Source organism: Papilio machaon, chromosome W, assembly GCF_912999745.1.
Source record: "Papilio machaon chromosome W, ilPapMach1.1, whole genome shotgun sequence".
NCBI classification, from domain to species: Eukaryota; Metazoa; Arthropoda; class Insecta; order Lepidoptera; family Papilionidae; genus Papilio; species Papilio machaon.
In genome coordinates, this window is record NC_060015.1 from 5239170 (window position 1) to 5311258 (window position 72089).

A 72089-nucleotide genomic window follows, 5' to 3' on the forward strand; every position below is an offset into this window, starting at 1 on the left:
AATCATTTGATATCTTCCAAACTATTGATCGGAATTACATTGTTTGAAAAGCTAATGTAATCTGCATTTAATACTCTAGTCTTACAACATATTTATTTCGATAAGAATTCATATCAAATGTGGTATAATAGCACCGTAAGCTTACGACGCTGTTTTTCGTGCACATTTTAATCGACGTTTTTCACATAGATTATAGATATATGCCACGGTAGACTTTCATTTAGCAAATTTAAGGATTTATAATTGCTCCATACATCATTTTAATGTAGGTAGTTTGACCTACGTAAGGCCAGAAAGCAAAATTGTTTCTTTTCATTGTAACGCGATGTAGCATTTATTCGTTTCCGCGTAATTTTATTCCTTCGATATCTCCTAAACTATTAGACAGAATGATATAGTTTCAAGGGCAAATATAGTCTAAATTAAATTCTCTTGATAATGAACATATTTATTTACATAAGGGTTAATACTGTACTCGAATAATAGCGTCGGAAATAGGGCATGAATTTAATTGATGTTTCTAAAAAAAAAAAAAAAGGTTATTGTGAGAAAACTATAAAGGGTAGATATATGGTATTGCGGAGTTTTATTAAGCACATCTAAATGAATGAACCTTAGGTCGACATAGCCTTCGACTTAATGGGACCTCTTTAGAATGGAGATTTCGTACTCATCGTTGTGAATTATTTTAGCTGATACAAAGAAGGAAAATTTCCACTCTACACGTAATACTTAACCATGTACAAAAGTACACCACATAGTGTAACTGGCAGACCGCTTGCAGAATTACTCTTCAAAAGACAATACCGTGACCAATAATTAGCGACCTAGTTCCAAATTGTGAAATGAGATATATGAATAAACAAAAGAAACAGTTTAGAAAAGAGTAGTTACTTGCATACAATCCTTACTTACTTGACATTATAAATGAAAACGTAACTCTGTCTGTCTGTCTGTCTGTATCGTTTTCACGCCAAAACTACTGAACCGATTAAAATGAACGAGTTTTATGGGAAGATGTGTTGTGAATATTTTGTAAGTTTAATATTTTTGGAATAAGTTTTTATAAGTTTAATTAAAATACCACAAGAACAACATAATTCACGACCCGTAACCCAGAGGGGTAGGCTGAGACCCAGGACCTACATTTGGCGCGATCCTGGCACACCTCTTTCTATGTCTTCTACATTCATACGTCAAATCATAGCACGTCGGTTAAGTAAAATAATTAACCAAAAAAAAAAAAAAAAAAAAAAAAAAAAAAAAAAAAAAAAAAAAAAAAAAAAAAAAAAATGGTACCCGAGATGGTATTTCACGCGGACACAGCTATTCTAATATATAAGTTTTCACATATAAGTTCTCACTGAGACATACATAATTGCAAAAGAAACTAAAAAAAAAAAAAAAAAAAAATTACATACTAAGTGTAAAGTGACAAGTAATAATTAGTGATGTAACGGATCTCTGCTTCTGTTTCCGCTACTTTTACAACGGAGATACAAACGTAAGTTTACGACGACTGAGAGTTACACATGCGCGGTTCGAGACGGCCAGTCCGTGCACGGCCTTACGGCATTTGTTTGTTTATGTACTTTTTCGTGAATTTAAGCGCGTATTATTTTGCTGCTGTTTGAAGCAATCGGTTTCTCTTGGTGGAGTAAACGGTCTAGTTATTGTCCATATAAAATTTGACAGCTGGCAACATGTGACTATTTCATACTTACGAGTTATTAAATGTACTTTTGAATAACTGATAACCATGTAATATGTCATCATCATTATTATCATCAGCTCACTATACGTCCCTGCCGAGAGGCTCGAAGCCTCTCCCATGTTGGGGGTGATTGGGCCATGGTCAACCACGCTAGCCTTTGTAAATATGTTTTTCATATTATTTACACTTCTGTTTATGCATCCGTTTTCATGTCTGTTTCTGCTGAAGTTTGCTTTTGACATCTGTTTCCGTTTCGGGTTCCGCTAAGACGCTCCCGTTGCATTACTAGTAATAATATATATATAAACCAATCAAATAAAAAAAAAAAAAGAGCTCGGAATGATTTTACGGGATTAGTTCCGTTGAGTGTGATCAAGGCGAAATGTAATTAATTTAAAAAGAATTGAGGGACATTGGCGAGTTCTAAATGACAATGAGAAGAAAGAAATAATTTAAAAAAGGAAGATAACTGCAATATGGTATCAGATTAAAATAAATATGTATGTGGTTGTTGTGAAAACATTTGTGAAGTGAATTTATAACTGATTATTGAATCAAAGTTAATCAAATTAACAAAATTAGTTTATATGTAAAAGTGTAGAGAAATTTATGATATCAAATAACAATGTTACAGAATATATAAAGATTACTGCTATACCTACACGCCTAGTGATTTGAAATACAAGTATACATACAAAGACCAAATAAATTAAAATAAGGAAGGGATGTAGTGTATGTAAACAGAGTGTCGTTTGTCTCGAGCGTATACGTCACTAGTGCAAGCCGGTACACCTGTACTAAAGGTATTACCTACCGAGGTAGGGAGCCGGTCGGGCTCAGTCGGTTGGACCGGTAGCACGTGGTGGTACGTAGGCGAGCCAAATATAATGGACGAATACTACAACATCTAAACCACCCCAGGCTAATTTCCGTGGTAGATTTCAGAATTTTAGAGGCAATTTTAACCATTACAATAAGAATGTGCGGTATAACCATATTAAAAGAAATAGTTATTTAATACAAAATAATAATGATCAAATACAAAATAGTGACAGGTCAGGACAAAAACCACCTGAACTAGATAAAAAACAGTTTTTTCGTTCTTAATGATTTTGTTTTTACCTGTAATGGAAACTCCAAATTTATTAATTTTTATAGCAAGGGTAGGAAATTAATTTTATTAATAGATACTGGTGCATCCATATCAATCATTAAAGAAGGAATACTTTCAAAGGATTCACAATTTTTAAAAGATAATTTAGTTGTAAATGGTATCGGAGGAAAAATTTACTCATCGGGTTGCATTTTGTTAGATTTATATACCGATAGTGGAGACAAGTTCTTAAGTAAATTTCATATTTTTCAAAATGTACCAATTGCCGTTGATGGTATATTAGGCTTAGATTTCTTAAATAAATACAAAGCTAACATAGATTTGTATAGAAACTTATTAACCTTACATACTGACCATAAAAATTTAACTTTACCTATTTATGACAGACCAGATTACAGTAACTCTTTGTTGATCCCACCAAGGAGTGAGTCTATTCATTATGTTTTCATAAATTCAGGAGTGAAAGAGGATTGTATTGTTTGTGCGACAGAGTTGACAAAGGATGTTTTTCTAGCAAGCACCATAGTGAGACCTGACTGTGGAAGGATTCCTGTTAAGATTTTGAACACTAGTGATGAAGAATGTAGATTAGAAAATTTGGTAGTGAATGTTAACCCTTTGCACTTTTAAATTCTCAGAATGTGACAGTAACTCAGTAAGGGCTGATAGGTTATTATCTTCATTAGACTTACAACATTTAAACTCTGAAGAAAAAGAATCCATTGAAAGAATTTGTAGTAAATACTCGGATATTTTCTTTTTACCAGGAGACAAATTAGAGACAACAAATCTTTGTGAACATTCTATTAAATTAAAAAATAATATTAATCCAATCTATACCAAACCTTATCGGTTGCCACAAGCATTAAAATCAGAAGTAAACAACCACATAAATAAAATGTTAAAAGATGATATAATTGAAGAATCTTCAAGTGAATGGTCCAGCCCGATATTATTAGTTCCAAAAAAGAGTCAAGGATCTGAAAAATGGCGTCTGGTAATTGATTTTAGAAAATTAAATGTGTTCGGTACAGTTGCACTGTAGTTCGCTACTTTTGAATTTGGCGGTTTTAATTGTTAGAGAAGGTAGGTCGACTCATTTTTATTCTCCCGCACAAGCGGGTAGTTGGAAATCCCTCTCCGCTACGGACGGGCGCGGTGCCTGCGGGGGGCTTGTGCGGGGAAGGAGTGAGTCGACAGAGCGCATCGTGTCAGCATAAAAAGTGGTCGGCAGTTAGATAGCACATCGGACGTGTCTATTATTTAGCGTACAGGGTCGCTAAGTTAACGGTTCCGCGTTCGGTTCGAGAAAGGACGCGTCTATAGGCCGCTTACGGGAAGCGGTGCATCGGGTGCATCAGGAGTGCAGCATTGCTGGCGCCTTTAGACTGTATGACAGTGACTTACTTGACTCGACTGACACCGACAGAGTAACCAGGCACCTGCAGGCGGTGAACGGGGCATCGAGTAGGTGAGTGCCAATTCATATAATTACAATATTTACGCCAACCATTGCGATACGTAGTCTAAGGCAGGTTGTGCCGCGGGACCCGAACCCGTCGTGTACGGCACAATTCGATGGTAGCAGAGCGTGGTTAGGTTAACACGTAGGTTATAACCGCGTGGTTATATTCGGGTTACGTGTTTTTCGGGTACGTATTTGCATTGCTTGGCGTAATATTGTAACGTCCTTCTCGCGCGGAATATAACGGAATACAACGGAATACAGAATATTATAACATATTACGTCGTACAATATTAGGTTTTTAATCGGGTCGTTTACGTTAAATTTTTTATTGTACGATTGCTACGTAATATTAATCGGCCATTAGGGTTCCATTTGTTGATTTCGTATAGTTTAGATTATTTCATTTAGGGTTCTTTCATAATAGGTTTATATTTGATTTAGTAATTTCACGGTTTTTTCTACTATATTTAAATTAGGGCTTTTTTACGCATCGGTTTTTTTTTGTAGTTTATGTTACGGTGCATAATATAATTTGGTGATTTTTTAATTTGTTTTTTTTATGTTAAGGTTAATAATTTAAATTTTTTTTTTGTGTTTGGTAGTTTTTATGTTACCGTCGATAATTTAAGTTGGTCAGTTTTCATTACGGTTGGTATTTTTTTTTTTGGTAATTTTTTATAACGGGTTTCATACATTTAGTTTTAAGGGGAGAATTATCTACCCACCATTTAGATTTTTTTTTCCTTTATCGACCATTTGTAGTAAGCGGTTTCTGGAAGCGTCGATAATTTTCTACCGTCCTTTTTTTATTTTTATTTTATTAATCATGGCCGGCAAATATACCGCTAGGATAACAGGTGTGCTGAGATGGCTCGGTTCAGCGGTTTTGAATATTTCTAGGCCGGACCGTGCGCAAGCCCTTATGGCTAGATATCAGGTTCTAGACGATCAAATGGCGGATCTATATGCGGCGTACCGTGGCATTCTAGAGTTAGGTTTAGAAGCGGATGCCATGGCGAAGATTAATGCTGACATTGATCAGGCCGACGACCTGGCTGATCAAATTATTCAGGCTGTCGGTTCCCTTAAGGGGTCAAGCGCTGCTGACGCGCGCGTTACTGCGGAGTCGGAGGCGTCACCAGCGCTCATGAGTAGATTGCCGCTGCTCGATTTGCCACAATTTAACGGTGACTTGGATCAGTGGATCGCATTTAACAATTTATTTGAAAGCATTGTTCACAGTCATAGGGATTTGACCCCTGCTCAGAAGCTTGCCTATTTGTTGGCATCGTTAACGGGAGAGGCCAAGGGCCTTGTCCAACATTTAGGTCTTGTTGACGGTAATTATGATATCGCCCGGGACTTACTCAATCGTAGGTATCAGAATGTTCGGCGATTAGCGGATAGTCACGTTGCTGCTATTCTAGGCCTACCTAGGATTTCGGTTACGCAGTCGTTGCGCACGCGACTTCTAAATCCTTTGTTAATAGCGGTCAACGGTCTCAAGGGTTTGGATTTACCTGTGTCCACGTGGTCGTTTTTATTATTACATATAATTCTTTCCAAATTACCATACGATTTACAACATAGATTTGAACTGGAATACGGCGGGGACTCCGCCACTCATCTTCCCAGCTTTGACAACCTAATTTTATTCCTGGAGGGTGAGTGTCGTCGATCGGAGAATGTCCCCCCTCCCCCTTCGGGGCCTCCCGTAGTTGCTCCTAGAGCGAGGCCCGCGGGTAACGAACACCGTCCACCGGTTTGGGCGCGTAATAGGCCACGGATGTTTAACGCAGCGGTACGACAGGCGCAGGACGTTCACTGCAGTTATTGTCGGGATACAGGACACGGTGTTACGGGTTGCCCCAAGTTCCGGGAACTACGTTGGCAAGCTCGGCGCGGTATTGCTCGCCAACGGTTTTGGTGTTATTGCTGCTTGGGGGACCACCTTGTCTCGCACTGCCAGTCAACTCGTGCGTGCGGTCAGTGTGGAGGTAGGCATCATCTCCTGCTGTGTGGGAACCGCAACGGCTCGCACTCGCCAAACACTCGGGGACTTGTAACTTCCCCTGTTCACAATACAAATACGGATGAACATTGGTCTGGAGCTATGCAGCGGACATCAGGTCGCCGTGATGTTAGGTCTCCACCACGGCTTAGTGCCAACCACGAACGACAAAGTATTCATGGTTCACCAGCGAGCACGGGCGGGGGGCCGCGTAACTCTTGTAGCGACCCTCAAGCTGCGGCAAAGGAGCCTGGTGCGGCCGGCGCTCGCTCGCCACTCCACTTCATGGACTGGCCTCGGTTGGAGCGTCGCCGACCGCATCGATCGGATCATCAGGTGATAAGTGATCAGGATCACCCTTCCTCCACTCTACATATAAATAAGTCTTCGCAGGAACGATAAGTCGTTCCACTTTTCCATCGCAATGCATCTCATCGCTTAGTACGGTTTCACTGTCCACCGCTCAGGTTCGCGTCGGTTCTCTTCGGAGTAAATAGGTAACCACGCGCGCGGTTTTGGACTCGGGTTCATAGGGATGCATTGTTTAAATACGGTCGGTGGAACATTTACGGTCGCGGATCGACCGGGTACGGATTACGGATTTATTCGCGGAACAGGTAAAGCGAATTGGATGGTTACATAGATTTTATTAGGCCACTTGGTGGTAAAGCGAGCAGTGGCAACTCTCCCCCAGCTCGTTTAATTTTGGGTTTCGAATTACGGTTTTAGACGCAGCCAGATATCGTCTGGCTGGGGCGGGGGACTGTTCGGTACAGTTGCACTGTAGTTCGCTACTTTTGAATTTGGCGGTTTTAATTGTTAGAGAAGGTAGGTCGACTCATTTTTATTCTCCCGCACAAGCGGGTAGTTGGAAATCCCTCTCCGCTACGAACGGGCGCGGTGCCTGCGGGGGGCTTGTGCGGGGAAGGAGTGAGTCGACAGAGCGCATCGTGGCAGCATAAAAAGTGGTCGGCAGTTGGATAGCTCATCGGACGTGTCTTATATTTAGCGTACAGGGTCGCTAAGTTTACGGTTCCGCGTTCGGTTCGGTAAAGGACGCGTCTATAGGGCGCTTACGGGAAGCGGTGCATCGGGTGCATCAGGAGTGCAGCATTGCTGGCGCCTTTAGACTGTATGACTGTGACTTTTTTGACTCGACTGACACCGACAGAGTGACCAGGCACCTGCAGGCGGTGAACGGGGCATCGAGTAGGTGAGTGCCAGTTCATATATTTACATTATTTACGCCAGGCCTTGTGAGACGTAGTTTAAGGCAGGTTGTGCCGCGGGACCCGAACCCGTCGTGTACGGCACAATTCGATGTGGTAGATGTGTGAGGAACGAGGCGCGGATTATATCCGTGGTATAGGTGGTGTTATGGTGGATGATTTGGTAGGACAGGTTTCTTTATGTTTCTCGCCGGTTGGTAGTCCTCATCCGCGCATCACCTGTAAGGCCATTATCATGGATAATATTCTTGGAAGGCACCCACTTATCTCCTTACCCCCCGGGATTGTAAATTTAACTTCAGATCTTTCTTTAGCTGATTCGGATTTTCATGTTCCTGGAACCGTAGATCTGCTTTTAGGTGCAGATGTGTTAGGGTTACTGCAAATTCAAAAGTAGCGAACTACAGTGCAACTGTACCGAACAGTCCCCCGCCCCAGCCAGATATCGTCTGGCTGGGGCGGGGGACTGTTCGGTACAGTTGCACTGTAGTTCGCTACTTTTGAATTTGGCGGTTTTAATTGTTAGAGAAGGTAGGTCGACTCATTTTTATTCTCCCGCACAAGCGGGTAGTTGGAAATCCCTCTCCGCTACGGACGGGCGCGGTGCCTGCGGGGGGCTTGTGCGGGGAAGGAGTGAGTCGACAGAGCGCATCGTGTCAGCATAAAAAGTGGTCGGCAGTTAGATAGCACATCGGACGTGTCTATTATTTAGCGTACAGGGTCGCTAAGTTAACGGTTCCGCGTTCGGTTCGAGAAAGGACGCGTCTATAGGCCGCTTACGGGAAGCGGTGCATCGGGTGCATCAGGAGTGCAGCATTGCTGGCGCCTTTAGACTGTATGACTGTGACTTTTTTGACTCGACTGACACCGACAGAGTGACCAGGCACCTGCAGGCGGTGAACGGGGCATCGAGTAGGTGAGTGCCAGTTCATATATTTACATTATTTACGCCAGGCCTTGTGAGACGTAGTTTAAGGCAGGTTGTGCCGCGGGACCCGAACCCGTCGTGTACGGCACAAAATGAAAATATAGTCGATGACAAGTTCCCTTTGCCCCACATCACAGATATTTTAGATTCATTGTCTTGTTCAATCTATTTTACTCATTTAGATCTCCAACAAGGCTATTATCAGGTAAAATTAGATCCTGAGAGTCGGAAATATACTGCGTTTTCGACTAATACAGGTCATTACCAATTAAAGCGATTACCAATGGGACTTAAGACTTCTTGTAGTGCTTTTAGTAGAGTTATGTCTTTAGCAATGTCAGGACTAGCTTTTGAAAAATGTTTTGTATATTTAGACGATCTTGTAATTTTTGGACGATCTTTAAGTTTGCATAATCAAAACCTTACAGATGTTTTTGAACGATTGAGAAAAGTAAATTTAAAATTAAATCCTTTAAAGTGTCAGTTTCTTAAGAAAGAAATGTTATATCTTGGTCATTTAATATCTGCTGAAGGAGTTTCACCAGATCCCGAAAAAACTAAAGTCTTAAAAAATTATCCGATCCCACAGAATGTTGATGAAGTCAGAAGGTTTGTTGCATTTTGTAACTATTATAGAAAATTTGTTCCATCTTTTGCTAAAATCACCCAGCCCCTAAACAATTTATTAAAAAAGAACACAACTTTTGTTTGGAGTACTGAATGTCAAAAAGCATTCGAATTTTTAAAAAACTCATTAATGACACCTCCAATACTTGATTATCCCGACTTTTCTGATAAAAATGAATTTATTGTACAAACAGATGCTTCAGACATAGCTGTAGGAGCAGTGTTGTGCAATAAAAATTTAAAACCTGTTGCTTATGCTAGTAGACCATTAAATAAAGCAGAAAAAAATTATCCTGTTATTCAAAAAGAATTAACCGCAATAGTGTGGGCTGTAAAGTATTTTAGGCCATATTTATTCGGTAGGACTTTTACTATAATGACTGATCATCAGAGCTGGGCATTAACTCGTTAATCCGTTAATCGTTAATTAACGAAGTTAAGATTTTGCTTAACGGATTAACTTTTAAGTTAACTTCAAAAAGTGTCAACGCTTTTGTTAACTTCCGTTAAACTCAACTTCCGTTAATAAAAGTCCGTTAATCGTTAAATTAGAAACTTGGAGACGTGCTGTCATTTTCTTTAAATTACGTGCCACACCACGCTCGTAAGTTCAACTATGTCGGGCGACTGTCGGTGACTCGAATGGTGAACGAACGAGTTGATAATTGATATATGTGAAGTTCGCGTGCAAGTGTAATGCTTCAGAGCGTCCGGGAAAGACGTGACCAACAGGAAAAAATCAAAAGAAGGTTCGAAATAGTATATTTCATTACGATTATATAAAAGCATGAGTATGTCCCACATTCCGAACGCTCTTCGTCCCTGCAATACGCCACTTTTTGAGCAACTGTATTAAAATACTTTTTTACTCGTGCTTTTTCTTTAGCTTTTCCAAACTCGTGCGTTCTCTTTCCCAACTGTCAAAATAATGTCTATTAAAAAGAAAAAACCAACCACGAAGTTTTTACAAAAAAAAAATCATTGAAGTTTTTATGATTCATGCAAATATTAGGTCCTTACATATGAAATTGGCGTTTTTCGTACTGGCCACTTTAATCACGAATTTCTCCTCTTTGGTAAGGAATTCCAAATTCAAATTTGTACAGCTATAGACTCATGTATTTGTGGTTCGATGACCGTCATTCATTTGTTTTTTTTCTTCTGTTTTTTTCTGTTTGCGTCACTCATTTTACAAAATGGAAAACTTAAAATATCGCATTATTTACGAGTACGAGTTCCGCCGTGGCACTAGTGCTGCGGAAACGACTCGAAGGGTGAATGATGTGTATGGCGGTCGTGTTGCAAAAGAAAACACAGTTCGTTTTTGGTTCCAACGTTTTCGTTCTGGAAATTTCGATCTGCAGAACAAGCCCCGTGGACGGCCTGAGACTCAAGTTGATAATGAAGAGTTGAAGGCTATTGTGGAAGCGGATCCATCGCAAACCACGTCCGAGTTAGCTGCAGACTACGATGTTAGTGATAAAACTGTTTTAATTCACTTGAAGCAAATTGGGAAGATTAAAAAGCTTGAAAGGTGGGTACCTCACGAATTGACTGAAGCAAACCGGCAAACGCGCGTCGACTGTTGCGTTACATTACTAAACCGGCACAATAATGAAGGTATTTTAAACCGAATCATTACCTGTGATGAAAAATGGGTTCTTTACGATAATCGGAAGCGCTCAGCGCAATGGTTGGATCCTGGCCAGCCAGCCAAATCCTGCCCCAAGCGAAAATTAACCCCAAAAAAGTTACTTGTAAGCGTTTGGTGGACTAGTGCCGGTATTATTCATTACAGTTTTCTCAAATCTGGCTAGACTATTACGGCTGATGTCTATTGTCAGCAATTGCAAACCATGATGGAAAAGCTAGCGGCTAAACAACCTAGGCTGGTCAATCGCTCCACGCCACTGCTGCTTCACGACAACGCTAGACCACACACTGCGCAACAGACGGCTACTAAATTAGAAGAGCTTCAATTGGAAAGTCTAAGACATCCTCCGTACTCCCCGGACCTTGCTCCAACAGATTACCATTTTTTTCGAAATTTGGATAACTTCTTGCAAGGGAAAAAATTCAACTCCGATGGGGCAGTCCAAATCGCCTTCAAAGATTTTATTGATTCCCGTCCGACTGGTTTTTTTAGTAAAGGGATCAATGAACTACCTATGAGATGGCAAAAGTGCATAGAAAATAATGGTTCATACTTTGATTAATTAAATATTTTATATTAAAAAATATTCGACTTTTTGTGCCTCCCATACAAAACGCCAATTTCATATGTAAGGACCTAATATTTTTAAAAACTAGCTCCTAATTTGTTACAATATCAGATTTAATGATTTGATTCAATGAATTAAGTTAGGTTTCATTTTATTTCATCTTATTAAATTTCATTTTCATTTCATATCAATAAAAATAATCTACTGAAGACCTGGCCGTTTGGGCATAGTTCCCTTTGCCTACCCAGAATGGGTGAAGAAAACAAAAAAAATATATCTGTTTGTATTATTTTACGGTTGGCGCCATTTTTCCAAAAATTTATTTAGTTGAGTTTATTGTGTTTTTATTAGTCTTTTAAATTGCTTAATTTTTTCGCAACTGTATTAAAAATAGTTGTTTAGTACACGTGCGGAACTGTCATTAGAACTTGTTCCAACTGTCAACCCTTACCTTCGGCTCGGGTAGACATTTTGTCTGGACTCTTTGCAATGATAGGCTTTCCGCACTCGTAATGAAATATACTATAATGCATTCATACTTGTCACTAATACAAATGTGTTATAGAATTTTTAGTCAAATTACTATTTTAAACAAGTGTCGCCACATAAGTGTGAAATTAGTATGAATAACTTTGGTATGGTTAACTGTTAACGATTAACTTTAACTTGCGTTAAATTTTCCAGAATTTAACGCTTTAACGATTAACGAAGTTAATTTTTTAATTAACGAATTAACGATTAACGAAGTTAACTTTTCGATTAACTGTGCCCACCTGTTCTGATCATAAACCATTAGTTTATCTCTTTGGTATGAAAGATCCATCCAGTCGATTAATTAAATTCAGATTAATTCTCGAAGAGTATGACTTTAAAGTAGTTTATGTGAAAGGTGAAAATAATGTCATTGCAGATGCATTGTCTAGAGTATGTATCACATCGAATGATTTGAAGAGTATGAAAGAGCATGTATTAGCTGTAACAACTAGAGCACAAAAGAGAAGAATGGAAGATGAAAGAAAGGACGTACAAGCTGATCTTAGTAATGACACAGATGAGTGGACTGAAACCACAAGTCGTGGAACTATTAAAACAGCCGTGTGATTCTATTGAGATGAAGTTAATGAAAGAAGAAAGTATAAAGAAATTTAGAAAGTTGAATATAGTGGAAGAAGAAAAAGATTGTTTTGCTTATGTACCAAGTAAAATGTTGTTGAGTATAAATCTAGGCTTTAGACTGCAATTCTCGCGAGCCGAATTTGTAGACAAGCTAAAAGATTTTTGTGAAAAGATAAATATTAGAAGACTATGCATAGTAAGAGATGATTAAAATACAGAATTTATAAAAGGTTTATGTAGTGAAATTAAATCTTTAAATGATTGGTCAGGTCCTCAAATATGTGTGTTAAGAGGAGTTAAAAGAATTTATGATGACAAAGAGAAACAATTCATTATGAATAATTATCACTTATTGCCAACCTGTGGTCATACTGGTATAAATAGAATGACAAATAATATTAAAAGAAAATATTATTGGCCATGTTTAGATGCTGATATTCGTGAATTTATTAAGAAATGTAAAGTTTGTCAAAAAATGAAACAATGTAGATATACTAAACAACCTATGACTATAACTACTACCGCTACAACTGCATTTGAGAAAATTTATCTTGATTTAGTTGGACCGTTAGATAAAGATGAATATGGTAACTGTTATATTTTAACCATACAGTGTGAGTTAACTAAATATATTGAAGCATATCCATTACTCAATAAGGAAGCAACCACAGTAGCACAAGCTTTTGTGAACAATTTTGTTTTGCGTTTTGGTGTTCCCAAATGTATAGCTACAGATAGAGGGACAGAATTTATTTCTCAAGTTATGGTACAAATATGTAAATTATTAGAAATAGAAAAGTTGACATCAACTGCATATCACCATCAATCCATTGGTTCTCTCGAAATAGCTCATAAGAATTTAGGTGTATTTTTAAGAAGTTATAGTACTAATTCTTGTTTCTCATGGTCCCACTGGGTTCCTTTTTGGTGTTTTAGTTATAATACTTGTGTTAATATGCAAACTAAGTACACACCCTTTGAATTGGTGTTTGGTAGACAATGTTGTTTGCCAAGTAGTTTAGAAGGTGATATAGAACCATTATATAATGTTGATAATTACTGTTTAGATTTAAGATATAAGTTAAAAATTGCTTTAAGTGATGCTAGGAAGAATTTGATAAATTGTAAAGAGAAAAGAAAAGAAGCATATGATAGTTCATGTAATCCAGTTTATTATAAGAAAGATGATTTTGTCTTAGTTAAAAATGAAAATGCAAAAAAATTAGATTGTGTTTTTGATGGTCCGTTTAAAGTGTTAGAAGATTTAGGAATAAATGTTAAGATTTTAAGAAACAATAAAATAGATATAGTTCATAAGGATAGGACAAAAATATTTTGTACTTAGTGTAAGTTGTAATATGTAACAAAGCAATTAGCATTTTGTTTTTCTTTATTATTATTTTTTTTTCTTTCACCCCCGGAGGTGAAGTATGGAGTGTATCTGTATTTTTTGATATGTCAACATTAATATGAGCTGTCACTTCCTTTTTTGTAACTTCTTTGATTGTGATTGCATCGTGCAAATTATTAAACTAATATGAAACCTATAAAGTGAATTTATTTCATATTTCACTCCATAAGGCGAGGGCTAAAAATCGGCGTTGTCGTTCCGGGCAAGCTATTCGCCGAGCCCAGGCCTTTTAGTGTTACCACCTTCCAACTAATTTGTACCTTGTTTATTTTATGTATCTACATGTGTGTGTAACCTAAATAAACATTTTTTATTATTATTATTAAGTCAAAGAATATTCAAACAGTGCAGTAGTTTATTCAATGCAAAAAAAAAAAAATTAGCAAGATGATATGTTTTGTAATATAGTTTGAAATAAATATTTTGGAATGTTTTTAACAGATATCCAGAGCTGCATCTCACCTGCTCTACGAGAGTGTGCTGCCATCGATGCGGAAGTGGAGGAGAAACTCACAGCCGGCTCAGCCACTCACCTTGGAGGAATATGCGGTGGCCTTATCAGGCCACCGCTTGTTAAGTCCTGTTCTTTTCGCCACTGTGTCGGTGGCGGAAGGAAAAGCTGTCATATTAGTCATGCGCGGTTTCGAACGTTGCATCGCTGACAGTGAAGTGCTAGTCATCGATGGAACGTTCCTGACTGTCCCAGCTGGATTGTCGATTTGCCAAATTTTAACGGTACACAGTATAATTGCTGGTCACAATTTTCATCCTGCTGTAGTCCTGATGCAGAACCGCCGCCGTCCTCTGTATGAGGCAGTTTTCCTTAGAATTTGGCAAGCAGCTGGCAATCCAAGACCACAACAAATTATAACAGATTAGAGAGTGCAAATGAGCAGATTGTTGGACGTAGGCGTTGAGGCTGTTGTAGATAACGTCCCAGAATTCGCTCAAGAAGTTGTCATTGCAGACAACATTGAGCAGGTAGCACCGGAGTTGGTCCAGGCTCCTATTCTGGTACCCGCCGATGTCCTGCCCGCGTCTCCCCCCCGCCACGATTTTGATCGCGAACCTCAACCCCTTCGTAGCAACATCTGTGCGACTAACCCACTCGAAGTGGTGTTGATCCCATGCGGTCACACGCAATGCCAAACTTGTCTGGACCGTTTGTTTGAATTAAATTATGTAATTTGCCCAGTCTGTCGCTCTAATGTTCAATTTTCGAATCGAATTTTTTCATTATGTCATTTGAATTTGACGTATAAAGGTCAAATATTCTCGCGGTAAAAATACAAAAGTTTAGTGAAGTGTTTGTGTTTCAATTTACGTTTTGTAAAATGAAAAAAACGCAAGCAGTGAACAAATCGCCATAATGGTGGAGTTTATGGAAAGGTACGTCAATAACGTATTTAAAATGGTAAACACCCCGCAGGGAAGAGTGAGGCGCCAGGAACTTTGCCAACTATTAAAGATGTTGCTGGGTCAGGTAGGTAGTGATGCTAACAAGTCTATGGAGCAATGGATCAAGGTTGGTTCTAATGTAATATTACTGTTAATAATGTTTGTTTTATTGATCTAAATACCGACTTACTGAATAAGCTGGATAGACTACTTAATAACTGCATACGATATATTTATGGTCTTCGCAAGTTCGATCATGTGTCGGATTTCCGATCAAAACTAAAATGGCTGCCCATCAGAGAACGTAGGAACGTTCGTATTCTCTGCACTCTTTACTCAGTATTAAATGATACAAATTACCCCACTTATTTAAAAGACTTCTTCAAATTTCTGTGTGAAAATCACGAGCTTTCTCTTCGGTCCTCTGATAATCTCTCACTATCCGCGCCTATTCATCACTCGTCCTTCTTGGATAAATCCTTCTCTGTGACAGCTGTTAGACTGTGGAACGATCTTTCACCTAACATTAAAAGAGCCTCCTCCAAAATTATTTTCAAGCGCCTGATTCGGCATCATTATGTTATGAGACTCCATTCATAAGTAGCCTTCTCGCTGTTATCGCTTATTATTATACTTATTAATATAGAGCTTTTATTTATCTTATTCTTTTTCTTCTACATGTACAATGTTTTATTAATATTATATACAATATTTTATTTATACCTATTTATTTCTAATATATTACTGTATTACATAATGTTGTATTAGTAAAATAGTATCTTCAATTCATATCTGCCCTGCACATAATTATACTTTCCTCTCATATACCAGATGACTGGTAGAGAATGCCTTTAGGCATTAAGTCCTCCTTGTACTTATAAAAGTGCTAAAGAATAAATAAATAAATAAATAAATAAATAATAATGATTGTAAACATAAAACAAGACATTCATTCTGAAGCATGTTTGTTATGGCAGACACATCCTTTTTTATTTTACTTATTCTTTGCAAGTGCCCTTGCTATTGAATCATGTATTTAATAACAATAGTTTTGTAGTTGCCATTTTCCTAGCTACAAATATCACATTTCATCACCCAAACTTTATATTTTAGGACTACCAGTAGAGGAACAGTCAAATGAGGAGCTCGAGGCTTGAGGTTGAGGAACCATCTATCCAAATACAATTTTTGGAGCAGATCACTGACAGTAATTTATTACAATCCTGTTATTTCATTTAGAAAACAGATATGCAAATCTATTCTTCAGTTGGTTACTGTATTTATAGAAAAATATTTAATTAGTACCTCAATTTATTTGCCCATGTTTCTGTTTAATCATTTGGGTAAAATAAATTAATTAAAATCAATTGATACAATTTAATGTTTAGTTTTATCTTATTATTATATATACAGTTTAAATATTGATATTTACCAACTTTATCATGATATTTCAGATGATGAACAAAATGATATATATGTTGCCTCCTCTTCAAGAGTATATGCTGCCCCATCATCAGTTCAAAGGAGAGGGAAATGGCATCCAGGACCCTCACTCACTGGCTTATTAATGTAATGCTTATGCTTTGAGATGCAGTCTCAAATGCAAAAACATGTAACATTTACATTGGTTTTGGTTGTAACTTGTGTAATTAATGTTAAACAATTTGTTGTGAATTTTGAAATAAAAAATAATTGTATATAAATAAAGTTTATTTTTAATTTGTAAAACATTCATCTTCATCATATTTCTTCTTAAAAAGACACTTTTAGACATTATTGTGTGGGCTTCTTCAACCAAACTAAAAACTGCCAATAATTAGTCTATTCCTAACAGCCCGCCCCACAATTACATCCAGCCCGTTTTCAACAAATACAAATATACTTTATTGTGCACTATCATGGAGTTACAAAAAAAGAAAGTACAACAGGATTTTCACAAAAGGCGGTCTTATCGCTAAGCAGCGATCTCTGCCAGACAACCTTTGGGTAGAAATTAAGCTAAGTAAACCAAATCGGTAGGGTGCACACGAACATTGATAAGAAATAAAAATAAAAACAATAGAAATATTAATAAGAGAAAATAAAATAATACAATATTTCAGCAATATATAGCCAAATTAGAGCTGCAGATAGTGATCTTTGACATGTTTTTTAAACGATTCAATACTTTTACTGCATCTAATAGAGAGAGGTAAGGAGTTCCATAGTTTCACAGCGTAAACCGTGAACGATTTTGAGTAGAAAGAAGAGGTGTGTGAAGGAGTAAGAAGAGAAAAGTTTGTACTAGAACGCAAGGTGTGGTCATGAGTGAGATATGTAAACTTAAAACGTTCTTTCAAATAATGTGGAGCAAGTGGATTGAACAGTATATTATATAAAGTAGAAAGAATGTGAGCATTCCGGCGAAGACGGATTGGGAGCCACTTGAGCTTTACACGATATTCGGATATGTGGTCATATTTGCGTACCCCAAATATAAACCGTATACCAACATTTTGAAGGCGGTCAAGTTTATTTAATTGCTCCTCTGTGAGATCAGGATAGCAAATGTCGGCATAGTCAAGTATAGGCAGAAGTAAGGACTGAACAAGCGCAACTTTGGTCAACCACAACTTGGATCAACAACAGTTGGTTGTGTAAGAGCAGTGGACAAAATTACTTCTGCATCATCTGTAGGAGTTCCTCTTGAATCTATGAGCATGTTATGCAGTACCACACGTGCAATAACAATTTCTGCTGCATAATCAGGGTGATAATAAAGGATACGCTGACCTAACAAATATCAAAATCTATATTTAACCAAATGCCCTTTCTATGCAGTTTCGGGCCTTGACATGCACTCTAGTGTAGTTCTCTCCTCTAGATCCTGGTTCTGCATTCAGAATAGGTGTCATAAGGTAGCTCCTTTGAGAGTAACCACTGTCACCTAAAATGTTATAAGTAATATTAAAGTTACAAATAATATTTAACATAGAACATCACCTGTTAAATATTTTTCTACTAAAAATGCAATTACCCAACAACCAAACTGACTTGCCAGATAGGTGCAGAGCCTCCAAATGGCTTTGCAGTCTTCTACTTGCCCAGATACGACTGTTGTGACTTGCACCACCAAACTTGGTATTAACATTAGTGATTCTGAGATCACTGTCACATATTGAGATTAATCTTTAATTTATCTTATAATTATTATAACAAACATAAAAAGGTTCATACCATTTGGACATTAAGAGAATGAAAGCCTTTTCTGTTATAAAAACAAGGTACATCTGCAGCTGGACGAACTATGGCCACATGGGTGCAATCAATGGCACCAATTACACCAGGAAAATTAAACTTAGTATAAAATCTGTAAAATAATAGTTGTAAGTAGTTGTATGTGCTCAAGGTAATAAAAATAAAATGACAGAAGTGATATATAGTAACCCCTACCCTTGCTTAATTTTAGATCTTTGTGTGCTTGTTTGTGGGAATTGTATCCATTTATTTGAAATCACATTCAGACCTTTTGTCACCTCTCTGATACACCGACTTCACTTTTTTGATTCATATGTACCTCATTAGCAACACCTTTCTGATATGAACCCATGGCATAAAAGCTCAATGCTGTCAGCACCTAAAATGTAATAATTGTGTCAGTATAAGACTCAAAGTGACTAAAGTTAACATTAATCATATTAAATACCTAATCACCTTTTAACACACATATATTAAAAAAACAAACATATATCATAAAAAATCAATTTACCTTAAGTTCCAGTGAAGTTGTTTTAGAACCTTTTAAACTGGTATTGTGCCTGAGCTCGTCACACAACGAGTGGAACTCTTCCTTATTCAGCCTGTAATGAGCTCTAAACTGCCACTCCGGAATTTTTTGGAGTAACCGTTCGCGATTCTTTAATCTTTGTAGAATCATACGCTGCCGAGACATCTTTTTAGCTTCGGCATCTGCAGCTTCTAACAACATCAAGGCGTTCCACATGCGAGACATATCTATAATATGCCAAATCATAAATTGTTTACTTTATTCAACTCACAAATAATTTATAACATAATACCAAATTGATTTCTCACCTTAGAAGTTTTAGATAGAAGAATAGTTTAAGATATTTAACTAAAGTTGATTCGGTTGACTTCGCGGCAAAACGAGACACCTTTGACGATCGTTTCAAAAACGAACGATCGTGTCGCTTTTAAAACGATTGGAAATGTCAATTCGTGTTACTGCCTAAGAATTTCAAAGGAATTAGTCGAAAAACGATAGACGACGCTTTCGTCTTTCGTCTTTCGTGCGTGTTACTGCCTATGGTTTTAACGCGTGACGTCAGACGTCAGTCTCTCAACCAATCACAATCGAACGACAGTCGCTTTCGTTTCGTTTATGTTTTTTACTGCCTAACCTCGCAGGTCAGTCATTCTTTCTAATCCTTCATATTTCCTAGTATTCAGTGCTTCATTTGTGTTAATAATATGTTTGTGATCATTAAATCGTAAAGAAATTCAGTTGATAATAAGTCGCATTATTATCGGTTACACTCAATATATACTTATATAAAGTTAAAGTACGTTGTAAGTATTTGCCTCTGTCTTCCATAAACTCAAAATGGCTAAGAATAGCTATGATATCGTTAGGGAATTAAACAAAAAAAGGGGAATTGTTCGGGGTAAATTAACACTATTCATAAAATATGTAGATTCTGTAGAAAGGTCGTTAAGTGAATTAGTTGCGATGGAATTAGAAACTCGTTTGCAAAAAGCCGAGTCCTTGTTGCAGCAATATTCAGACATTCAGGATGAAATCGACTTGAAAACTCCAGAAAGTCTGATGGAAAAAGAGTCACTTGAGTTTGTTTGTCCTATCTAATTCTTTAACATAAATTTCGAGTCCTTTGGGGCAACCTCAATTCCAATTGAATGGAATTCTCTGTAGTCAGCAATAGAAGTTTTTCAAATTTAATGGTAACTGAAGTGTTTCCAATTAAATGGTAACCTGAGTGTTTCCAATTAAATATGATAACCTAAGTGTTTCAAATTTAATGGTAACTGAAGTGTTTCCAATTAAATGGTAACCTGAGTGTTTCCAATTAAATATGGTAACCTAAGTGTTTCCAATTTAATGGTAACCTAACTGTTTCCAATTAAATGGTAATCTCAGTGTTTCCAATTAAATGGTAACCTAACTGTTTCCAATTAAATGGTAATCTAAGTGTTTCCAATTTAATGGTAATCTAAGTGTTTCCAATTTAATGGTAATCTAAGTGTTTCCAATTTAATGGTAACCTAAATGTTTCCAATTTAATGGTAACCTAACTGTTTCCAATTTAATGGTAACCTAACTGTTTCCAATTAAATGGTAATCTAAGTGTTTCCAATTTAATGGTAACCTAAATGTTTCCAATTTAATGGTAACCTAAGTGTTTCCAATTTAATGGTAACCTAAATGTTTCCAATTTAATGGTAACCTAAGTGTTTCCAATTTAATGGTAACCTAAGTGTTTCCAATTTAATGGTAACCTCAATTCCAATTGAATGGAATTCTCTGTGTTCATTGACACTGTATTAATCCAATTTAATGTATTCACATCTACTGAAAATCATTACCACCAAATTAATTTTTTGATTACCGAACTCCAACTAATGAACTTTATAACAAACAAAATTACTTAATGTCACTCAAATGTTTAAATTTAGGACTTGTACTCTCATAATGAACATAACAAATAAAAACATTAAGTCTAACATTAAACTCGAAAAAAAGAGAAAACAAACATAACTGACGTAACAAACACAAATTAAATCTATTACTCCGCGAACTATCTATGGAATAAAACTATTTCGTTCGAAGGCGTTCAAATGTTTAACAACTGTCAGACGAGATAAAGAATTGTAACAATATTAATGCTTTCAAAAATAAACTTAAATCATATATCATCGCTGAACTGTAATAATCTCTCAATATTTTCTACATATATAACTTTGTCATTTCTGTCAAGTTAGATTCTCTTCTATAGTTGTGTTAAGGTTTATTTTGCTTTATATTCATCCTGTATTCTGTATCTATATTACGTATTAACCCGCAAGCCTGTATGATACACATATTTATTTTTCGGGTATATCAATAATTGTTCAGCATAGTTTAATAACATTTAAAAACTTCACAAAACATTTGTTTATAGCAAACGCTTTAAACTTACACCTTCCTTACAACGCACAGAAAAACTATTACTTTAAATAAATGCAATTACTCATAACTATATTTTTTTTAAATAAAATTACGAGCACGGATTTACAGAAGTTGTTTACGCACGGCGGTACGGTTCCGAACATATCTACTCCTTTTTTTTTTTTTTTTTTTTCATTGTAAGTGAAGCATTGTTTTTTTTTTTTTTTTTTTTGACAAATAAAGATCTTTAAACCTAAACCTAATGGTAGTCATAAAAATTAATTAAATTAAAAGAAATTTACATAATCTGATTAAATGATGTACTCATCGAACAACGCCATCAGAAGTCATGTCGTCATAACAAGAACAATGTTTACATTTCCGTGCATGTGACTGTACAACCAACTTAATGGATATCTACAATAATTAACAACTGATATAGGAGAACGGTAGGTCTTGTTGCTAACAAACATTTTACGTATAATTTAGATATATTTTGTAGTACAGAAAATATAAAACATAAAAAAACAATTTCAAACAAAATGCACTAAAAAGAAACAAAATAATGTCATGAAAACTCTCTAAACTCTAGTAGTTAGTAGTAGGGGCTCAGTTTTCCGCAACTCCACGACAAGCGCGTATTTTGCGTGTCTCTAAACTCTAAAGAAAGTTCTCTTCTTTCTTGTAACATGTCTATATTGTATAATTATTGTTATTTCGCAGTCGGTGTCGGTCGAAGTAAATAGATGAAATTTTATATTTGAGATGTATTAGACATACTTAAGTTTATGTCCCTACTTAGGCCGAAACCGACTCCAAAATAACAATAATTATACAATATAGACATGTTACAAGAAAGAAGAGAACTTTCTTTAGAGTTTAGAGACACGCAAAATACGCGCTTGTCGTGGAGTTGCGGAAAACTGAGCCCCTACTACTAACTACTAGAGTTTAGAGAGTTTTCATGACATTATTTTGTTTCTTTTTAGTGCATTTTGTTTGAAATTGTTTTTTTATGTTACTTTTGAGTGCATATTGTTTGAAATTCGTTTTTTTAGGTTACTTTTGAGTGCATTTTGTTTGAGATTGTTTTTTTTTTTGAAGTCGGCTATTTTTTTTTCTTAAAATTTTTGTTTTATTTCACAATTTTTAGTGAATTTGAAGTTCAATTACAAATTTCGTTAATACGTATAAAGACATAAATAAGACAAATAAAGAAAAGGACTTTCCTATTTGATATGTGTGTAATTCAATTCGAAAACTAATTTAGAATGCAGCAGATAACCACGTATCCTTTAAACAATGAAATAATTATCAAAATCGGTATACAAATTGAAAATTACCGAACTAATACATCGTAGCGTGCCTATAATTTTGTCCAGCCGCGCGCCGCAGTAGCATTTTTCGAATGCGCGGAGTTTTTAATTATTTAATATCTCCCAAACTATTGATCAGAATTACATAGTTTAAAGGCTAATGTAATCTGCATTTAATGCTCTAGCCATCAAACATATTTATTTGGATAAGGATTCATATCGAATATAATATAATAGCGCCGTAAGCTTACGACGCTGTTTTTCGTGTGCATTTTAATCGAAGTTTGTTCACAATAACATGGTTTTTGTGAGACATCCATAGATGATAGATATATGCCACCCAAGACTTTTATTTAGCAAATTTAAGGATCTATAATTACTCCATACATCATTTTTATGTAAGTCATATAGTTTGACCTACGTAAGCCCAGAAAGCAAAATTGTGCTTTTCGTGTAGCATTTTTCGTTTCCGCGTAATTTTATTCTTACGATATCTCCTAAACTATTAGACAGAATGATATAGTTTCAATTGCAAATATAATCTACATTAAATTCTCTTGATAATGAACATGTTTATTTACATAAGAGTTAATACTGAACTCGAATAATAGCGTCGGAAATAGGGCATGAATTTAATTGATGTTTCTGAAGAAAAAAATGGTTATTGTGAGAAAACTATAAAAGATAGATACATGCTATCGCGGACTTTTAATTAGCACATTTAAAGAGCTACAATTCGCCATACATCATTTTTATGTAGGTCTTATACTTTAGCCTACGTAAGCGCCGAAAGCAAAAATGTCCCTAATTTTCGCAACAAATTTTGAAGCTATATTCAAAATCTACTAGTCTTCTAGTTATTTAAAAAAAAAACAAAAAAATGGGACCCACCTGCAAGCACTTTCTTTCGATTAAAATATTTTTCATCAAAATCGGGCCACCAGGGGCGGAGTTTCGCGGTAACACACATAAAAAAAAAAAAAAATACAGTCGAATTGATAACCTCCTTCTTTTTGAAGTCGGCTAAAAACAACAAAAGTGTGAGTCATTGTCACTATCAGTGGCTGCAATGAACTCCCCCTCGAAGATATACTATGATCGCCATGAATAGTACGAAGAAAAGTATATAGATTAACCTTAAATTAAGTTGAAATCTAATTTTTTTTTTTTTTTGCATAATATGCATTATAATGCATAAATTTCATATAAACCAAACGGCCATGCCAATAAAGTATTTACTATTTAATCACGATAATTATGTGTTAGTCAAATGCACACTTAGCTAATCCATTTCCTTTTCTTTTTTTTTTTTTAAATTGCAGTTGTTGCTTTACTAAGTATCAATGTTATCATAAGTCATAAGATCATTGGTTTAAGTATGTATCAATTCACTAATCACTCAGCATTCCGGCCGACGCCATGATGTATTATCAAGCCGGCGTATCAACAACACTCAAGCTTAATGTCAAAATTAAGTATTGAATTAAATAATTGAAAAATGTTGTATGTCGAAACTAACCCGAATAATAATAATAATATCATGTAGCATCGAATCTTATCCCTATTCTTTCGTTTAAAGAAAAGTTCTGAAGGGGTCTTTCCTGTTACTGAGTGAGGAGTAGAGTTATACATCATAAAATACTAATATAATGTTTCTCTTATATTCGTGTCTCTTTTTTCGCTTACACTTATTCTAAGGTACTTTAATATATCCCTATTTTGAAGCTCAACTTCCCCATTCATTTGCGCCAATATGGAACAGTACTAAAAAGTTTAATGTTGCAATCTTCACAAAAAGTTTTAAACTCTTCATTTACAAACTGCTGGCTCATTTACAATCTGCAGTGATTGAATGTGGATAACCCAGTCGACTAAAGAGTTCCTTCAGGATGTTAATAATTTGTGAACCTGTTATGGTCCTGGTCACAGGTGGGCACAGTTAAGCAAAAGTTAACTTCGTTAATCTTTAATTCGTTAAATAAAAATGTAACTTCGTTAATCGTTAAAGCCTTTAATTAATAAAAATTTAACGCAAGTTAAAGTTGACAGTTAAAGTTAATTTTTGTTTATATTATAAGGGACAATCAGGCAAATGGCCATATGAATAATCTCCGAATCGCATGGACCGATTTTGTCGAGACTATCAATAGAACCTAGGCTATATTTTTTTCGCGCTTACGAAATCACGGACGAACGCTAAACCTATCTATAGTTTAGTTATATTTTAAATTCAAATAAAACTTAGACGTTAAATTATTCAAACTTTCGTGAGCCATTATCACTAACTTATATAGAAACGGCTAAAACACTCACGTATATATATCCGGTGTCGTCACCGACTAGTTTCGAGCCCTACGGGGGCTCTTCATCAGGGTGAGTGGGATTGGTATTATTTCGCGGACGCGGCCCGTCGCTCACTGCGCGCCTGCGCTCTTAGGGCGCGTCTTGAGGGGGCGGGGGGCGCGGGGTGCGCCGGCGTCGTTGACGAGGTTGATACCAAAGCAGTGTTGGTGTTGTTATTAGCGTTTCCGGGGGCACAAAATGTACTGATTATATCCACAATATCGTCTTCAGCACTGTTGATGTTGTGTCGCGCCGCGTTCATTAAGACGGGTTCCCATGTACGCGGCAGAGCCCACCCCTTGTCTCTGTTGAAATTAGGTCGACGACCTATTTCAATAGCCTCCCGAAGCTTCCGAGACACGAAGTTCCTCTCACGGGCCAGCACTTTAACTTTGTCGAACCTAATATAATGCGAGGTTCCGGAGTTAAGTGCGTGATCCGCAACCGCCGAGGTGTTGCCGTCTAATTTACGCATACTGCGGATATGCTCAGAGAGTCTCGACTTTATATTGCGCCCCGTTTCGCCGACGTAACTTTTACCACAGTCGCACGGGATCTCGTAGACACCAGGACTATCTAGGGGATCCCGGTCCTTTGGAGATCGCAGAAGTTGTTTGATCTGTGTCATTGGGCGGAAAATTGTCCTGATGCTGAACCTACGGCGTAACAGGTGTCCAATTTTGTCCGTAACCCCTCGCATAAATGGTAAATAGACCGGGACCCGCTCTGCAACCTGAGGCCGTGGTTTGCTGGTCGTGTTCGCTATTCGGTAACTCTGTCGCCAGTTGTATCCATTGCTCTCTAATACGTGCCGTACGTGCGTCAATTCAGCCTGCAGGAATTGAGTGTCGCATAAACGTATTGCGCGACTTATAAGCGTGCGCGGCACTGAAGATAGCTGAGATGGATGGTGATGAGAGTCCGCCCTCAAGTACCGATCCGTGTGTGTAGGCTTTCTATACACGGTGTGTACTAGATTACCACTAGGTTCCCTCTTCACTAGTACGTCCAAAAATGGGAGAGTTCCTTCATTTTCCTCCTCCGTAGTAAAATGGATTTTTGGATGTACGTCGTTCAAATGGTTTAGTAGTTGAGTGACGGCTTGTCTGGGAACTATAGCGAACACGTCGTCTACGTATCTCCACCAGTATCTGGGTTTAAAAGGTGCATGCTTCAACGCCTCCTCCTCGAAGTATTCCATAAATATATTAGCCGCAACTGGTGCTATTGGCGAGCCCATCGCCACTCCATCCATCTGAAGGTAAAAATCCCCTCGCCAACGGAAATAGCCACTCGTAAGGCAGAACTCTATTAAACTCATGTAATCAGTAGGTATATTGTGTGATATAAGGCGTTGTCTTATAATATTTATAGTTTCCGCTACCGGTACATTTGTAAATAGAGACGCCACGTCGAAACTCACCATTATCTCGTCGTTTTGGATTTTGACGTCCTTCAACAATTGAATAAAGTGATTTGAGTCTCTTACAAAGCTCGTTGTTCTGCCGGTCACCGTCTGTAATATGCTTGCCATGTGACGTGAGCTTTTGTAAGTGGGTGAGTCTATTTGACTCACGATGGGACGTAAGGGCCAGTTAGGTTTGTGGATTTTTGGCAGTCCATATATTTTTGGAGGTGTCGGATTCAGTGGCCGCAACTGTTTTTTGTCAATATCTGGCAGCGTGGATAGGATCTTATTTAACCTAGAAGTTACACGGGATGTTGGATCATAGCTTACTTTTTTGTATGTATTGGTGTCACTTACCAAGTGTGTAACTTTCTGTTCGTACTCCGCCGTATCTACTATAACAGTTGCGTTGCCTTTGTCAGCCGGTAATACGAGGATATCCGGATTTTTGCGTAAAGACGTTAATGCCTGGACCTCCTGCCTTGTCATGTTCTGATTCGGACTATGGCATTTGCGTAAAATAGCTGATGTGTCCTGCCTAAGGCATTCAGCTTCCGGTCCGGGCACCTTGTTTCGCATCAGGCAGTTTTCGACGCTTGAAATTATGGACTCCACCGGCACTCTGTTTGGAGTAATGGCATAGTTTAAGCCTCGTGACAGCACTTTCAAAGCCACAGCTGACACTTCGTGTGACGATAAATTCAAAACATTCGTTACCGGTGTATTAGAGCAGGAACGTGTATTTGTACTTTTGCCTTCATTTTTCATCAGGCGCTCGAGTTTTTGTTGGTGTGTACTGGAAATCTTTACTTTTATCGTTTCAGCTCTAATGAACGTCATCACCAATACCAATCCCACTCACCCTGATGAAGAGCCCCCGTAGGGCTCGAAACTAGTCGGTGACGACACCGGATATATATACGTGAGTGTTTTAGCCGTTTCTATATAAGTTAGTAAAACTTAGACGATTGGGCCGATGTACTACTGCCTGTACAATACACATGACAGCGTGCACTAGTTACACACACTTGTATACTACACTGACAATGATGGACAAATGACCTTTTCAGTCATTTTTTTTTTCGACATTCCGACGTCACGGAATTAGAGAGTTAACTAAATTTAGACAACACAAATTTTCTATTAAACTGTGAGACCTGGTAATATTCCAAAGAAAACAATCAAAACTTTTGTGCAGTATTTACATGTATCTGTTACTATTTGCACCCGGATATTCATTTGCTCTTGCTCCCACAATTGAACATTTAATTTTACGTATAATTTGGTTATATATATATATATATATATATATTTGCTAAGGACCCACGAACAGACTTTAGTATTAACTACTTTTTTATTTATTAACATAGGTTTATCAATAACACTTCTTAACATCAGAGGGAACTTATTGTAACATTGATAAATAAACTATATAACCAATCCAGTGATCCATCTCAACGCATCAAACTATACAACTGAGATGCCATCGATAACTTCTAACATCTGATGATATATCGTCGGATCTAATGTTATATGTTAAATAAAGTTAAATTGCTCTCAGTGTACAGAGTGTACGTCACACGACCACGACATAACGAAAACAACCGATTGCGGGTGATGTCTTCTATCTTTCTTATCACCTATAAAATCGTTATAGTCAATTAGTAAGAATATGTTTTGACTTATTTTCAACGACATTCTATTAATTTTAAAACAATCTTTCAATATACGCAAAAATCATAATTACACTAACACAATTATTCTATCTCTTTCTTCATTTTTTCTCGTTTTAGCGTATACTTTTTTTTGTTGTAAACAAACAAATTATCTTCGCTATTGTAATAATGTACCTCTCTTTTTAGCAGTCGTTGCAATATCAGCTGCTTCCTACTGAAAATGTTCGATTTAAATCTAAAATCTAAAATACCTTCAATTTAATAAAAGTTCTTTTGTTTTTACTAATACTTCTTATTTAAAAGAAGTCCGAGACACATTAAATTCAATCTAATGAATTTCATTTTGTACAACGTAATAAAATAGTTTAGAATATCTCTAATTTAATAGAAATCCAAATTATAAATGTATACTTTTCAATACTATTTTACCTTACCTTATTAGGTTTACCTATTTACGCATTCATATATCCAATTTAATGGATATCCAAAATAGACGAAGATATATCACCAATTTAATGGAAATCCAGAACACTACATATCTGTATTATCTATATATATAAAAGAAAGTCGTATTAGTTACACCATTTATAACTCAAGAACGGCCGAATCGATTTGACTGAAAATTGGTGGGCAGGCAGCTCAGAACCAGGAAACGGACATAGGATAATTTTTACCCCGTTTTCCATCTTTTTATTCCGCGCGGACAAAGTCGCGGGTAAAAGCTAGTTTTAGTTAAAATGATAGCCGATTTTCAAAATACGGCCTGTACCTGTCATTTTACGTGAAATACTTAGTTGCAGTTAATAGATAATAGACCCATATTTCGTATGACACTGTCTTAGATCCTAGAACGGTTCGTTGAAGAAGATTCACAAATACCTTTGCCAGAAATATAATTATTTCTGAACAAAATAAATATGTCAGTTGATACTTATTGTAGCATTTGATGTGTCTCGTTACAGAGAATATTTGATGACCAAATAGTGGGTAGATTAATATAACAGATTTAAAACATCTTTACAAATAAATCAGGCCACCCGTTGACCCCGCCTTTTATTGACGTTCCTTACACTTATGAAGATTGATATTGTAAGTACTCGAAGGTATAATAATTTACAATAATTTCAATCGCTTTTTTTTACAATTAATTTTTTACAGTTAGCTGTAATAATTTGTAAATATTATTGACAATTAAAATTTTTGTGAACTAAACTTTAATAGATAAATATTCATACTGATCATAATAAATAGATAACGACGGCGGAAGTGATATCGCATGCTTGCAATAAATCATCATTACTATTTTACACGTATACAACTTATAAAATCGTATAAACTGTAAACTAATGTTCCCCGTATCATATTGTCATCTTTCTTCTATTATGAAATCTATAATAATTGTACTCTACTTTTAGGCATCAAATTAAATATCTTGATTGCAATGTTTTAATTTACACACAAGTATTTTATTACTTAGGGCGCAAAATACGGACATAGTTACCAATTTTCTATTTTGTTTTTTTTTTTTTTTTTTCACCTCGTCGCCATTTGTAGGACCATAGGGTCCCTAAAGATGATTAAGGACAGACACTGGCTCACCACTACCACACTGGAGCGCAGGCGCACGTCCGCTTCGTACCGCGTTCGTCACTCAACTACCCAGAGACAGCTGTGCCTCCAGTGTGGTACATGAGACAGTGAATTGTATCTATTCCATAGACACAAACACTACAATCTCCATTTGAGATTTCTGTATGATTAAATTTAATGAATTTTGAAGTTCTTGAACCGAAAGATGACCTGTTAATTTGTTGGTCTGGTTTCGAGAATTGTAAATAAATCTCTGTAAATATGCTATTGTATTTTGTACGCTAGTTAGTTTTGATTTATTTTTGATTAAGTTAGCTATTAAGTTGGCATTAGAATTATTATCAAGCGCTAAAGAACAAGTAATCAACTCGGGTAGATCCTGTTTCACGTTACAATTGGGCATTGTTGGCCAGTCACATTCATTTTTTGCCAAAAAGGTTGGCCCTGACCACCACAAAGACGAAGAGCTGATGAGGTCAGCCTTCAGCTAACGAGAAACAAGATCCGCCGGATTGTCTTTCGACGGTACGTAGCTCCACGTGTGACCCTCCGTGCTTTCCTGAATTTCGTGAACGCGGTTACGAACGAAGCTTTTCAGATTAGTCGGTGGAGTCTTTAGCCACCCTAACACAATGGTTGAGTCACACCAGAATTTACATTTGCTAATAGGTATGGTAAGAGAGCTTAATACTTTATCACACAGCCTTGCAGCTAACAAAGCTCCGGAAAGCTCGAGACGAGCAATCGTCATGGGCTTTATCGGTGCCACCTTACTTTTAGACGTCAAGAGATGTACCTCTACAGAGCCTGAAGCGGTCACAGAACGCACATATATGCACGCTCCGTAGGCCCGTTCTGAAGAATCTGAAAAGACGTAAATTTCATGGCAGACAGAGTCGTGGACAAGAACCCAACGTGGAACCATTAATTGGTTTTTTTTTTTTTTTTACATCTACAGACGCTTGGTCCGTACTCTTTTCTGCACAGGTTTTAGTTATGTTATTATTATTTTTTTTTTAATTAATATGCCCTGTGCTACATTGTTTGTTCCTGCTTACTTATAAATACATATCATTTAACTTAATTATAATTAACCATTTACTATACTAAACTTACTAGTTAAATTATTTATACTATTACTTATATTATATTTTTTTTATATATATTTAAACTGTGGCGACGGATATAGTGTTTCTCATTTTTAGGAGACCTTCTACGATCGCCGCGTCTCGATTTCTTATCGCCATTTTTGTGTTATAGGCGATGATTTTGTCGGTTGGCGCGTTCGTTGCCCTCAGGATAAGTCTTGCTGTTGCGTCTTGGCGGTCGTCCGTGTAATACGCACATTCGGCCGTGTGCCTGGATACCGCTACCACAGCGTGCTGTACGCTGTCGTGCAGCTGCAGCTTCCGTGCTGTGGAACGCAGGATGATAACCGTCCCGTACGTTAACCCTTGTGCTTCGTGTACCGTCAGCAGACGCGATCCCTCACCAGTTCCGTAACCAAGATGGTGTAGATTCTCCTTTTCTTCTTGGGTAAACACTAGGAAAAGGGTGTTGGGTACTGATGTAGGTATTTTCGCTCCTGTGTATCTTTCGATCTTGTACGAACGCACTTGGGTTTTAGACGAATATATGCCGCTGTAGATCTCGTTTAGCGCATATGCTACGTCTAACGGGTTTCGGTGCGTGCATAGCAATTCCTGACTTACTCCGGTTATGAGGTTGGGGCGAGTGTACTCCATTATGAAGAGGTTTTCTCTGTCTATGTAGGGGAGTTGATTGTTGTCACCACACAGAAGCACTTCCTTGGCGCCACTGATCCGCTGGGCCATCACGATTGCTCCAAAGTGATTCATAAGTGCCTCGTCTACGATGAGTCGGGAACAGGTCTTGTGATCTCTAAGCCCGTTCACCAGTAGCGAGGCCATTGTGCGCACTTTGGATTTCGCTTTGGGACCGATGCGGTTCATGAGCTTCTCGCGTAGGTCTTTAGCCGCCTCTGTTGTTGTGGTGATGACAATGTCTCCCTGTTGGCTGAAGTTATTGACCACCCAGGTTGTCTTGCCGCACCCAGGGACACCATTGACCCACCTTATTGTCGGCACAGTCCAATTGTCTAGGTCCTCGGCGCTCAAGATGGTTTCCGCCATCTCGAGAACTTTATGCTCTAAAACGACCTTTGTGCTTTTGGCTACGACAACAATGGGGTCATCGGGGGGAGATTTATAGGTTGTCTTCCCTTTTCTTTTCGTCTCTGCTTCGTCCAGCTCGACGAAGCCCGCTGACCTACTATATGCCGCCATATGTGTCTTCATTGTACCGTGGATTGTCTCGGACGTGATGTTGTTGTATATGGCAGCTTCTGACTCCTCGAGCTTGGTTTTTAAGATTGTCTCGTTGTTGCCTGCAAATGCGTCTAGTATCTCCCTGCAGGTGGCGAGGTTTACTTCCCTCGTTGCTCTTGTGAGGGCTTGAAACTCGAGGAAGGCATTTACATAGTGGTCCCGGGTTTCGCTCACTGGCCGAAGCAGAGGCGGAATGACTTCTCCCTTGTCGGCTCTGGTTAGGGTGGTGGGTGTTTTCGGTGGAGAGTAAGTGGTTGTTGTTTTGTTTGTTATCTGGCTGTGGCTCCTTTCTTGATTTCTGGCTCCGGGTATTGATTGGGCTGCAGCATTAATGATTTTAAGGAGCTCGTTAACCATTCCTCCTGTCACTGATCTTTCCTGGCTTCTCCTCTGTCTGGTTTCGTCTATAGCTGTCGTGCGTTCGCTCACTGTTCTTAGCTGTAGGCGTTCCGAGCCGCTCAGGGTTGATAGGTTCGCTATGGGGTGGCCCCAAGCATCCACTGGGTTAGTCGCTGTTGCTGAGTCGTATTTAAGTAGATAACTGAGGTTTTCACCCCTGTCCTCATATACGATGATCTCGTGATGTTCCGAGGCCATCAAGCAACCCGTGCGATCTGCAACTTCCCCTTTTTCGTGCTGCACCACCATAGCGTCCACACTCACCCTGCGAGATACAGCTGCTGAGTGGGAGGGGCCGAGCTTTCTTAGTAACGAGCATGCTTGTGAGAACGGTGTTTCATCTGCATTCCATGAGAACAGTAGTATAGTCTTGTTACGGACTCTCACTACTTTTCCTCGTTGGTTTGCGACTTCAGCTACCGTTAACGCATCGTAAGTTTTGCGTCTCATGCTCACTTTGTTTGTGCTGCCGTTCAGCAGGACACCCAAGCCAGGTGAGATCTTGATATATTTGCTGGCCGTTGCTATGCAGAAACTTATACCCAGCTTTTCTGAGGGGTTGTCCATAAAAAGTGCAACTCCTCGAATTTTGATTCCAGCCACACCTTTTTCTCCCCAGGTTAGGAGTTGTGATATTGTGAGTGACTGTGTTTGGTTCTTTTGTGGATTCGGGTTGGTTGGTTGTGCTTGTGTGTGTGGGGTTATTGTTGTATTGGTGTTTATTGTGGTGTGTCTCTTTGCTGCTTTACTAATTGTAATATGTAATTTGTAATTGTAATTGTAATTGTGGTTGCATTAATTGGTTTAGAAGAGGTAAGGTGTTGGCGAACGAGATCCACTTTTCTTTTATGTCTTCTGAAACCTCTGCATCCCACGAGTATTGTTGAATCCAAAGCTCCTGCATGATTAATTTTGATACAACGACGCATGGTCCTACGAGACCCAAAGGGTCAAATATCTGACTTATCACGAAAAGTATGCTGCGTTTTGTGACCTTTTCACGAAGTTCAATGTTGATACAATATGACAGCATATCTAAATTCGAGATCCAATTGAGACCCAAAGTTTTTGAAGACGTGTGAACATTATCACTGCTAGATAGGTCTAGGATTTTGTCAGATTCAAGCGATGAAGTGGAAATTTGTTCGAGTATTGTAGTGTTATTAGAACGAAATTTTCTCAAATTGAAATTTGCAGATTTTATTTATTTATTTATTTATTTATTCTTTAGCACTTTTATAAGTACAAGGAGGACTTAATGCCTAAAGGCATTCTCTACCAGTCATCCGGTATATGAGAGGAAAGTATAATTATGTGCAGGGCAGATATGAATTGAAGATACTATTTTACTAATACAGATATTATGTAATACAGTAATACATTAGAAAAAAAGTAAGTTTAAATTTATAAATATTGTATATGTAAAAGAAAGAGAATAAGATAAATACGAACTCTAGATTAATAAGTACAATAATAGCGAGAAGGCTTCTTATGAATGGAGTCTCATAACATAATGATGCCGAATCAGACGCTTGAAAATATTCTTGGAGGAGGCTGTTTTAATGTTAGGTGAAAGATCGTTCCACAGTCTAACAGCTGTCACAGAGAAGGATTTATCCAAGAAGGACGAGTGATGAATAGGCGTGGATAGTAAAAGATTATCAGAGGACCGAAGAGAAAGCTCGTGATTTTCACACAGGAATTTGAAGAGGTCTTTTAAATAAGTGGGGTAATTTGTATCATTTAATACTGAGTAAAGAGTGCAGAGAATACGAACGTTCCTACGTTCTCTGATGGGCAGCCATTTTAGTTTTGATCGGAAATCCGACACATGATCGAACTTGCGAAGGCCATAAATATATCGTATGCAGTTATTAAGTAGTCTATCAAGCTTATTCAGTAAGTCGGTATTTAGATCAATAAAACAAACGTCGGCATAATCAATAATGGGAAGAAGAAGGGAATTTACTAAAGTAAGCTTTGTTTTGACGGGGAGGAAGTGTTTAAATCGGATGATAGAATGGAGAGATGCATAGAATTTGCGACAAATTTCTTTGACATGGGCTGACCATCGCAGCTCGGAGTCAATAATGACACCCAGATCCTTGACTGTGCTCGTAAACGGGATGACACAACCGTTGAGTGAAAGGGACGGGATGTCATCAGTAATGATTTTAGTTAACTGGCGAGAACTACCTATAATGATTGCTTGGCATTTGTGTGGGTTAATTACGATGCCGTATGCTTCAGACCACTTTTGGAGACGAGATAGATCATTATTCAGTGATAGTATAGCAGAATTTAGGTCATTGACTGATGCAGCACTATATAGTTGCAGGTCATCGGCATACATGTGGTAATTGCTTTTGAGATGAGGGGAAAGCAGATTTATAAAGAGAGAAAAAAGGAGAGGGGACAGTAATCCGCCCTGGGGGACGCCCGTGTCTACTTCAAGCCAGTCGGACACAGTATGACCACATCGAACAGCTTGGCTGCGACCACGCAGATATGAACTGAACCAGTCAACGGAGAAGGAAGAGAAACACAGCTGGCTTAAAAGAGCTAGAAGGAGATCGTGGTCGACAGCATTGAAGGCGTTACTGAAATCGACAAGGACAAGCACTGTTATCATTTTAAGTTCCATGTTGGAACGAATATCCTCAGTAATTTTTAATAAGGCTGTTGTAGTACTGTGACCTTTGCGGAAACCGGACTGGAAGGGATTAAACACTTTGGCATTAGTGAGGAAGTCATTGAAGATTTTAAGGTGGTGATAACTCCTTTACAGAGGTTAATTGTATTATCGATAGTGGATGAACCACCTAAATAATCGTCAACGTAGAAATCGCGCTGAATCGATTGTATGACGTCATTATCGATAGCACTAGATGCTAAACTAACCAAGCACTTTGTCGCTAAATATGGCGCGCTTGCAGTACCATACGTAAGCGTATTAAGAGTGTAGGTTTTCAAAGGCTCTGATGAATCATACCTGAAGATGATCTGTTGAAGGGGGCGTTGAACAGGATTGAGCTCAATCGCCCTATACATTTTTTCTACGTCTCCAGTCACGACGTACTTATGCTGTCGAAAACGTAGCAAAATGGAATAAAGATCCTCTTGTACAGTAGGACCGACCATCTGAATGTAGTTGAGAGACACACCTGAGGTGGTGGAGGCCGAGGCATCGAAAACTGTACGTAACTTTGTAGTAAGACTCGACTCACAGATTACGCCGTGGTGAGGTAAGAAGTAGTTGACCTGTTGAAGACAGCTAGGTGCAGAAACTTTGTTTTCAGTCATGTGACCAAGGCGCTCATACTCTTGCATGAACTCCATGTACCTATCTTTAAAGGCAGGTTCTCGATGAAACTTACGCTCCAAGGACAAAAAGCGGCGCTTTGCCATTTGACAAGAATCGCCCAAGACTGAAGGGTCCTCCTTCAGCGGCATTGCGACGACAAAGGTGCCATCCTCTTTGCGTGTAGTGTTGTCAACGAAGCTCTGTTCGCAGGCTCGTTCTTCAGGAGATAAGGAGTGCTTGGCTGCAACAGTATCAAGTTCCCACAAACGAGTTAAGTCTGGATTGGGTTCCTCATTTGCAAGATTGCAGATAGGAGAAGAGGATGACTTAAGACGGGAAACGTTCCCTGTCACCAACCAACCCAGTTTTGTTTTATGTAATGTGGGCTGATTTTTACCTAAATCAACACGATTATTTAATAAGACAGACCAAAATACTTCAGCCCCAACTAAGATGTCTACGATTGACGGTTCATTGAATGTAGGATCAGCTAGACTTATTCCCGTAGGAAGAGGAATATTTTCAATATGTATGAAGGAAGACGGTAAAGCGTTGGTGATTTTTGGTAAAATAAGACAGTCAACAGTAAGTCTGTAGTCGCTATGGCAGGACTCAAAGGTAAGGCTGCAAGACTGTGTAATATGAGAAGAATTATTGTTTATACCTGTCACCGTGGAACTCGCACTTCGTCGTGACAATCCCAGCTTACCGCAGAGCGATTGTGTTATAAAGTTGGCCGTTGACCCGTTGTCAAGGAGCATCCGGGCGGCGTGGACGGCGCCTTGGCTGTCCACCGCCTTCACCAGTGCTGTGGAAAGCAAAACGTGTGGAGGAGTAGTAAACTGCTTTGAATTGCTTGAATTAGCAAAGTGATTAACGTTACTAGTTGAAGGCAGAGCAAGCTCAGGAATTGGCTCGTGCAAGTACAAAAGCGTGTTATGACGTTTTTTACAATATTTACATGGTACAAGGCTACAATTATTTTCTAAGTGCCCAGGTCGTAAACAATTAAGACAGACCTTAGCTTCTTTGGCCTTTTGAATTCGAACTTCAATAGGAAGGGCTCTGAATGTTTCACAGTTAAATAGAAAATGAGTTTGATTGCATAAGGGGCATGTAAATATTTTTTGTTGGATGAATTTAATTTGAAGGGGCAGGAGGGCCTTCATCAGAAATCATATTGTGCGAGTATAAAAGCGGGTATGTCGGCAGGTGGGCGTGAACAGATCACGAGTCCTTGTTGCAATCGCAGTTGTTTAATAAGGGTTAGGTAACCAAAAATACACAGTGGAATGAACACTGTAGTGTCTAACCAATGCGAGACCAACTTAATTAAGCGCTAGATATTAATTGTTAATTAGATGCTAAGCGATTCGTCGCAAGCGTGGTGCGCGGGCGCCGTCTCGAACAACACTGTTTAATGGCCGCCCTCACAACCATCGACAGTGACGCTTCGCTTGGCTGAAAAAGTCAACCAGTCATTTGACTTTGGCGGATACGCCGTCAAATTTTTTATTTATTTTATTATTATTTTGATAAAATTTTTGATTGTTTGAAGCTATAAGCAAGTTTGTATTTAATTTATGAGATTCTGGTTTATGCATTTTACCTTTATTTTCTTGCAATGTCTCCATTAAATCTGCTTTGTTGCTAAGAAAGGTAAGAAATGTATTTAATGGTGGATCAGTGAGAGTATTTCTATGTTCCTCCCAGACCCTATGAGTAACACTATCGAGCTTTTCAGACATCATGTATATGATTAACACATCCCAGTGCTCAGTATTCTGGTCTAAGGTCGACAGTGCACGAAGATTTTTATTCGTGACGTCTATAAGACGACGAATAGCTGAGTAGGACTCGTTACGAATGTGTTCTACGTTAAATAATTCCCTGACGTGATTATTTACGAGCAACCGCTTGTTATCGTACCTATGACATAATAAATTCCACGCCGATTGATACTCGTAGTTTTCGGCTTTAAAATCTAAATTATCGATAACTAGCAAAGCACTGCCTTTAAGAGATGCACAAAGATAGTGCAACTTATTAATGTCATCAATATCCCTTCGAGAATGTATTAAAGAGGTGAAAGTATCACGATACTCAAGCCAGTGTTGATAGTGACCATTAAAGACGGGTAAATCTATTTTTGGCAACCTAACACAATTGGATTTAATAACGCTTGCCTGTGCATCTTCGAACTGTGTCACGGAAGTATCCTGGGGCTGCGCACCCAGCAGGCGCCGCGCCTCGGTTACCAGCGGGTGGTACCCGGCTTCGAACTCCTCGCTCTCCAACTCCGAGACGGAGGGGTCGTCCGAAAGCATCTCGATCTCGCACTGTAAATTATCGAAGTGGGCATATAAGGCATCGAATTTTTTAAAGCGGCTAAGTCTAAGTCTAAGTCTAAGTTCTAAGTCTAAGTTCTAAGTCTAACAATTGTTATTTGCTAGGCTGACCGCCGGACACAAGCTGCTTTAAATATTTACTAAAAATAGTCACTTTAGTTTTTATACACCCCCGTTTTTGTTTTAACTTGGTTAACTTGTCGTCCGTCATAGCGAAAGACGATAAATAGTTAGCGATTAACTATGAAAAATATTATAAAAGGAAACTAAATAAATAGGTCACTATGACGTAAACTTGACCTACTTTCGTACGAATAATAAATACAGGTGTGCATGCGCAGCGGCGCAGCGAGCCAGACTAATTAGCGGCAGTGATTGGAGTGCGACAAACAATATCCCGTTATTCGGGAGCAATGTTTTTTGCTAAATGCAAGCAAAGTTAAGCTTTAAAGGCATAGAATATTGCTTATTATTGTTTAAGCTTGTAGAAAAGTAAGAAATACGCTGCCAGTAAGACAAAGTATATGAGAAAAATGTGTGTGTACCCACTCAAAAAAAAAACTATTTTAGGGAATTTGAGATTAAAAGAAAGGAAAAGATAGAAGGAATAATTGGAACGAACTCACGAGTGACCAAACCGTCCACCAGTGAATCCTTGCTGATGCAATCTTCTCCTTTTCTTGACGATGACTCGCAGATTCAGCGGGTAAGTCCGAAGTCCGGCGCTCGGTCGACTACTTTGTTCTCGGGCGCGCGCGGTTCCCGGGCGAAGTTTCTTCGGCAGGATGATGATCTTGACGACGATGAAGGCTCCCGAAGATCTTCTATAGCTGAAGACCGCGTTTTGAAGTGCGCAGAAACTCGACGTGAACGTTGCGGAGACCGTTATTTCGATAATTTCGAAAATTAAGACGGCGAGAATCCTAAAGGACCAATGTTTGAGGACCTAGGAGAGTGGACTGTATGAATGCTGGTTTACTGCCGTCTTGAGAAAACGATCGTTCGTAAAGGTCGTCCGTTGCCGGTGGGGTCCAAGATGGCAAGTGTCGTCGCCGTCGACCGCCGTCCGCTCGTACGCGCCGCCGGTCGTGACGTCGCGGCACCAGCTTGCCAGTTCTCAACCAATTTATTCACAATAAACCTATTTATAATATTACAGTGAAACTTGGTTAAGTGGGACCTGGATAAGTGAGAAACCTCCATAACTGTAACTCATGCTGAGGTCCCAACACTTTGGCACTAAATTACCTCTGTTAGTGGGACGAGGTAAACCTCTATATCTGGGATTTGTTCTTTCAATTTATCATCATAGTTACCTCTATAACTGAGACAGCGAGTAAATTTTATATGCATAAACCTCTGTAACTGAGATAACAATGTTTGTTTACTCATTCTTATTCTACCCACAAAAAGCACTAGAAACTTTGCACAGTTATTTTAAAATGTCATCAATTGGTGACCAAAGCATCTAATATATAAAATTCTCGTGTCACAGTTTTCGTTCCCGTACTCCTCCGAAACGGCTTGACCGATTCTCATGAAATTTTGTGAGCATATTCAGTAGGTCTGAGAATCGGCCAACATCTATTTTTCATTTTTTTTAACTGCGCGCGGACGGAGTCGCGGGCGACAGCTAGTATTTGATAAAATTTATAATATCGAAAAACATCTGATGGCTGATACTTCCAAACGACAAACTAAAATGACAGATTTTTATAATTGATACATTCTGTTTCCATATTCGTACATTTTATTACGTGTAAAAGCGTGCTTGAATATTTTTGTTGATTACATTTGTATGATTACCTTTAAGTACATACTATATTTTTTTTATTAAAACTCATTTACATACATAACACGTTATTTTATTTGTGTGTGTGTATGTATGTTTTACTTAATTATTTTCATTTTTTCTCTCCTGTTTATCCAATTGACTATGTGTAAAACTGTGTATGTGTGACTATCATGTGATCGTAACATCTTTTTGTTATTTAAGAAAAATTTACTGGAAAACCTATTATTGGCCTTGCTTTGTTTTATTTGTACTGGATGTAATTTTTGTAACTAATACGCTGTTGGTTTTCTTCTTAAATAAATAAATAAATTTAATGATCGCACCTGTATAACTGAAATAAACTGTATTCTCACCTCTATTAATGGTGTAACGTATTTAAAACGTCACATAGTCTGTGCACTGCGGCGCACGCGCCGCGGGGACTGCGCGGGTTAGAGGGGCGACCCGGGCTCGGCGGGGTCGCTGCATACGTGCCGGGCCACTTGCCTGCAATCTCTTGAGAAGAGCGGTCACCGGCGTCTTAGTCTTGGTGTGATCGTTTCCGGCTAACGTTGGCGTTCTAAAGTTATTTTTTTCTACATTAATACTAATATAATTTAAGTACTTGTTCCCGTTTTAGGGTAAGTTTTATGGCACATAAAATAAAATATGTAATGTTGCTAAATTTAATTGTCCTTTATAACCGTATTTTTTTAAACGTTCTTTGTTCTTGTTGCTAACGGTCATTTTTAAAACTTTAACTTATTTATTTATTTTACATAAGATCTTATTGCTGATTTTTCATTATTTATCCTTTATCTTTATAACACGTTATTTCGCATTTTATTTAAATTTATTTTAATTTTCGCTAGCTTCGCTTTTGCTTTGTAAACTCCGTTCTGATAGTTCCACCATCGTCAAGCCGCTACGTATTGCTTTTCTTGAGTTGCTGATGGTGGATACCAGGCGGAGGAATAACGCCTTACCGAACTAACGGTCTGGTGTTTTGAATTTCCAGGAGCACTGTACGAATTTTACTGCAAGCTACAATCAAGCTAGCAATCTCCGAGCAAGCTATCGCTTGCCAGCTTCATACATCGGTAGCTGACCTGCCGTTGCGACCTCAGCACCGACGTCTACCGAATTCCTGCGGCCGCCGCTTAGCTGCCTAGGGAGCACCCAGCTACGGTCGACGTGCACCTCCTGTCCTGCCGTTCCTTGGCCTGCCGCCGCTCATCCGTCGCTGGGCGACGCCACCGTAGTTCAGCCAAAGCAGGGGAGTAATAAACGCCGCGGAAGCAGAGACTGATAGCACGTTACCCCACGACCTTATAAATTTTATGTGCCTACCGCTGAGTGCTTGGTAATATTATACATATCTTTTGTTACCACCTGAGTTTCTTTTCTCACCTCATTAGGGAGTTAGGGACCCAGGGCGCAAGGACACCCTTTTAAGCCTTGCGGGACGGCACAATGGAACCCTCTGTAAATGAGACAGATATTTTTATTTATACCTGTATATCTGAGACACTGGGTAAGTGAAATACCTCTATAAGTGAAACGACATTGCAGGTCCCTTGATGTCTCACTTAACCAGGTTTCACTGTATATACACGGGGATTAAAATCTCTAAGAAGTAAGGAAATGTTGGTAGGAAGGGGAACGGAAAGAGATACTAAAGAAGTTTATACGAAAGAATGGTCATTTTTAGGGCAAGAAAAGAAAACATGGTTCGGGTCAGAATAGCTCTCACCACACTCACAGGCGGTACTACTTACGATGCCAAGTTTGTGCAAATGAACCGGAAGACTGTTATGTCCCAGACGCATTCGAATTATAGTAGAAGTGGCGGTTTTACCAAATGACAATTTAGCAAACCATGGCTTCCTGGGAACGGAAGACTGTATATTATACAAGAAACGACCCTTGATCCGGCCGCTCTCTTCCCAACCTATATTCTACGAATTGTGGAGATATATGCCAGGCAAAGCAGTAAGATCATGGCCAAAATTCTTATACGGGTATACGTCACCAGTCGCAGTAGCACTGTTGGCCAAACTGTCAGCTTTTACATTTCCAGATATGCCACAGTGACTAGGTATCCAACAAAATGATACTAAATAGTTGTGTAATTGACAATGCACTTCTCGCAACTGGCAACACCGCCGCAACGAACTAATCTACTCCGTATATAATATTACTTTTAATTGCGAAAATGTCGCTAAAAGGGATTGAAAACATTGTCCGCGAGTTACAAAAAACGGTTAATTTGCTTGTAAATAAAATTGTGTCGCTAGAAACGAAAATAAACGAACAATCAGTGATAATTAACAAGTTGTCTCACGTAAGTGATATATCTCCTACCGTCAAGTCAGTGCAAAATTTAACGAACGCAACAGCCGATAAACAGCAGCGCGTAATTCGAAATGCTCGCATACAAGCATCCGCTGGTATCGCGGAGCTGTGCGGCGCAGGGAACAAACGCCGCAATGAACGCGAAATTATCAATGTACCGCTTGAACGTAATGCAGCGCCGAACAAAAAACTTAGCGGTGATAAACAATCCGCGCAAGTTTACGTAATTGGAAACAAATCAATTGTTCCAGAAACGTCTCCGTGTCCCGTCTCTAGTGATGATGAAACATTGGATAAAGAAAAGGAAGGAAAAACTGTTAAAATTGACGACGGATGGCGAGTCGTAAACAGAAAGCGTAAGAACAGAAAACGCTCAACTGTAGTCATCGGTACTGCTCAGAACAATGACTTACAAGCTGTGGAACGACTGAAGCACATTCAGGCGTGGTGTTTTAAGCCAGACACTACTACTGAAACTGTTTTATCCTTTCTAAATAAGATCGGTAAGTCTAATTACACAGTGCAAAAACGCGAAATAAAATCAGATAGGCACGCATCATTTATTATCGGCATACCGGAGAATATGTACGAGCAGGTAACTTCGTCGAATGTGTGGCCAGCTGGGATTCGGTTTGCGGAGTGGTTTCTGTTCCGGTCCCGAACACCACGGGGCGAACACACGGACTAAGTCTTCGGGTAAAACTTATAAACACGTTATTGAATATAACGGGATCGCAATCAATCCGCTCACTAACGCAGCCGAGCCTGTTCATCATGTCAAGAAAAACTCCAATTCATTGCACAGTGAATACTTTTATTCCATTTTCAACATTTCTAACGGTCAATTCTACTAGACGACTGTCTTTCCACTAGACGACTTATCACATCGACGGATATCCAACGACTGGCCGAGCTCCTGACTCAATAATCAAACGCTGTTTCAACCCCACCACTCTCAATCCATTCGCCGGAAGTTGTCACAAAAGAGTGGCGGGGTCGAGCAGTGCTGCCATCTAAGAAAACTAAAACTACCTTTTATAAAATTATTACATTCGGCCATCCTACGAAATGTGTAGCCTCCTGGCACACTAAAACCATCAGGAACTCTGCCAATTAATTACTTACTAACTTAAGTTAATTATTATAATTTTGAAGCCAACATAATAAAATCTTAATTTAATTTAACAATATAACTATAATACAATATTATAAAACGGTATAAAAGTATCTATTTTCCTCATAAAAATATTCAACCCACGTAACAATTACCAGAGACTCAAGTAGAAGCCCCTATGAAAGACTCAAAATCGCAAGTCGATCAATCTAACCAAGAGCTTGATAAAAGTCTAGACTTCCTAACGGACCAATTAAAAAACATTGAAGGCAAGTTATCTACGTTAGCTGAGGAGGCAATCTGGAAAAACGGACATCGCTACTTGAAGAGCGATTAGATACTTTGGAACGTTTTCCTCTAAAAACAGCCGTTGAAATAAGAAACGTCCCTGGTAAACAAGCAGAATCCAAATCTAATCTCCTACAAACTTTTGAGCGCCTAACTAATACTTTGGATGTTCAAATTGAGAAGAATGAGCCGACTCCACAACGTCTACAGTCGTTGTCGAATTTACCAATACTTGGACTGAAATGGATGTGCTAGCGTCTGTCAAAAGCACAGAAAAAACAGAACTGACGAACTAAACTCCAAGCAACTTCCTTTCGTCGGAGAAGTCATTCCAGTTTACATGCTATAAAGATTAAAAGAGATTAACAACAATTAGAAGAGTACATTTTCTCGCCAGAGAATTAGCAAAGGCAGAAAAATACGCTCACAGCTGGGTTAAAAATGGTAAAATACTTTTACGAAAAACAGAAGGGGCATTGTCATTAAAAACGAAGATCAACTACATTCATTACGGACACAAAATAAAATATTCTACGTAGTACAATATTTAAACACATTTGTATAACATATACCGTCCATAATGTTATCTTGCTTGTTAATTTTATAAATGTAATATGTAGACACACTTTACTAAAACATAAAAATCAACACTCCCAAAATAATACAATTAACTGCCAACAATCAACTTACTCTTTTCACACATACTACCACCGCATCATAGAAGTGTACAATGCCAGGCATGTAATTCTTATGATATATACGAGAGGTGTTAAATCAAAGAGGAGCTGAGTATCGACTGATTTATTGTTTTTCTATACCTACCCTCAACATCTTTACAAGTACCTGACATCTCCCTTCTTAAAAATATAACAGCATATAAAACTTTTTTTGTTTTTTTTTTGTTTTACTCTAACTTTTTTTGTTTTTTTTTTGTTTTTTACTCTTTTCACACATACTACCACCGCATCATAGAAGTGTACAATGCCAGACATACTTATAAAATTCACCTTAGTTCCCCAATTTGTTTATCATACAAGTATGCTAACCTTGAAATTAATGTTCCATATTACGGTTGCTTAATTTGTAAATACTGGTACTGTGTAAACATCAACACACTGTACGGCCTATTACTACTACCATTCGAGAACATTATATATTACTCATGTACACTAAATTTATGAAAAGTTACAATAAAAGTTGCAATATACGTGTCATATTACTAATCTACAATATCTTATATACAATGATATAAATATCAATTTCACACTATCAACTAACATTATTAAAACTCATGACAATAAAAATACAACATCATTCCTCCAATAGTGTCAACTTCATGAAAACTGTTATTGTTACTTAATAACGAAGCACGAATTTTGTTTACAAAATCAAAACATATGTTTTATCAATTTAAAGCTCTATTAATATGTCGTATTATGTATACACATACTAAGGCACTCTGATGTTTTACAAAACAAACAGCCCTAAACGTAGTACTTATATCCATTCATTTTTTTTGTAGGAGTACTAATGTACCCTTAATTATATCCGACATACAAATAATGTACCACACAATCTCAATAATTAATGATAACATCGACAACATTGTACCATCTAAGGCACAAACCTGCACATCTGAAGAATTCAACTCGTTAATAAAATCACCAACACATAAACTAAAGATTCTAACACAGAATATAAAGAGTATATTGTGCAATTTTAACGGTTTCCTATTACTTCTTTCCAGAATAGCAATAAGTCCTGGCACCATTATTTTATTAGAATGCTGGTTTAACAATTCTTTATGTATCCCTTAAATAAAGGGGTACAATACTAGTAGTCTAGAATTTAAAAAAAAAAACCAAAACGATGGCATAATGATATACACTAAAAACTATTTACACTGTGATTCCTTTGAACATAAACTTTCAGATGCTACCTGTATTATAACAAATAAAAAAATGGTATTATCCTAAAGTCCATTAACAGATCGCAATCATTTCATAATGTAATACCATTCCTTAAATCATTAGAAGAACTATTAATCTCATGTAAGAATTATAAAAAAAAACATCGTAATAACAGGTGATATGAACATAATGTTCAAAATGCTCTCTCCGACCACGATACCATATTCCTTCCTAGTCATGGATACTAACCAAACAAAACCCTTTTTCACTATCACTGTTACCAAGACTAATTACAAAGAAGTTTCTGAAACAATCAAAGCATCAGACCTCTCAAAAATATTTATTACTACTGATTGTAACTTGGCCACAAACTATCTTTTAGATAATATATCTAAACCAATTACCAGACACTAAAAAAACTCTGGATCTTGACAGGATTATTAAGGTGCATGAAAAATAGAGATCGAATGCATATGAAATTACGAAATCAACCTGTTAATTTTATTTTTATTGAGACATATAAACGTTATAGAAATCACTGTAAAACCCTTCTTAGAAAAGCAAAAGCCAATTATGAAATAGAACGTCTGAGGGAAGCTAGTAAAGCGAAAAATATGAAAATAACGTGGCGAATCATAAGCGAAATTACACATTTTAAAACAATTCCCAAGGTATCACAAGATCTTCTAGAAAATAACCAACTATAAAAAAAAGCAGTCAACGATGTGAATAGTTATTTTGTTAATATAGGTAAAGCTCTCGCAGAAAATATTGTTCCCGACACTGATATAAGTAATAGTCTACAGCCAACTAATACAACACTAAATTCCGTGATCCTAACAGATGCCGATATACCTGAAATTCTCAACACCATTAACGCGTTAAAAATCGATAGCTCCATGGGCTGGGACAATATTCCCTCCGCTGTACTACGCCAAAATAGTTACTTACTTGCACCAGTCATAACACACATTGTTAATCTTTCCCTACAGTCAAGAGTATTTCCTAAATCTCTTAAACATGGCAAAAATACCTATGCACAAAAGTGATGATAAAATGATTGTTGGTAACTACAGGCCCAATTCCATATTAACATATTTATCGAAGGTTTTTGAAAAGATAATTAACAATAGATTGGTCAGTTATCTAGAACACAACAACATGTTCTCTAAAAATACATTTGGCTTCCGAAGAAATAGGTCGACTTCAAATGCTGTTCTAACATTAACAGAATATGTCGCCTAAAACTACCAGAAAGAAGAGTATTGCTCTATTTCTAAATCTTGTAAAGGCCTTTGACACTGTGCCAATACCGCTACTTTTAAACAAGTTAGAAGGTCTTAAAAACAAGGAATCAAAAATGTTCAACTTAACCTTTTCAAAGACTACCTCTCGGATAGGACACAGAGCATAAAGATAGGACCTCATATAAGTGACCCCTTAATTGTTAGCTGTGGTGTTCTGCAGGACAGTATACTAGGGCCTACCCTCTTTCTAGTTTATATAAACGAGCTTTGCAACCTCCCAGTCGATCGCGGTATCATTATCACTTATGCTGATGATACAGTTTTAGTTGTCCAAGGAGACACCTGGCCTGAGACTTTTGCATCAGCCCAGGGAGCGTTTAACAACATCTCAATGTGGCTCAGAAATAATAGATTAACATTAAATATAGAAAAAACAAAGCATGTAACATTTTCCATTAAGAACCCGCAGAATTTCGAGTCTCTCTTTCTACTTGCACATACCTCATCTACCTGCCAAAACAGGTTCCCGAATATCATGTGTAAATGCCAGACCATACAAAAAGTTACCTCAATTAGATATCTTAGCGTAATCAATTAACTCAGCGAATCAGAAAATTAACTGCAGTTTTCAAAACATCAGAGTTTGTGCATATAAAAGACATCATTAAAATGTTATATTACTCCCTATGTCAGTCTGTGCTAAGTTATTGTATTTCGTCTTGGGGAGGTTCGAATAAAATAAATCTTTTTCCACTCGAGAGAGCCCAACGCGATATACTAAAATGCAGCACAAACCGCCCATACAGATATCCAACAGCTAACCTGTACAGGGAATGTAAAGTTCTTACAGTAAGGCAACTATATATACCGGCTCTTATCCTTCATCATCACTCATCAATTACATACAATCACGAGCTAATCTTCATTCAACGCTCCGCACATAATATATGTGAAGTGCCAAGAGTTCATACTACGTTTTCCGGAAAATTTTCATACTTCTTAAGCCCAATCTTACCTCTTTCAAATGCAAAAGATATTATTTCATATTATACTCATTGATTTAATTGTATAGAACCTTTTAATCCTTGATACAAACATAGAACTTTACTTTTATAAACGTACATAAACATACACACACACGCAATCATACATCAATACACATTCATCCCAACAAGCGTCCTTACATACACACATTTACTTTTATTCTCACTTGACGACGTCGAAGTAGATGACGTCGAAGGAGCTCTTTTCCTCTTTACTTTCCTCCGTTTTGCGTACTTACGCTTCCTTGGTGGAGTTGTAGGTAGCGTACCTCCAACTTAGTCATCGTCTGACGTCATATCTAAATGTATTAAATCCCTGGAATCATGTCTCAATCTCTCTTATTTACATCAAAGTTCAGTCTCAGTCAAATTTAAAGTCATTCGTTTCCTACGGTCCAGCGAGCATCATTGCTCACTCAATCATTAAGTTCAGTCGTTTCTTACAGTCCAGCGAGCATCATTGCTCACTCAATCATTAAGTTCAGTCGTTTCTTATAGTCCAGCGAGCATAATTGTTCACTCAGTCATTAAATTCAGTCGATTCTTACAGTCCAGCGAGCATCATTGCCCGCTCAATCAATATCCAGCGTACATCATTGTTCGCTCAATCATTATCCAGCGAACATTCATTGTTCGCTCAATCATTATCCAGCGTACATCATTGTTCGCTCAATCATTATCCAGCGAACATTCATTGTTCGCTCAATCGGTATCCCGAAAACATGATATTTCTCCACTGTTTAATCGTTCGAAGCGAGTAATTTCAATAGACATAAATACAAAAAAAATAAAAAGGAAGTAAATGATTCACACACAAATAAAGTTTCATACATAATAAAATAGAAACCTCTATTATTTATTTCCCTGTTGGGGGGTCTCGCTTGTAAAACTATGAAATCATTACCCATATTCAATTTCCAAATATCCCGTAAAACGTTTAAAATTCTAAAGAATTCAAAATAGGTAGCATAAATATAAATAAAGAAAAGTGAAAATACGAGTTAAAATCACATTCGATACTTATAAATCAATAAGTCATTAAATAAATATTTTTAATAATGACGTAAATAATGATCTCAATAAAAAGTCTTTGTAACACTAGTTTTTACCCGCAACTCCGTCCGCGCGGAATAAAAAAAATAGAAAACGGGGTAAAAATTATCCTATGTCCGTTTCCTGGTTCTAAGCTACCTGCCCACCAATTTTCAGTCAAATCGATTCAGCCGTTCTTGAGTTATAAGTAGTGTAACTAACACGACTTTCTTTTATATATATAGATATATAGAAGATATGCATAATTTGTATTTTTGGAAAATAGCCGTGATCAAATGCAGTATGACAGTGTCATATTTGTGCAGTATCGAAAGTAAAATAAAAAAAATAAAAAAAAGTAAAAAAAAAATTAACAAGCGTTATAGCTACTTTGTACATTAAAGTATTTTTTTTTAATGTAAATTAGTATTTAAAATTCTGAGGGCGTTCATACCTGGATTTTTATATCCCGCTTCTGAAATGTCAAGAAAAACTCCAATTCATTGCACAGTGAATACTTTTATTCCATTTTCAACATTTCTAACGGTCAATTCTACTAGACGACTGTCTTTCCACTAGACGACTTATCACATCGACGGATATCCAACGACTGGCCGAGCTCCTGACTCAATAATCAAACGCTGTTTCAACCCCACCACTCTCAATCCATTCGCCGGAAGTTGTCACAAAAGAGTGGCGGGGTCGAGCAGTGCTGCCATCTAAGAAAACTAAAACTACCTTTTATAAAATTATTACAATCATAACGTGACTAAATCACTTATTATATGTCATCAAAATGTTGCTGCAATCGACAAGAAAACACACAAACTGGAAGTTCTTCTTCATGCGGAGTTAAAATGCGACGTGCTCGCTATCTCCGAACACTGGCTAGAAGAAAAACATTTAAAATGTGTAAACATAGACGGATACACCCTTGCTTCGAGTTACTGCAGAAGAAACGTCGCCCACGGAGGGACCTGCCTGTTTGTAAAGAAGAACTTAAAGGTTTTGGAATTTACCCCGATCACGGAACTCTCAACGGAACGAATATGTGAAATCTCTGCTTTAGAATTAATTGATTTTAATATTTTAATTTTGTGTGTATATAGAACAAATCTGGTAAGCTCTGCTCAGTTTTTAAAACACTTTGAACTTTTACTCGAACGTTTGTTTAAAACAGATAAGCAGTTCATAATCGTAGGCGATTTTAACATCGACTGGCTGGGGGCCAACTGTGGCGACCTACAACACCTGAAGGATTTGCTCTCGGTTTATAACGTAACTAACGAGGTAAGTTTTCCTACGTGCGTTACGGCCGTGTCAGCGACGTGTTTAGATCACGCATACAGCAGCCTGCCGGCGGGAGCGGTATCGGCCGCGCCGGTGCAAACGCACCTCAGCGACCACTACGCGGTGCGCGTCACCGTCGCCTGCCGAGCGACCATCGCGCCCGCAGCACGCTCTCGCGTCGTCCGACAATTAACGCAGGTAAACAAACTTTTCTTTTACGAAGCTATAGTGAGTATAGATTGGAACGAATTATTTTTCGCTCGAGACCATTCTATAAATGAGTTAGTTAAGTCAATTATTAACATATTACGAAATAAATTTAATATTTGCTTTCCCTCAAAAAGGAAGAATAATAAAAAAATATCGTGGGTCACTGAGGATATTTTAGACTTAAAAAATCTTCTGTTTGAGACTATCGAACTGCAAGAGAAATATTCGGAAGTAGATTTGAGCCACTGCATTAATAAATTGTCAACTCAGTATGACGAGCTTATAAAAACAAACAAAAAAGGCCATTACACACAGAAAATTTTAACAAGCTCCAATACTCAAAAGGCGTTATGGAGTGTAGTCAATACAGAACGGGGTATTAAAACAAGCGAACCAGTCAGTTTCTGTGATGTTGTTAAAAATCCCTTTGGTGAAAAATTTCAGGACCCGAAGGCGGCGGTGGACGCCGCGAACGCGCGGTTCGTGGCGGCTGCGGCGGCATGCGGCGCGGTGCTGCCGGACCTGCAACGGGTCAGCTCGGCGCTCGCCGCGCGCACTCCCGCCGACCGCTCCCTGAGGTTTCTCAAGTTCACACCGGAAGAAGTGTATCACATTATTGTATTTCGCATTCCACACAAGTCGACTAAAGACGTGTTCGATATCTCAATGGAACTATTAAACATAGTCGCGAAGCCCTTGTCTCCGTGTCTATCGGAGCTATTCAATAGGTGTATCGACGAAGGCGTATATCCGAAGTCATTTAAATTAAGCAAAATTTCACCACTGTTTAAGGGGAGGGGCAAAAGGGATGACATAGACGGATATAGGCCCGTCTCGGTTATCCCTGCCCTTGCCAAAATATTCGAGAACGGCATCAGCGCCCGCCTTACGAAATACCTGTCCGATGCGGGTGCGCTGTCCGAACGACAGTACGCCTACCGGGCCGGACGCTCCACCACGTCGCTGACTCGCGAACTCATCCGGCGCGTGCTCGAAGCTCGCGAACGTAAGCTTCAGGTTGCAGTCCTATGCTGTGATCTGTCGAAGGCTTTCGACGTCGCTGACCACAGCGTGCTCGCGTGCAAACTGCGCTATTACGGTATAACCGGGAACGCTCATGATTTACTTACAGACCTGTTGAAACATCGGGAACAAGTAGTCGTCGATAGAGGAAATGAAGTTAGATCGGACCCTCTCTGCACGAGCACGGGAGTAGCGCAGGGTTCGTCGGTTTCTAACATACTCTTCTCTTTGCTACTAAACGATATGCCGGAAAATGTAACTTCGGGCGAAACATTTATGTATGCGGATGACGTGGCCGTCGTCGTGTGCGCGTCAACGCCGGCCGAGCTCGAGCAGCGGCTGAACGCTACCGCGCGTGAGGTCGCGCAGTGGCTCGAGTGGAACGGCCTCGTATTGAATCTTAAAAAAACACACTTCGTACACTTTGGAATACCAGGAAGTACATGCCAGGAGCTTTCGGTCTCAATCGGTAGTACTAGTATCAAACAAGTAAGCTGTACGTCATTTTTAGGTTTCGAGATTGACCGCGGTCTCACGTGGGGCTCGCACTTAGACAAGTTATGCGCTAAACTAGGCGCCGCGTGCTTCGCATTGCACCGGCTCGCGCGAGTCGTCCCCGCTGATGTCGTCCGCACCTGCTATTTCGCGACCGTACACTCGCTGCTGCAGTACGGCACCGAGCTGTGGGGGCGCGCGGCCGACAGGGAACGGGCATTCCGAATGCAAAAACGCGCGGTTAGGGCGATCGCTAGGGTACCGCAGACGACCTCGGCAAAACCGTTTTTTATTTCAAACAAGATCTTAACATTGCCGTCGTTATTTATTTTCCAGGTGGCGATGTTCACCCGTCAAACGCTACGCGACTTTAAAACGCAAAAGGAATCCGGTAGCAGCAGTATGAATACTCGCAGCGCGGACAAGCTAGCTCCAGTGGCGCATCGACTGGCTAAGACGGAGAAGTCGACTCACGTCATGGGGCCTGCTGTCTACAACCGCCTGCCGGATCACGTCACAGCGGCTACCAGCCTCGCGTCTTTTAAAAATAGACTAAAATCATGGCTTATTCAGAAAGCTCTGTATAGCTACGAAGAATATTTTGACTAAAAATATGGATATATATATATATATATATATATATTAATTGTGTGCTCATCGTTATTCAAAATATTTGAGTAGTGAGATTTTGTTTTATAAAATAGATATTATAGCTTTTACTTGTATGACCTGTAATTTATATATTACCAATAAAATTGTAATTGTAATTGTAATTGCAACAACTTTCTCTTACATTCAAATATTACATGAAAAAAAAGGTTAAGTTTTAGAGAAAATTTTGCTAAGCTCTGTAATGCGCTTAAGGAATCAGTGAATATAACGGTTTTTTTGAGTTTGAAACAAAGCACATATTCAAGAGCTTTTAGTAGTCCAAAACATTCACCGGTAAAGACCGACGATTCTGGAGGTAATTTAATTTTCTGAACTATATTGTACTGTTTATGATACAATCCAACACCAACACACCCAGTAGAGTGCTTAGATGCATCTGTATAAATTTGATGCCAGTTAGGCCATTTACTATTGGCATTGTAATTAAAATTTATATTAGCATTGAAATCAGATTTTTTAATACCAAGAGAGAAACAAATATCTGGATAAAGAAGAAGAGAGTCATAAGGAGAACTAAATAGGGGAAGTACACGAAAAGAATGCGTTGGCGCTTGTAGTTGTTTGAATTTTAAGAAACTTTTAACTAGACAAGGTAAAGGTTTATGTGAAGAGGGTAATTTTTGAGAAAGATACTCCAGTTTGGAAATTAGGGGATGATTATGGAACTGGACGATTTTAAAAATAAACCTATCAGATAGATATTGTCGTCTTAATTTTAAAGGGGGGTCACAACATTCTATTTGTAAAGCATTAATGGGACCAGATTTCATAGCCCCCGCTACAATTCTCAACGTTTTCGTCTGAATGACATCTAATTTTTTAAACCCAGCTACATTGCCTGGATCTAAGAAAAAGGTTCCAAAGTCCAGTACACTTCTAATGACAGCATTATACACCAACCTCAGTGTGGCCGGGTGAGCACCCCACCAAACGCCACTGAGACATCTCAACATGTTCAAGTTTCGCTCACATTTACCAACCACAAATTCGCAGTGTGGTTGACCTGTTAGTTTTGAATCAAGAATAACTCCCAAGAATTTTACTTGATTTTTAACGGGTAATATATCGCCATCATATGTTATAGTAAGTAGGGGAGGAGTTCGAGATTTAGTGAAAAGCACTACGGTACTTTTTGAGGGGGACAGATCTAGCCCATTACCATCCATCCAGATTTTTAGAGAAGACAAAGAGGAGGAAATATGTTGTTCAGCAGTACCAACAATTAAATTAGTTAAAAAATAAGGAACCTTTAATTTGTCTAATTTACTTTTTAAAATATGTAATAGAACATTATCATAAGCCGAATTAATGTCCAAGAAAGCGGCTACTACTGACTTTTTATCTGAGAAAGCATTACGAATGTCCGTTATTACGGATTATTATTAATATGCCTAAATTGTCACTCACACTTTTACCTTTTCGAAATCCAAATTGACTTTGGGATAGATGTTCATTATTTTCTATATACCATTCAAATCTATTTTTAATTAAATGTTCAAGAACTTTTGTGATTGTCGATGACAAAACTATTGAACGATAAGATTTGATATCAAATTGTAACTTAGGTTTAAAAAATGGTAACACTATTTGACTTAGCCAAGATGATGGAATGTCACCTGTTAAAAGAGATTTACTTATTAGATTTAAAAAGAGATTTAGTCCATTTTCGCCAAGGTGAGACAAAAAGTAATATGGAATCCCATCTTCTCCAGGAGCACAGTCTTTGACGTGATTTAATACACCTTTTAACTCAGCTAAAGTGAAAGGTAGATTTAGAGAGGAAGGGGCATCGGACTTATTTTGTATAGGAGAATGGATATGAACTTTAAGTGGAGCCGACGGAGGAACCCAGTGGTCAAGGAATTGATCAGCTAATTCTATAGGGAGTAACGACGCGTTAGAAGGATTGACAGCCGATCTAAATCTTTTGATAGATAGATAGACGGGGAGATCTGTCCATGACTTTGCCTTGTCCTATGATCTGACGCAGCTGGTTACATCGCCAACGCGAATACCAGATGTGGAAGATCATACACCTTCCCTGCTGGACCTTCTGCTGACCTCACATCCAGACAGCTACTCGGTTTCCGTCGACGCCCCCTTGGGGTCGTCGGACCACTGCCTGATCCGGACAACAGTGCCTATCTCGCGTCGCCCACGGCTCAAGCCAAATGGCCTCCGCCGAGTGTGGCACTACAGGTCAGCAGACTGGGATGAGATGCGATCCTTTTTTGCATCCTACCCATGGGAGCGAGTTTGCTTCAAGCTGGACGATCCCGATGCCGTTGCCGACTCTGTCACCGATGTCGTGCTTCAGGGGATGGAACTATTTATTCCGTCATCTGTCGTGCCTATCGGGGGCAGCTCTCGGCCCTGGTATGGTCGATCCTGCAAATTAGCAGCGCGCTACAAGCAGGATTGTTACCGAGCCTGGGCTGAAGCGTCAGCGGCTAGGGATGTAAATACCAGCCTGCTCAAAAAGAAGTACAACTCCGCCTCCAGGTCCTTCAAAAGAGTTATTGCCAAGGCAAAGTCGGAACACGTGGCTAGCATTGGCGAGAGACTGGTGAAACTTCCTTCGGGAACTCGTGCGTTCTGGTCTCTCGCCAAGGCTGTCCAGGGGAATTTTTGTAAGCCATCTTTACCATCTTTGCGCAGGGGGGATGACTCGTTGGCCCACACCGCAAAAGAGAAGGCCGATCTTCTAGGCTCTCTTTTTGCGTCGAACTCGACTCTGGAGGATAAAGGTAGCTCACCGCCGAATATCCCGTGCGGTGACACCTTCATGTCCGAAATCCAGTTTCGCCAGAGATCAGTACGTAAAGTGCTGCATTCTCTGGACGTCCACAAGTCGAGTGGGCCTGACGGAATTCCTCCCATCGTGCTTAAGACTTGCGCTCCTGAGTTGGCACCGGTTTTAACGCGCCTGTTCCGGTTCCTCTACTCCTTAGGCATCGTCCCGAATTCATGGAAGACTGCCATTATCCACCCGATCCCAAAGAAAGGCGATAGCTCGGATCCGTCCAACTACAGGCCGATTTCCATTACCCCTTTGTTCTCAAAAGTCATGGAAACGACCGTCAATTGCCAGCTTATGAGGTACCTTGAGGAGCATCAGCTGATTAGCGATCGGCAGTATGGATTCCGTCAGCGTCGCTCAGCTGGTGATCTTCTCGCGTACCTCACGCATCGATGGTCGGAGGCTATCGAGGGCAAGGGGGAGGCCCTGGCGGTTAGTTTGGACGTGGCCAAAGCCTTTGATCGGGTGTGGCACAAAGCACTTCTTGCGAAGTTGCCTTCCTACGGGCTGCCCGTGAAACTATGCGCCTGGATTTCTAGCTTCTTGGAGGGTCGGAGCATCAAGGTCGTTGTTGACGGTGCGTGCTCTGACCCGAAACCAATCAACGCTGGTGTCCCACAGGGCTGTGTACTGTCGCCCACATTGTTTCTTCTGCATATCAATGACATGCTGCAATTCAGCAACATTCATTGTTATGCAGACGATAGCACATGTGACGCACTGTACACGGCCCGTGCCAATGTTTCTCGGGCTACTGCCGATGAGAACCGGACCAAACTTGTGTCTGAACTGGAGACCCTACTGGGTGAAGTTTCGGATTGGGGTCGACGAAATCTCGTTGAATTCAATCCCAAAAAGACACAAGTATGCGCCATTACCGCTAAAAAACAACCTTTTGTCGTGGATCTTCGTTTTGAGGGCACTCCCCTGGTTGCCTCAGCCAGTATCGGTATTCTCGGCGTTGACATATCGAGTGACGTTCAGTTTCGCGGTCACTTGGAAGACAAGGCCAAGCTGGCCTCCAAAAAGCTTCAGCTTCAAGTCGCTTCAGTCCATGCTCGGTAACAATCCTGCTTGTAGCGCGCTGCTAATTTGCAGGATCGACCATACCAGCGGGGTTAGGCAGTAAAAAACATAAACGAAACGAAAGCGACTATCGTTCGATTGTGATTGGTTGAGAGACTGACGTCTGACGTCACGCGTTAAAACCGTAGGCAGTGACACGCACGAAAGACGAAAGACGAAAGCGTCGTCTATCGTCTATCGTTTTTCGACTAATTCCTTTGAAATTCTTAGGCAGTAACACGAATTGACATTTCCAATCGTTTTAAAAGCGACACGATCGTTCGTTTTTGAAACGATCGTCAAAGGTGTCTCGTTTTGCCGCGAAGTCAACCGTTAACTTTAGTTAAATATCTTAAACTATTCTTCTTCTTCTATCTAAAACTTCTAAGGTGAGAAATCAATTTGGTATTATGTTATAAATTATTTGTGAGTTGAATAAAGTAAACAATTTATGATTTGGCATATTATAGATATGTCTCGCATGTGGAACGCCTTGATGTTGTTAGAAGCTGCAGATGCCGAAGCTAAAAAGATGTCTCGGCAGCGTATGCTTCTACAAAGATTAAAGAATCGCGAACGGTTACTCCAAAAAATTCCGGAGTGGCAGTTTAGAGCTCATTACAGGCTGAATAAGGAAGAGTTCCACTCGTTGTGTGACGAGCTCAGGCACAATACCAGTTTAAAAGGTTCTAAAACAACTTCACTGGAACTTAAGGTAAATTGATTTTTTATGATATATGTTTGTTTTTTTAATATATGTGTGTTAAAAGGTGATTAGGTATTTAATATGATTAATGTTAACTTTAGTCACTTTGAGTCTTATACTGACACAATTATTATATTTTAGGTGCTGACAGCATTGAGCTTTTATGCCATGGGTTCATATCAGAAAGGTGTTGCTAATGAGGTACATATGAATCAAAAAAGTGAAGTCGGTGTATCAGAGAGGTGACAAAAGGTCTGAATGTGATTTCAAATAAATGGATACAATTCCCACAAACAAGCACACAAAGATCTAAAATTAAGCAAGGGTAGGGGTTACTATATATCACTTCTGTCATTTTATTTTTATTACCTTGAGCACATACAACTACTTACAAATATTATTTTACAGATTTTATACTAAGTTTAATTTTCCTGGTGTAATTGGTGCCATTGATTGCACCCATGTGGCCATAGTTCGTCCAGCTGCAGATGTACCTTGTTTTTATAACAGAAAAGGCTTTCATTCTCTTAATGTTCAAATGGTATGAACCTTTTTATGTTTGTTATAATAATTATAAGATAAATTAAAGATTAATCTCAATATGTGACAGTGATCTCAGAATCACTAATGTTATTAATACCAAGTTTGGTGGTGCAAGTCACAACAGTCGTATCTGGGCAAGTAGAAGACTGCAAAGCCATTTGGAGGCTCTGCACCTATCTGGCAAGTCAGTTTGGTTGTTGGGTAATTGCATTTTTAGTAGAAAAATATTTAACAGGAAAAAAAATAGGGTAGGTGTGAAATAAGTTAAACAGTTTTTATCAGCTCCCAATTACAAATATAATTTAAAAATATAATTAAGTAGTGTCTATGTTCAGTACTTACATGTGAGAGTTAGTTACCCACTGGCTATCTATTTCCTTTCTAATTTTTCACAAACATTGCCACAAAAGTCACACTATCCAATCACAATTATGGAAGCACTGAAAGAATCTTTTGCTACTATTTCTGAGATGTTTAACACCCGAATGTCAGAATTTCAACGTGAACTGCAGAAGTCTAGTCCTGTCCCAGTTACAGCCTCATCACTTGCTGAAGAATTTTCTTCTTTCAAGAAATTCATTGCATCGGGGCTGGAAACAATGCAAAAACAAATAGAATTTTTGAGCAGAGACATTGACCGAATGGAATTACAGCGAAGGCGTAAGATAATATTACTTCATGGCATCTCTGAAGACAAGACGGAGGATACTGCTGAAGTTGTGTCAAAATTGATATCCAACAAATTGAAAGTTCCTGGTTTCTCAACTTCTTGCATCAGTCGTTGTCATAGGCTAGGACGTACTGCAGGTAAAAAACCAAGGCCAATCATAGTAAAATTCCGTGAGGTCTCCATGCGTGATAAAACTTGGTTTTCCAAAACCAAACTAAAGGGCTCAGGTATAACGCAATCAGAGTTTCTGACTAGAAATCGCCACAATATATTCTTGGAGGCTCGGAAGCGACATGGCATTACGAACTGTTGGACAAAAGACGGCATAATTCATGTGCTGGCATCGGATGGCTCAATCCACCAAGTTGAGAGCTTGGCAGAACTTGATGCTGTCCCGATTGAAGCCAGCCCTGCTTCATCTGCGCAGTCAACAGCCACAGATGGCAAGCCCTCTGTGAAATCGTTTGCTAATCAGGTTCGCACAAAGCGAATTACAAGAAAATAGTGCATTTCTTTTTTTTCTCTTTCTATTTTATTATTTCCTGTATTCTAGTACATAGTTTCTTAAATGTTTAGTCTTCCACACACTTGGATAAGGGATTTTAGAATTGTGTACTGTGGTTTACTTATGTAACTGTAATTTTACACCTTTCTGTCGTCCTAATTTATAGATATTGTTTGTACAAATCCGTGTTGGTAAACAAACACTTCTAGGAATGACAGCTGTCACGCTGCATTTTATGATCGTACTCATTGACGCATACTTGTCAATCATGTCAAACTTCAAATGCACTGTGACGTGCAACGCCATAGATTATAATTAAACTACCATAGATGTTACTTAGAAATAATTTGTTTCTATAGAGGTTCTTGTTTGAACTTTATGGTTTTTAGGTACATTTAGTAATTATAATAGTATACGAGTACACTTTATATTTCTCTTTTTTTCTTTTTTCATTTAGTTTTTTCATATGAATAGTTTGTGTGACATATCGACAAGAGTGTCAGTAAATATTACAGTACTATACGATTTACTTTACAACAGTTGACACCTGTGCTATGTTATAATAATGTTTTAATTAATGTTTCATTTTTATTATTATCTTTATTTTTAATTTTCTGTTATAAATTGTTCGAACTTGACAGAAGCTGGCGGGTAGCAACAGCACCACATCGAAGCACTTTTGCAATTAGGTTTACATTTTATAATTTTTGTTTATATTATTATTTAATTATCCCTTATTTATTGTTTTTTTTTATATATATATTTTATATTATATTTCAAAATTAAATGAACGATAGTGATAGTGACAATGTTACTGATTCTTCATTATATAAATCAGCGTCTAGTGGATTGAATAGTAGTTATGAAAGTATTCCTCCAAATGATGTGGCCCTAAACTCTCATTTTACAGATGTCTCGAAAAACTTTAATATTGTCCATATAAATGCGCAGAGTATACCGGCACATTACCCCGACTTTTTAGCCACCTTTGATAGCAAAAACATACATGCCATTCTTGTATCAGAATCCTGGCTTAAACCCTGCCTGGCCTCGACTTCTTACTCTCTACCAGGGTTTACTCTCATTCGCAACGACCGCACACAACGGGGAGGTGGCGGCGTTGCTATATATCTCCGTTCTCACATTCCGTTTTCAATTATTAATAATTTAGATCAAAATCAAGACGTGAACGCAGCAGAATACTTATTTATCGAAATACTCTTTTGGCATACAAAACTACTTCTAGGAGTCTTATACAGTCCTTCTTCAACAGTTGACTACTTTTCGGCATTTGAACACCTCCTGGAAGAATTCGTATCCATATACGATCATATCATTATTATGGGAGACTTTAATACGTGTCTTTTAAAACAAGACGTAAGATCTGCAAGATTAAATAATATTATTGAGGCAGCCAATATGCACATTCTTCCTCTTTCAGCCACACATTTCTTTCCGAATTGCGTCCCATCACTTCTAGACCTAATAATTGTCTCTTCTCCTGATCATGTTGCTAAGCATGGTCAATGTGCTGCCGATGCTTTTTCATATCATGACCTTATTTATATGTCATATAAAATCCGACCTCCTAAGGCAAAGTCAAAATTTCTACTTCAGCGCAACTTTGCGAATATGAATCTTGATAAATTGAGAAAGGATGCCCTGAACACCGACTGGAACGTAATTTTCAGTGCCAAGACAGTTGATGAACAGGTGGACACATTTAATTCAATATTAGTCAACTTATTCGATATCCATGCTCCTATTCGTCCAGTGAGAATTCGCCACGCACCTGCACCTTGGCTAAATGAAGATATTAGAAATCTAATAAACAAAAAAAACAAAGCCAAGGCTAAATACAAGGCCAATCCCAGTGATGTAAATCGTGAAAAGCTTCGACAAGCTCGAAATCGCTGCAATATGGCGTGTAGAGATTCACAACGACGCCATATCCATAAATCTGTTCAAGATGAAGATCCTGCCAAGGTCTGGAAATTTCTTAGAAAACTTGGAGTTGGTAAGCAACAGAACTCTCCAACGGATAATACTGACTTAAATGGTCTCAATCTCCATTTTTCCTCTTCATCGTTCATAAGTAACATAGATAAATCGAACACCTTAAAATATCTTTCTAGTATACCCAACTCCAGTAACTGCTCTTTCAATTTTAGTCAATTTACGGATCGTGATGTCGAGAAGAGTATTCTATCCATTTCCTCTGACTCTGTTGGCGGTGACTGCATTAGCCGTAAGATGGTCATTCCTTTACTTGATATTCTTATTCCCATCATTAAACGCATCCTAAATTATTCAATTACCACCAGGTCATTTCCCAATCTATGGAAAGAGGCACAAATAATTCCTCTACCCAAAAAGTCCAAACCATCCTCTCCGTCGGACTATCGACCAATATCCATACTTCCGTTTTTGTCCAAAGTCCTAGAGCGCCTTGTCCATCAACAACTTAACTCCTTCCTCTCCTGCAACAATCTTTTAAATCCATATCAATCTGGCTTCCGTCCTGGCCATAGTACGGCTACTGCCCTCTTGAAAATCACTGACGACATAAGGTTAGGAATGGATGATCAAAAGCTCACGGTGCTGACATTGTTGGATTTCAGCAATGCTTTCTGCACTGTGGATTTTGATATTTTACTTGCAATTATGCGCTCTCTTAACATATCTCCGGCTGTTATTGACTGGTTTCATAGTTACTTGTATGGGCGTCGGCAACGTGTGCGAGTTCAAGATAATTATTCCTCTTGGTGTAGCATAAATGCCGGCGTACCGCAAGGTGGCGTGTTGTCCCCACTTCTCTTTGCAATTTTCATTAATTCTATAAGCTCTCAAATATCTTCTCTCTACCACCTATATGCAGACGATCTCCAAATATATAACCAGTCTACTTTAGCTGATTTACCAAGTGCTATAAATATAGCTAACATGGATTTGGCCAGTATTTCTCGTTGGGCTAAATCTTATGGTCTGCAAGTCAATCCTGCTAAGACGCAAGCTATCATTGTTGGCAGCTCGCGTCTTATTAGTAAAATTGACTGGCATCAACTACCACCTATTATATTTGATGGCATAATAGTCCCGTACAGTGACACTGTGAAAAATCTTGGCGTGCTGATTGACCGTAATTTATCTTGGGTACCGCAGATACGGGAATTGAGTCGAAAATTGTTCGGAGCCCTTGGTTCTTTTCGACGCTTGTGTAATTTTCTTCCGATTCCTACCAAAGTTGCGCTTGTTCAGTCCTTACTTCTGCCTATACTTGACTATGCCGACATTTGCTATCCTGATCTCACAGAGGAGCAATTAAATAAACTTGACCGCCTTCAAAATGTTGGTATACGGTTTATATTTGGGGTACGCAAATATGACCACATATCCGAATATCGTGTAAAGCTCAAGTGGCTCCCAATCCGTCTTCGCCGGAATGCTCACATTCTTTCTACTTTATATAATATACTGTTCAATCCACTTGCTCCACATTATTTGAAAGAACGTTTTAAGTTTACATATCTCACTCATGACCACACCTTGCGTTCTAGTACAAACTTTTCTCTTCTTACTCCTTCACACACCTCTTCTTTCTACTCAAAATCGTTCACGGTTTACGCTGTGAAACTATGGAACTCCTTACCTCTCTCTATTAGATGCAGTAAAAGTATTGAATCGTTTAAAAAACATGTCAAAGATCACTATCTGCAGCTCTAATTTGGCTATATATTGCTGAAATATTGTATTATTTTATTTTCTCTTATTAATATTTCTATTGTTTTTATTTTTATTTCTAATCACTGTTCGTGTGCACCCTACCGATTTGGTTTACTTAGCTTAATTTCTACCCAAAGGTTGTCTGGCAGAGATCGCTGCTTAGCGATAAGACCGCCTTTTGTGAAAATCCTGTTGTACTTTCTTTTTTTGTAACTCCATGATAGTGCACAATAAAGTATATTTGTATTTGTATTTGTTGAAAACGGGCTGGATGTGATTGTGGGGCGGGCTGTTAGGAATAGACTAATTATTGGCAGTTTTTAGTTTGGTTGAAGAAGCCCACACAATAATGTCTAAAAGTGTCTTTTTAAGAAGAAATATGATGAAGATGAATGTTTTACAAATTGAAAATAAACTTTATTTATATACAATTATTTTTTATTTCAAAATTCACAACAAATTGTTTAACATTAATTACACAAGTTACAACCAAAACCAATGTAAATGTTACATGTTTTTGCATTTGAGACTGCATCTCAAAGCATAAGCATTACATTAATAAGCCAGTGAGTGAGGGTCCTGGATGCCATTTCCCTCTCCTTTGAACTGATGATGGGGCAGCATATACTCTTGAAGAGGAGGCAACATATATATCATTTTGTTCATCATCTGAAATATCATGATAAAGTTGGTAAATATTAATATTTAAACTGTATATATAATAATAAGATAAAACTAAACATTAAATTGTATCAATTGATTTTAATTAATTTATTTTACCCAAATGATGAAACAGAAACATGGGCAAATAAATTGAGGTACTAATTAAATATTTTTCTATAAATACAGTAACCAACTGAAGAATAGATTTGCATATCTGTTTTCTAAATGAAATAACAGGATTGTAATAAATTACTGTCAGTGATCTGCTCCAAAATTTGTATTTGGATAGATGGTTCCTCAACCTCAAGCCTCGAGCTCCTCATTTGACTGTTCCTCTACTGGTAGTCCTAAAATATAAAGTTTGGGTGATGAAATGTGATATTTGTAGCTAGGAAAATGGCAACTACAAAACTATTGTTATTAAATACATGATTCAATAGCAAGGGCACTTGCAAAGAATAAGTAAAATAAAAAAGGATGTGTCTGCCATAACAAACATGCTTCAGAATGAATGTCTTGTTTTATGTTTACAATCATTATTATTTATTTGAAGGGGCAGGAGGGCCTTCATCAGAAATCATATTGTGCGAGTATAAAAGCGGGTATGTCGGCAGGTGGGCGTGAACAGATCACGAGTCCTTGTTGCAATCGCAGTTGTTTAATAAGGGTTAAGTAACCAAAAATACACAGTGGAATGAACACTGTAGTGTCTTACCAACGCGACATCAACTTAATTAAGCGGTAGATTTAATTTGTTAATTAGATGCTAAGCGATTCGTCGCAAGCGTGGTGCGCGGGCGCCGTCTCGAACAACACTGTTCAATGGCCGCCCTCACAACCATCGACAGTGACGCTTCGCTTGGCTGAAAAAGTCAACCAGTCATTTGACTTTGGCGGATACGCCGTCACGGCCGGACTGACATTCGACCGTCCTCGGGCGATTCTCTGAAACAATGAACTGCAGTTGTACCTATTCCGTTCGGCATCCTGACGGACTACTCATTACAATCCTCATATGATACTTAAGACTTAAGGCGAGCGTCTCGTAACACTTAAGTCAGATGACACCGCCTTGTCACTAAACAGCATGTAGGTTAACTGTTCACAATCGGTACTATTGGACAGGTCAATCCTTTGGTGGATGTGACCCGGACGACAACATTCGTCTAACCACAATCTGCAGGGCATCCTGAACAAGTCGACCAACTTGAAGGGCTCTAACTCGGACGACAACAATCGTCTTACCACAACCTGCAAGGCATCCAGAACAAGTCGACCAACTTAAAGGGCTCTAACTCGGACGACAATAATCGTCTTACCACAATCTGCAAGGCATCCAGAACAAGTCGACCAACTTAAAGGGCTCTAACTCGGACGACAATAATCGTCTTACCACAATCTGCAAGGGATCCAGAACAAGTCATCCAACATAAATGGCTCTGACTCGGACGACAATTTTCGTCTTACCACAACCAAAACATCTCTTATCTGAACTAGAACTTTGCGGTTCATTCTTAATTGTCATGAATGGTTTACGATTATCAGGTTTAACATTAAATTAGGTTTAGTATAGTTGGCTAAGAACGAAACTACACGACGGCGGCGCTGCGAAGAACGGTTACGAGCACGATCACGACCTCGCGTTCTATCACTACCTAATCTCGGATAATGTTTTCGACTATGCACCGAAGATCGTTCACTATCACTATCACTAGACGTAGACGTATCCCTATTACGACCGGCACAACGCCTCCTCATGCGAGACTCGTTTGTTCGCAGAGGTGGAGTACCTTCCGACCTGCTACGCGATCTAAACCGGTTACGCATCCCGAGCAAATTTTAATTAAAAACGAAAGAGATTCGATTAACGGCCGTTTGTTCTTTTTCACCCTCTTATGAAGTAATTTGGAAAGCAGATAGTGGGCTGAAAGGCATATCCCACTTCTGATGAAGGGGCAGGAGGGCCTTCATCAGAAATCATATTGTGCGAGTATAAAAGCGGGTATGTCGGCAGGTGGGCGTGAACAGATCACGAGTCCTTGTTGCAATCGCAGTTGTTTAATAAGGGTTAAGTAACCAAAAATACACAGTGGAATGAACACTGTAGTGTCTAACCAACGCGACATCAACTTAATTAAGCGGTAGATTTAATTTGTTAATTAGATGCTAAGCGATTCGTCGCAAGCGTGGTGCGCGGGCGCCGTCTCGAACAACACTGTTCAATGGCCGCCCTCACAACCATCGACAGTGACGCTTCATCATCATCATCATCATCAGCTCACTATACGTCCCCACCGAGGGGCTCGGAGCCTACCCCAATTTAGGGGTGACCAGGCCATAGTCAACCACGCTGGCCAAGTGCGAGTTGGTTGACTTCACACATATCATTGAATTTCTTCTCAGATATGTGCAGGTTGCATCACGATGTTTTCCTTCACCGTAAGAACGTCGGATAAATGTACATATGTAAATCGAAAATCGAAAAACACATTGGTACATGGCGGGATTCGAACCCAGGACCTGCAGATTGCAAGTCAAGTGCTTCACCCCTGAGCCACCGACGCTCGAAGTGACGCTTCGCTTGGCTGAAAAAGTCAACCAGTCATTTGACTTTGGCGGATACGCCGTCATATTTATTTATTTATTTATTTATTCTTTAGCACTTTTATAAGTACAAGGAGGACTTAATGCCTAAAGGCATTCTCTACCAGTCATCTGGTATATGAGAGGAAAGTATAATTATGTGCAGGGCAGATATGAATTGAAGATACTATTTTACTAATACAATATTATGTAATACAGTAATATATTAGAAATAAATAGGTATAAATAAAATATTGTATATAATATTAATAAAACATTGTACATGTAGAAGAAAAAGAATAAGATAAATAAAAGCTCTAGATTAATAAGTATAATAATAAGCGATAACAGCGAGAAGGCTACTTATGAATGGAGTCTCATAACATAATGATGCCGAATCAGGCGCTTGAAAATAATTTTGGAGGAGGCTCTTTTAATGTTAGGTGAAAGATCGTTCCACAGTCTAACAGCTGTCACAGAGAAGGATTTATCCAAGAAGGACGAGTGATGAATAGGCGCGGATAGTGAGAGATTATCAGAGGACCGAAGAGAAAGCTCGTGATTTTCACACAGAAATTTGAAGAAGTCTTTTAAATAAGTGGGGTAATTTGTATCATTTAATACTGAGTAAAGAGTGCAGAGAATACGAACGTTCCTACGTTCTCTGATGGGCAGCCATTTTAGTTTTGATCGGAAATCCGACACATGATCGAACTTGCGAAGACCATAAATATATCGTATGCAGTTATTAAGTAGTCTATCCAGCTTATTCAGTAAGTCGGTATTTAGATCAATAAAACAAACATTATTAACAGTAATATTACATTAGAACCAACCTTGATCCATTGCTCCATAGACTTGTCAGGATCACTACCTGCCTTACCCAGCAACATCTTTAATAGTTGGCAAAGTTCCTGGCGCCTCACTCTTCCCTGCGGGGTGTTTACCATTTTAAATACGTTATTGACTTACCTTTCCATAAATTCCACCATTATGGCGATTTGCTCATTGCTTGCGTTTTAAGAATTCATTTTACAAAACGTAAATTGAAACACAAACGCTTCACTAAACTTTTGTATTTTTACCGCGAGAATATTTGACCTTTATACGTCAAATTCAAATGACACAATGTTGATCGTCAAGTATAGACAATAATTTGTTTTTTTTTGACGATTCACCTTCGTCTGCACGAAAGCGACTGTCGTCTGTTACTGCCTAGCCTTACACGGAAAAACGAGAGACGCTATCGCTTAGACGAAACGATCGAACGTTTCGTTTTTAGTTTTTTACTGCCTAACCCCGCAGGGCCGAGAGCTGCCCCCGATAGGCACGACAGATGACGGAATAAATAGTTCCATCCCCTGAAGCACGACATCGGTGACAGAGTCGGCAACGGCATCGGGATCTTCCAGCTTGAAGCAAACTCGCTCCCATGGGTAGGATGCAAAAAAGGACCGCATCTCATCCCAGTCTGCTGCCCTGTAGTGCCACACTCGGCGGAGGCCATTTGGCTTGAGCCGTGGGCGACGCGAGATAGGCACTGTTGTCCGGATTAGGCAGTGGTCCGACGACCCCAAGGGGGCGTCGACGGAAACCGAGTAGCTGTCTGGATGTGAGGTCAGCAGAAGGTCCAGCAGGGAAGGTGTATGATCTTCCACATCTGGTATTCCTCCAAGTTAGAGTGGAGTCCCCTAATGTTACAGACGTCCACGGCGAACGTTTTAGGGGAAACCGCTGCGCGTTTCTTGCTTTTGCCCCGAGCTCCAGCAACGAGCGGAATGGTGCCCCCCCCAGAATACGCAGGGCGGCCCGCGCGCTTACGCCCAAACTCCAAGCGGGAGTTCAGGCGTAAACGCGCGGAGGGGGATTCTCCAATACCAGAGGTATCGGTACCCCCCTGGGGTATGTACTCTTCCAATCCGACTGCCATGCTGAGTGAAGGGGGGGGGGGGATTAGGCCTCCGGAACCACACTCATCAGACGAAACGCGGAATTTCTTCCACTTCACGTCTGTCTTCTGTGTGGTCGTGGTATTGCACCGGTCGACCCGGCCAATTCGTGCACCCAACAAATATTGTTGTTGCGGGATCTACCACTGTTAGATCTCTCTACCACTATGTCTCCTGGTTTCACGTTCGGTCCTTGACTTCGCCACTTGTATTTTTGTTGTAACTGATTTAAGTAGTCACTTGTCCAGCTTTTCCAAAACTCCTTTTTTATTTTTTGTATCATTTTCCATCTTAACGTAGGTTCTCTAATGATACACTGTTCTATAGGGTCCGGGATACCAACTGCTTCTCTTCCAATAAGGAAGTGACTCGGCGTTAAAGCTTGCATGCTCTCGATATTCTCATCCATTTTGCATAGAGGTCTTGAATTCAGACATGATTCTATTTGACATAGGAGTGTGGTGAGTTCTTCGAACGTCAGTGTCGCTTCTCCAATAGTCCTTTTCAGATGATGTTTCATTGATCTTACTCCCCGTTCCCATAAACCGCCAAAATGAGGTGAATGTGTTGGTATGAAATGCCATTGCGTACCGATGTTCGTTATTATATCCTGAAGGTGTGGTTTTTGTGTTATTTCAAGTACTTCGTGTTGTAGTGTTTTTGCCGCTTTTACAAAGTATGTTCCATTATCACTGTACATGTGATAACAATGTCCTCTTCTTGCTGTAAATCGTCTGAAGGCCGCGAGGAATGATGATGTTGTCATATCGCTTACTAATTCCAAGTGTATTGCCTTTGTTGCTAAACAAACGAACAACGCAATATAACCTTTGTAAGATTTGTGGCCTCGCCCCTTCGTTGTGCGCACTTGAATCGGTCCTGCATAGTCCACTCCTGAAGAACTAAATGGGTGTGATGGTGTCACTCGTGCGGTTGGTAATTGGCCCATTTTTTGGTGCGTATTTACACCCTTATAGCGAATGCATTTTACACATTTGTTCAATACTGTTTTGATTCTTCGTTTGATCCCGAGTATCCAGTACTTATTCCTTATATAGCAAAGTGTTGCCTGATTACCGCCATGTAGTGTTTCCTTGTGCGCATCTCTTATTAATAGATCTGTTACATGATGTTTAAATGGTAGTATTATGGGATGTTTCTGATTGTATGTTAACGTTGAATTACTTAATCTTCCTCCAACTCGTATCAGTCCTTCTTCATCAATGAATGGATCCAAAGCGGCTATTCTACCTTTTTTACCCACTGTTCCTCCTTTTAATAGCGCGTTATATTCCGTCTCGAATTCTCTTTGCTGAATAATCTTTAACAATTTGTGTAATGTTTCCTGTATTTCCACCACTTGTAATGTTTTATTCGATTTATTTTTGCTAAACACTCGCCGACAGTAAGTTAATACTCTTAACATACGTTGTAATTCCGAGAACCTATCCCATAAGTTACTTTCTTCTTCGGTACTCGCGTGATACGACCGTATTTCCTCTTCGTGTGTGTCAATGATAACCCTCTTCATTGGTATATTTTGTTTTTTCAGCCAGAGCGGCCCTTCCCACCAAAGTTTATTTTCCTGCAACGCGTTTGGTTCACTTCCTCTTGAAATTATAACTGCTGGGTTTTCTGATGATTTTACGTAATTCCACTTCTCTGGCACTGTCAAGTTGCGTATTTCTGATACGCGTATGCCAACGAATTTATTCCATCTACCGGGATTTCCCTTTATCCACCCCAGTGTAATCATTGAGTCAGACCACATATTTAAATCAATTTGATCGCACCTCAGCGTGTCTCTTATTTTCTTTAGAAGTCTTGCTAATAGTAGAGCTGCGTTGAGCTCCAACCTTGGCAATGTTATTTTTTGCTTTATCGGAGCCACCTTAGATTTCGCTTGTAGCAATGTTACAATGTAACCGTTGATGGTTCTGACTCTGCTATTGTTTAACACTTCGCGTGTTTTCTTGACAGCTCCTCGAAATTTGTGAACTACTAGAAGGGTCAATAATTAAATAAAACCACAACTGTATTCTGATCTGAGCGTTTTTACCCTTATTTTTAAATCGACGACAATATGCAATTACTCGTAGTAGTTTTGATAAAGAGGAATATCTTTCAAAAGTTTGAAATATTAGGTCCTTACATATGAAATTGGCGTTTTTCGTACTGGCCACTTTAATCACGAATTTCTCCTCTTTGGTAAGGAATTCCAAATTCAAATTTGTACAGCTATAGACTCATGTATTTGTGGTTCGATGACCGTCATTCATTTGTTTTTTTTCTTCTGTTTTTTTCTGTTTGCGTCACTCATTTTACAAAATGGAAAACTTAAAATATCGCATTATTTACGAGTACGAGTTCCGCCGTGGCACTAGTGCTGCGGAAACGACTCGAAGGGTGAATTATGTGTATGGCGGTCGTGTTGCAAAAGAAAACACAGTTCGTTTTTGGTTCCAACGTTTTAGTTCTGGAAATTTCGATCTGCAGAACAAGCCCCGTGGACGGCCTGAGACTCAAGTTGATAATGAAGAGTTGAAGGCTATTGTGGAAGCGGATCCATCGCAAACCACGTCCGAGTTAGCTGCAGGCTGCGATTTTAGTGATAAAACTGTTTTAATTCACTTGAAGCAAATTGGGAAGATTAAAAAGCTTGAAAGGTGGGTACCTCACGAATTGACTGAAGCAAACCGGCAAACGCGCGTCGACTGTTGCGTTACATTACTAAACCGGCACAATAATGAAGGTATTTTAAACCGAATCATTACCTGTGATGAAAAATGGGTTCTTTACGATAATCGGAAGCGCTCAGCGCAATGGTTGGATCCTGGCCAGCCAGCCAAATCCTTTTTTTTTTTTTTTTTTTTGTACGAGGGGAAATGCAGTTACGCAACCCTGCGCCGGGCCTGTATGTGCAGTGGCGCAGGGAGTGTGGGACTCGCCTAAAGTCGTTCGGCCATACCCACTAAAACCCCTCGGGCCCTCCATTCCGCCTTGTGGCTGGGTCACGGGAACACTTACGCAATCTTCCGCGACCCAGCCGGCGTTGTCCACTCGGACTCTCCTCTTGTGGGGACAAAGATGTAAGGAGTCCCCACAACACACGTCTTAAGGCGCACCCAATACCAGGTGCGCCTAGCACTCGAAGGTTTGGCGGGCGATGGGCCAATAGGCCGTCCATCGCCCGGAGCTCTGCCATTACGGAGGCAGACGGCGGGTGTGCGCCTGCCGCCTGCGCCCATCGCGACGACGGCGAAGAGGGTCCGCGGCTGCATCCTCCTCCCGCCGACGTTCTGCCGCCTCCTTCAGCGCCATCACCTCTTCGCAGAAGGAGGCGACAGCGTTCCAGGAGCTCTCGCTACCCACCATCGCGTTGACGACAGCGGGCAGCGAGAGGTCCATCCCGATTTCTGCCACGAGTGCGGCGCGCTGGGCCGACCAGTGCACACACGACTCCAGGGTGTGCTGCGCCGAGTCCTCAGCGTGGCCGCACTCATGGCACCTCGCACTGGGCTCTCGCCGCGCAATCCGGCACAGATACGCCCCGAAACAACCATGTCCCGAGAGTACCTGCAGTACTGTGTGGGTAAGGCAGGTAGTGATCCTGACAAGTCTATGGAGCAATGGATCAAGGTTGGTTCTAATGTAATATTACTGTTAATAATGTTTGTTTTATTGATCTAAATACCGACTTACTGAATAAGCTGGATAGACTACTTAATAACTGCATACGATATATTTATGGTCTTCGCAAGTTCGATCATGTGTCGGATTTCCGATCAAAACTAAAATGGCTGCCCATCAGAGAACGTAGGAACGTTCGTATTCTCTGCACTCTTTACTCAGTATTAAATGATACAAATTACCCCACTTATTTAAAAGACTTCTTCAAATTTCTGTGTGAAAATCACGAGCTTTCTCTTCGGTCCTCTGATAATCTCTCACTATCCGCGCCTATTCATCACTCGTCCTTCTTGGATAAATCCTTCTCTGTGACAGCTGTTAGACTGTGGAACGATCTTTCACCTAACATTAAAAGAGCCTCCTCCAAAATTATTTTCAAGCGCCTGATTCGGCATCATTATGTTATGAGACTCCATTCATAAGTAGCCTTCTCGCTGTTATCGCTTATTATTATACTTATTAATCTAGAGCTTTTATTTATCTTATTCTTTTTCTTCTACATGTACAATGTTTTATTAATATTATATACAATATTTTATTTATACCTATTTATTTCTAATATATTACTGTATTACATAATATTGTATTAGTAAAATAGTATCTTCA

The 72089-nt window shown here is 39.0% G+C and overlaps 3 protein-coding genes and 1 long non-coding RNA gene across 4 annotated transcripts; 1 reads left to right on the forward strand and 3 right to left on the reverse strand.

The window, feature by feature from the left end:
* Positions 1 to 17861: 17861 nt before the first annotated feature.
* On the reverse strand, positions 17862 to 19654 carry LOC123722981. The gene is made up of 4 exons (XM_045685527.1): positions 19639 to 19654; positions 18987 to 19231; positions 18795 to 18854; positions 17862 to 18164 (listed from the first exon to the last, which is right to left on the reverse strand). The coding sequence occupies exons 1-4, from the start codon at positions 19652 to 19654 to the stop codon at positions 18129 to 18131; spliced, it is 357 nt and encodes a 118-aa protein (XP_045541483.1). The 3' UTR covers positions 17862 to 18128.
* A 4974-nt stretch (positions 19655 to 24628) lies between these two features.
* On the reverse strand, positions 24629 to 27229 carry LOC123722982. The gene is made up of 4 exons (XM_045685528.1): positions 27186 to 27229; positions 26826 to 27090; positions 25136 to 26513; positions 24629 to 24636 (listed from the first exon to the last, which is right to left on the reverse strand). The coding sequence occupies exons 1-4, from the start codon at positions 27227 to 27229 to the stop codon at positions 24629 to 24631; spliced, it is 1695 nt and encodes a 564-aa protein (XP_045541484.1).
* Positions 27230 to 56945: 29716 nt separating this feature from the next.
* Positions 56946 to 57674, forward strand: LOC123723355. The gene is made up of 3 exons (XR_006756714.1): positions 56946 to 57166; positions 57299 to 57482; positions 57566 to 57674. It is a non-coding gene; the product is annotated as an uncharacterized LOC123723355 (long non-coding RNA).
* Positions 57675 to 67462: 9788 nt separating this feature from the next.
* On the reverse strand, positions 67463 to 71201 carry LOC123722983. The gene is made up of 3 exons (XM_045685529.1): positions 71002 to 71201; positions 67957 to 69736; positions 67463 to 67741 (listed from the first exon to the last, which is right to left on the reverse strand). Exons 1-3 carry the CDS (start codon positions 71199 to 71201, stop codon positions 67463 to 67465), a joined length of 2259 nt encoding a protein of 752 aa, XP_045541485.1.
* Positions 71202 to 72089: the final 888 nt, after the last annotated feature.

Excerpts from the sequence above, each read along its gene's own strand:
- LOC123722981 (XM_045685527.1), bottom strand. Across the intron at positions 18,855-18,986 it reads CAACTTCACTGGAACTTAAG|GTGCTGACAGCATTGAGCTT; the intron begins GTAAATTGATTT and ends ATTACATTTTAG. Across the intron at positions 18,165-18,794 it reads AGAAAGGTGTTGCTAATGAG|GTGACAGTGGTTACTCTCAA; the intron begins GTACATATGAAT and ends ATAACATTTTAG.
- LOC123722982 (XM_045685528.1), bottom strand. The coding sequence starts at position 27,229 with ATGAAGGCAAAAGTACAAATACACGTTCCTGCTCTAATACACCG. Across the intron at positions 27,091-27,185 it reads GTTCCTGCTCTAATACACCG|AGTGCCGGTGGAGTCCATAA; the intron begins GTAACGAATGTT and ends TACTCCAAACAG. Across the intron at positions 26,514-26,825 it reads AACAGAAAGTTACACACTTG|GACGTCAAAATCCAAAACGA; the intron begins GTAAGTGACACC and ends CAATTGTTGAAG.
- LOC123722983 (XM_045685529.1), bottom strand. The coding sequence starts at position 71,201 with ATGGACCTCTCGCTGCCCGCTGTCGTCAACGCGATGGTGGGTAGCGAG. Across the intron at positions 69,737-71,001 it reads CACACCCGCCGTCTGCCTCC|AGTCAGAACCATCAACGGTT; the intron begins GTAATGGCAGAG and ends AAACAATAGCAG. Across the intron at positions 67,742-67,956 it reads TGAAACCAGGAGACATAGTG|GGGGGTACCGATACCTCTGG; the intron begins GTAGAGAGATCT and ends TACATACCCCAG.